Source organism: Haliotis rufescens, unplaced genomic scaffold, assembly GCF_023055435.1.
Source record: "Haliotis rufescens isolate VD_foot unplaced genomic scaffold, xgHalRufe1.0.p SCAF_1, whole genome shotgun sequence".
Classification (NCBI taxonomy): domain Eukaryota; kingdom Metazoa; phylum Mollusca; class Gastropoda; order Lepetellida; family Haliotidae; genus Haliotis; species Haliotis rufescens.
In genome coordinates, this window is record NW_025963779.1 from 22,071,473 (window position 1) to 22,143,561 (window position 72,089).

Consider the following 72,089-nt stretch of genomic DNA (forward strand, 5'->3'; position numbering starts at 1 on the left):
CTGATTGCCACAATACCTAGTATTCCCTTTCCCTGGTTGCCACAATGCCTGATGTTCCGTAACCTGATTGCCACAATACATAGTATTCCCTTTCCCTGGTTGCCACAATGCCTGATGTTCCGTAACCTGATTGCCAGAATACCTAGTATTCCCTTCCCTTGATTACCACAACGAACGGTGTCCATTTTCCAAGTCACAATGCATGTCGGTCTCATGTCCAAATCAGTTAACTTGCGGTTAACTTACTTCGATGCTATAGACTGCGACAATGTACAGGACAGTGCACATCACATACATGTATGTGTCTACAACATGTAACATAGCACAGGTCTCATAGTGATTGCCTCCAACGCACTGAAGACAGTTTATTGAAGAAGCGATGCGGATGACTAAAGTTACAAGAAGCGTCACGGGGGATATCAGAGTGGTCAGTGGTTGACAGACAAAACAGATGGCCGCCTTGACCGCTGTGTGGGAAGGTCATTAGAGGGTCTGAAGAAGGGAGAGGGGGGGGGGGGGAGAGAATTGGGTGGAGATGAGGAAGGGGGTGGCGAGGGATACGTTGAGCGTGAGGGAGTGCATGCATGTTAAGATAAAGGTATCATCAAGGGACATCAAGGGACAGTTTAGAGGAAATTGCGGGAAATTTCAATCATGGTTATTGCATTGAAGTCTGATATACGATACAGCAGCTGCTTCTTACAATTGATTGTTTGTTAATTTGAATTCAATAAAGTCCCAGATTATTTCAAGCCCGTTTTCGAATATCGTTCAGTTTGCTAATGATTCTGGGCTAGTAATATATATAGTTCAGTGAAGACATACGTCGTCACAATATAGAAAGTGCCTCGGTCCCCGTTTCATTTTCGCTTGATAAAACGAGCAGCCACTTAATTCCAACATGTATGCGTGTCCGCCTACAACTCATATACGTAATTGCCGATGCATCCAGTTAAACAAAGACTATATAACGATACCGGTATATGGCCTCTGCGCTAAATAATGATGGTCATCTCTCAGTAGAGAGGCCTACACCTTTTCCCTGTTGCCCTCCATGCAAAACCGCATGACCATTCTTTTGTATATGTAGGACAATAATTGTGTGCACTCAATTAGTCTGTTATCAGCTCGAAGTCCGGATTGTGGAGGGTCCGTTGATTATCCATGTACACCTCCACTCTACAGACTCACATTCGTCACCTGTGGCATCTACAGATAAAATAAAGCCTCTGAAAGATACATGAACATATTGTGGAAACATGTGAACAAAATATTGAATGATACTGGCATTATTGTTGAAACACATGACGGAAAATTATATTGAGCACTATGTTGAGACAATACTTATTATTGCGGAAATGCACGCATAATTTGTGTAAATCTATGATATATTTTTTAACATTAACAAAGTTTATGGAAATAATGTGGAACACATAAAGGTTATTTTAAGAACTTACTTATGAAAAAGGAGAACTCATTACGTAAGTGATGTTTCACAGTTTGGACTTGTGGTAATGAAAGAACTTATATCATGGAACTTTTAATTTTGAACTTATGCATTATGCTGTAGGTAGTAAATTAGAACCATAGCCAGTTTCTCTGTCATTAATTCCCGAGTGCACAGATCTAAACCTCTCGCAAGTACCCGATGTATATTACAGATGAGTTTTGTAAAGTTTAGCAAACTGTGTGCAGGGTTCTCTATGTAAAATCCTTCATCTAAGCAACCGAAAAGGCAAACTTTAACATGTACAGCAATGCTGTTGACGAAGCACCAGCTTCTAATGGCGGCGGTGACCCCCGGGCTGGGAGAGAAGCTACTGTGTACATGTGTTGGCGCGGCACTGGTAGCACCAGCACATGTGGTTCACATCATCGCCGTGACAAGCTCGGTGGCGCCAGTGGGAGAGGGGAGGGGGGCAGAGGGAGGGGGCAGAGAGAGGGGTAGGGTTGTCAGTTACCACAAGAAGCCGTAGTGGTTCCTATAAACAGCTTGTGTTGGGTATATGTGTACAGGAGCTAATGAGCCATGATGTCTTAGTCACACACCGGACCTACCGTGTTATCATGTATCAGTTCAACATTTGAGCTAACGTGTCATGTATGATGTGTTGGTTTAACACAATAGTTTGTAATTAAGATATTTTGAATCGTTTTGGAAAGACTGTTGCAGGAGTTACATTGATGTTACATTTGCCAGGAAGGCCGTTTCCCCATATAAACTGCATTTGAAAGTATTTCCTGATTGTAGGCTCTGTAACAATAACATACTTTGTCGAGCTCAATACGTCACGCATAACCATCTATGATCAAGACACTTTCAGAAACCATACATGGTATAACCAACATCCGAATCAATAATACATGTACATATTGTATGGTATCATCCAATTATTAGTTAATAATTAACAGAAATAAACAGGAAAATGTAATCTGAACAACAACTGCATCACTCAAATCACAATCAAATAAATTAATGAATAATGTGTCTGTCAATTAATCACATAAGAAAACATTTTCAAATAACAAAAACTGTAATGCAACGAATATATTTATGTCAAATTATTATAGAGATGACAGTATTACAATTTGACAAGTTCATATATCATATAGTAATGCATCGTTACTTGTATAAAATGTATGGTCGGTCATTTAAATACATGTACTTATATACTGATGCAGATACGTACTAATTAATGCCACTTTATCACAAGAACCCATTCTATCGGTTGTCAAGATTGTGTTGTTAGTTATGCTTCTCAAAAAGTAGCAAAGACATAAAGAATTTTGTTTAAAGATGACTCTTGCCTCGCCACGGCATCCCCGCTGCTGACAGAACACGACCATGCCCAGATACATTACGGTATATGCAGAGGAGGGGCGGGTCGGCTGAAGATCTTCCCAGCTTTGGTAAGACATTCAACTGGCATTATTCTAGCGGGGCAGGAGCCGAGACGTCCCAACCATTGTTTACCGTCCGCAGTGTATGTAAGTATAGCCTTAATATACAGAGAAGAATATGTTGTAATATAAAGTTTATATATAGTTGTGAGGAAGTTGAACACTTAGCCCCTTGTATCGTATTACCGACATTTCCTTCTGCGATGGTATCTGCTGTGAGCCGGGAACTTGGCGAGGAGTTAGGTATGTAGGTCAGCATCTTGCAGGCTTGTACGGAGCGCGGAGAAAACCGAGGTAAAGTTGCATGTGCATGGGTGAATATAGTAGTAGTGGTGACGACAGGCGGATCTTGAATATAGACTCGGTTTAATTTCTGTGTACATCATGTAGAATTAAACTGTTGAAGCAAGTGTGTGTACATTTGATATGTATGCTGGCAGACTGCAGCTGTTGTTTGCCTGTCTGCAGCAAGTAGCTGGTGCCTCATCCCACTCGGCTGCATCAGCCTGGGCCTAATATGTCTTCAACTCAGGTTTTTCTGTCATGTATATTTTATTGATAAATGGCCCTACATATGTAGTATTGGTACGCTATTCAGGCAGAATCTTTTTACCGATTGTGAACATATATAAGGAAATAGAGAATCGATATTCATTCAACAAACATATTTTCTTACAAAATTACAAAATCTACAACTAAAGTTTCGGGCAAAAGATAGCATTCACCCATGTTTGATGATGGCTAAAACTGAAACAAACAAGAAATAGTTATTCGATAGTGATGTATTTGATACTTGACCTTAAGTTTGCAGTGTCTTGGCGATTGGTTTCAGCTTAACAACGTTTTGATAACGTTTTTTTGTCAAATTCAATTTTCAATTGTATACTTTCTTTTGCCAAACTGTGTATAAGGTTACAGTAGGTCTTACATATAGACTCCAAGAGATGGGGGTAAAAGACGTTTTGTAGCGTGTGTGGCGGGTGAGGGGTGTGCATATGTCCAATTTAACAAGTTTACATCATTGCATGTTGGCACCCAAACCCTTCATATGACATCCATCTATTTGTTATTTATACATAATGCACTTAATGTTATATTGAAAATGCTTGTATGTGTTTATTATTCAGATATTTATTATGCCTGATTGAGATTGACTTCAGCGTTATGATTCAAAGACACCGGAAAATACCATTTGTGTACATATGATTACCAATCACACCTAATGCGTAATCACATCAGTGAAAAGCGCAGTATAATCCTACGTGTTGTACAAATACCGTCCATTTCCGTCTTAAACCAATCCATTTTAAAGGAAATCCTGATCAGGTAACTTAGTCAATAAATAACTCTGTACAAACACCAAATCTAAGTACCCCTATTGGTGACACTCAAGTTAATAGATAATGCTTACACCAATTAGCACGAGAATGCTATTTAACAGCGCACGCGTCCACACCTGGCCGCGTTGTGATGTTCATTAGACTGCGCGGAGTTGAGAGTAAAACAATGGACAATTACGTCACGTGTATGGTCCTCGCCGTCCGTCGCTGTGCCGGGCCCTGGCCCAGCTGGGGGACTTCCGCTCTCCAACACATGGTAAGGAAATGGCTACTTTGTGACGTAACGAGGTCACTAAGCATTTAATGTATTAATTAAAACTCCGCATAAAGCGGGAAGGAATTCATGACAAGGTCATTGTCTGTCGTTCATTCTGACGTGCACGTCTGAAGTTTTTTAGGTGAGCTGTTTTCGTTTTAGCTCCAAGTGATTTGCTATACTTATGTATCTTTTTTTCTCATAAAGTGGCATTTTTAATTTGCGGTGTCAATGACGATATGGTTAACTTGATTTCATTCCTTTTATTCAATAACAAAAGTTGCCATCCATATGTCAATCTTGTCCTCATCTACTGCTCGTTGGTTGTCAGGTATCTGAAGCTGCATCCCATAGTAAAGTGGTATGCCTCGCCTCCAGTGTTTCAAATATAAGCCGACATTGTATTATTCTGTGTGTGAGAACTGATGTACACGATATGAGATGAAGTCTCAATGGAAGGTTGATTTGGGCAGATCCGTGGTCTGCCGTTCATATACTTTAGACCATAGTCTGTCTCTTCATATTATTCCTACCAGGGTCTAGCTGTTCAGATTATTCCTCCAAGGGTCTAGCTGGTCAGAATGTTTAGACCTACCATAGTCTGTCTCTTCGTATTATTCCTACCAGGGTCTAGCTGTTCAGATTATTCCCCCAGGGTCTAGCTGTTCAGATTATTCCCCCAGGGTCTAGCTGGTCAGAATATTTGGACCAACCATAGTCTGACATTTTTTATTCCTACCAGGGTCTAGCTGCTCAGATTATTCCTCCTGGGGTCTAGCTGTTCAGATTATTCCTCCCGGGGTCTAGCTGTTCAGATTATTCCTCCCAGGGTCTAGCTGGTCAGAATATTTGGACCAACTATAGTCTGACATTTTTTATCCCTACCAGGGTCTAGCTGCTCAGATTATTCCTCCCAGGGTCTAGCTGTTCAGATTATTTCTCCCAGGGTCTAGCTGGACAGAATATTTAGACCAACCAGAGTCTGTCTCTTCATGTTATTCCTACCAGGGTCTAGCTGTTCAGATTATTCAAACATTGGTCTGAAATGTTCAGATGATACACAACTTATGAGTCTGACAACTTCTTTGAAAAGATTGTAAAATAATGTAATCACTAACCAGACAGTTACTTTATTATTCTCGTTAAATAGGAAACGATATGGTATGCATCTTATCTGACTTCATGTCTGTAGGTTTAATTACCCTTCCTCCTTGTGAGTTAAATCATCGTGTGCTCGCCCCAACGTGTGTACCGGTTGTGGGACTCCGTCAGCTTAAAGAACGAGCACGCTGTCGCACGGAAAGAAGGAAGCACATTGGAGTGTCTGTAGCATATGATACGTGAAGTACTTGTCTATTGTTAATATGTCAGCAGGAAAATGTCATTGACATTTCGAAGGCAGAACTTCTGCCCAGGGTGTCTCTATATAATATATATACCTAGTCATATAGGTAAGTAACAATTAAACACGTGTACCTCTTGACGACATACTCACTCCATCTTTGTCCTGTGTGTTTATGTTTGGGGCTGGAGGCCCTCATGTCACATCTCCCACAGCAAGAGCGACACTTTCATGCGCTTCTACATCAATGCTGTCATTGGGAATTTATTCATTATGTAATATTTGGTAATGTGTACTTAAAAATGTTAAGTGGGCAGAATTTCTGTGTAGCATGTAAAAAATCCCTACGAGGGAAATATTTGTGTGAGTCTACATCAACAAGTGTCACTGGTTCAGTGGTAGAGGCAAAGACTACATACCGAGGCATTCTCAAGTAGTTTGAATGAATATCGCCGGTGTTAGTATTTCGTGTCTATGTATACCTGTGCTCTATCTTGGTAGTTGCCAAACAGCTGACTATTGGCTGAGAACATGTGTCGTTTCTATGAGAAAAATTGCTTCTAAATAGCGTTTAAAAAAGAAATAACCTTGAAAAATCTGTCGCAGATAAGGTGTTGTGTGGTTTTAGGTTGCATACAATAACTTAAAAATGTATTTCGTTGCGTTGATGTGTGTGTCACGTGTGATATCAAACTATCAAATGCAGATATCACTTTGTGTGTAAAAATCGAATGAAATGGCTTCAGTAATTTGTTTGTATGGTAGACATGAAGAGGACATTGACATATTTGACCTATCAGTGTCGTTTCTATGAGACCTATCAGTGTCCAGAATTAAGGGCAAAGCAATTCCTATTTTGACTCATGCCATATGTTCGCGTCGTTGTTCAGGTGAACAATTGACTTGCCTTTGCATGTATTTTTGACGGGTGACACTTGTAGGGGAGGATATGGTCTCCTTTTCGCGAACACCTGATATCTTCACTATTTGAGAGTGATTCATAAACACACCGATAAATATTTCTTATGATTGCTTTTTCACTGATTTTTACAGATTGGTTCTAAAAATACCCTTTGTTGTATGGAACGGGAGTGCAGGTGTTTGTGCCTCCATCGTGTCGACACACGAAAGGACTACATGATGTTTGCATTGACCTATTTACAGTTGGAAAGGCTGGACTCGTGCTATCGCGTCACTGCTAAGCAACAGTTGTTGTTTATAAGCAGGTTGACTCACGGTCAACTGTCAGTTGTTTTATTTACGACTCGCAGTGGTTGCTAGTTTCACACACCAGAGGCTTAACCTGATCATTATACGTCCTCCTTTTCGTGATTTTACATGCGCTTCCGGTGGGGCTAAGTTTGCACTCAGCACTGTCTGCACACATCCGCATTATGTCGTGCAACCACCCAACCACCACCATCAACCAACAACGAATGTTATAAACGTACATATTTGGTTTGTTCTAACGCATAAATGTGGAATAATTGTGAGATGAGATATTCAGAGGATATTTACACTGTGTATATTTTTGTAGTGTTGAATCAACTCCAAGTGGTAATGGCCTCCAAGGACCCAGAATATAACCCAGAGATGGATGAGGACGTACCCTCTCCTGATCAACAGGTGCGTTGTTTCTAATTTTTGAGTTTGTTTGTCTCTCAATACACAGAGAAGTGTTATCTTGGTAGCGGTAGTTACGACGTTTGTATGAGCTTTTAGTGTTTCACTTATCACCTGGTTTTGTTGTCTTGTCTTGTGTATAGTATGCTAATGCATACTGTGTCCCTAGCTGATCATGCTTGCCGTTAAAGGCGACAATGCTTGTCGTAAGAGGCGACTAATGGGATCGGGTGGTCAGGCTCGCTGACTTGGTTGATGCATGTCATCGATCCCAATTGCGTGGATCGATACTCATGATATTAATCATTGGATTGTCTGGTCCAGACTCGATTATTCACAGACCACCGTCATATAGCTGGAATATTGCGAGTGCGGCGTTAAACAACAAACCAACCAACCAACCTTAGCTGATAATGTAACTGAAAATATTAAAACTACCTGCCATGCTGTCATGATTATTTGAAATTTACTTCAGGCAAAATTTTCAGGAATTTTTCAGTAATGTTCAGCAAATTGTTGTACATTTATCCGTATATCCGAAATACTTCCAGGCACCGAGTAGCAAGACACCAAAGACAAAGAGGAAGAAATCCGAGGACGGCGGCCCAAGGACGCCCTCTGTCCGACAGCCTGGTGAGTTGGGGGGGGCGGCGTGTGTCCTCATTGTGTGTGTGTGTGTGTGTGTGTGTGTGTGTGTGACTACGGTATTGCTTCCTGTGTGTTCACTCTTACCTAGGTACACGCAGCCTTCTATTGTACACCAGTTGCTTGATAATGGTGTCTGTATCTCCATCGAAACGTCACAGTCACTGAAATAAAGAGGGTTTAATCATAGAACTATCTCACTTGTTAGTCATACCAAATTCTGAATGCCTCTTAAGGAAGTTATACATGTAAGTTAAACAGAATATATATTACTTTATAGCCGACCCGTGAGGATTCGGGGGTAGAATAGGTCTTCAGCAACCCATGCGTGCCGTAAAAGGCGACTGTGCTTGCCGCAAGAAGCGACCAACGGGATAGGGCGGTCAGGTTCGCTGACTTGGTTGATGCATGTCATCGTATCCCTACTGCGTGCTCATGATGCCAATCACTGGATTGTCTGAAGCAGACTCGATTCTCTACAGACCGCAGTCATAGAGGTGGAATGTTGCTGGAGTGAGGCGTTAAACAAAAAACAAACAAACAAACAAACTTTATGCCCCTTTCATTATCAAACAACGACACCCTTTCACTAGTTAGACCGTCAGTGATGTACATACTGTCTTATTTTATTAGCCCTCCCCATTGCATCTGATCTCATCTGATCACGTCTGTATTCCAGCCACGTATGCCGCCGTCCACATAGAAAACCTGGTCAAACCGAAGACGGAGTGTCTGATCCGCGCGATCGACCGCGCCCATGTCGAGAACATTAAGCGAGAAATGAGGGAGAAACAGGTGACCAAGTTCACGCTCATCGTGGCTAACGTGGCCACAACTGACATGCCCCCTATCAAGGATCTTCAGAAAGCTAGGTCCTGCCGCCTGGAGGTGCTGGGTGGGAACCACACCCGTCAGGCCGCCATGGAGTTATGGGTGGAGACAGAGGACAAGAGGTACTTCACATCATATACAGCTTAAACGTATCTGTTATGACGCCCTTTTACCATCTCTTTTCATTGAAGTTTGGGTTTGTCATGCATGCAGTTGCAGCAGTTAGTTTTCGAGTCTATATGAGACTATTTATTGTATAGCTTCTATTGTATTAGCAAGGTAGCTGATGCACAGCCAAACAGAAGTCACGGGTTTTCGTCATCTTTCTCAAGGAGCTTCCCGACATGAGTGCTTGAATTATTTTAGCTCTTCAATACAAACCCCTATTTCGACAGTATTTTTAAATATTAAACCTCAACACCAGAAAATAACCAGTTTTTACCATCCACTGAAACTAATTCCATTGGTGACTATGCTTGGCGTAAGAGGCGACCAACGGGATCGGGTGGTCAGGCTCGCTGAATTGGTTGATGCATGTCATCGTATTCCAATTGCGTGGATTGGTGCTCATGATGTCAATCACTGGATTGTCTGGTCCAGACTCGATTATTTACAGACCGCCGTCATGTCGTTGGAATATTGATGAGAGCGGCGTTAAACAATAAATAAATAACCATTGGGAGTAAATGGCAAAAAAAGTGATATGAATGGAACGTTGAAAAACAATACAGGCGCCAGGTGTTCGCGAAAAGGGAAAGAATGTCCTGCCCTACCGGATCACTCACACAATTTGCCTAAAAAGACAATTGTTTGTTTCCTGACGCCACACAGCAGTTCTCCTGCCATGCGAAGGCGGCCAGTAAACAAAGCCTACGATCTGGTGATGGACAAGGCGTGTCGAAGAGGGGCAATTGACAATAAAATGTTGTGTTGGAGAAACCAAACTGAATACAAAAAAAATGAATTCATTGCAGGTATGCCCTATGGCCGTGCCAGCTGTACCACCAGCTGACGGAGGAAGAGTCCAAGGCCCTGGCCTATCTCCACAACAGGAACCACGAGGTGGCCAAACAGATGACCTTCCTGGACTATGTCCGGTTGTTCCGGACAGAGAGGGTGGCCTGTCAGAAGGCTGGGGTAGCTGCAGATACCCTCGAGTATGAGTGGAAGGAGAAACTCTGTCATATGATGTCGCTGACGGTGAGTGTAGTGTAGTGTAGTGTAGCGTAGCGCAGTGCAGTGTGGTGTGGTGTGGTGTGGTGTGGTGTGGTGTGATGTGGTGCAGTGCAGTGCAGTGCAGTGCAGTGCAGTGCAGTGCAGTGCAGGTGCAGTGCAGTGGAGCGGAACGGAGAGTCGTGCAGAGTTGGTCTTGTGTGGTGAAGTGTATGAAAATGTACAGTTGATGTAGTTAAATAGAGCAATGTTTACTGATGTTGTGGAACTACTTAGCATATTATTGCAGAACCATATGATCAGAACGCTGTTGTTTTATGATTAATGAGCCTAGTACACAGCTTCTCAGTGACTATTTCGCTGATGTTACTACCTCCCATTGAATAAGTATTAAGGTTGAAACCGTACCATCCACTGCAAACAAAGATGCTGTTTTCCTTCATGTATAGTAGTATATATGTTTTATGTTTGTAGAAACGCATCCTCTCTGCCAACTACATGGCGGCACTCCGCGTGTCGTCAGTAAACGACACAGTCTGGCCACACTTGGCCTCGTTGTTCACTGCTTGGGACAAAGGTCATGTCAAAGGTCAGAAGAAGGGACCAATGAAGGCTTACTTCCTGGCTAACGCCCACTTCCTGGATGATCGGGAGCTGATCACGTGCATCAAGGATATGTTGAAAGGGGCTCTCTCACCTCGAGTCTTTCAGAAAACATGTGCAGAGGCTGGTGCGAAATTTAGGTGAGTATTGATGCTTAAACGATATCCAATTAATTCCGTTTTAATTCCATGTCAGTGCAACTGGCGTTCCATTACACACTGGAATAACAACATTTAAAAGAAACTGGGTTGTTGTCAAAACATCAACACCTCCACCAAACATCAACAAAATTAAATGTTTGTTTCTTGTTTAACGCCGCACTCAGCAATATTCCAGCTATATGACGACGTTATGTAAAATAATCGAGTCTGGACCAGACAATCCAGTGATTGACACCATGAGCGTCGATCCACGCAGTTGGGATCGATGACATGTATCAACCAAGTCAGCGAGCCTGACCACCCGATCCCGTTAATCGCCTTTTAAGACAAGCATAGTCGCCTTTTACAACAAGTGGGGGTTGCTGAAAACCCATTCTAACCCGGAATCAAAATTAAATGGCCTATGTGAATTCTTCAGGCGACATCTGAAGAGACAGAGATCAAAGGACTACAGTGACGCCGAGAGCGACAACGGCGTGTCCATCCGCTCCAGATCAACGTCAAATGAAGACAGTGAAGAAGATAGCGATACCTTCAATTGTAACAGCCAGGTATACTATTCTAGCAAATATCTGATCGCTGAATTAGTTCATGATAAAGATTACCCAGTCAAACTATCAGTAATTCCTAACACGCTACTTCGCTTCGCCATGTGTCATCAGGTAAGTTGTACGAAGACGTGAGTGTCGGCTTCTTGTCTTCTGGTTCACAGACATGAATTTCCGAATCCATTGACATTACATGTATGCATGCAACTTTAATGATTAACAAATATTTCTGAATCTGGCATTATTTGACAGAGACAAGACAAGTTGAAAATTATGTCCAAGAACGGTCACCACTCAAAGAGACGACGAACAGACAAGAAAGAACCTGATGTACTCTTCGGTCAACAGGTATTGCTTGACGAATCAATCTATACAAATAAGTAGCTTCGAAGTCCGGTTCGGTCCGATTATGTTAATAGGTTTGTCAGCACCATACCCGTGCTCGTGGGTTTCACCAAGGTGGTTAAGCCTGAGATTTACGGTCCAGGTTTTCCTCGCTGTCCTAGGCTGACACGCCGTGATTTAACTGGAATACTGTTCAAACATGCGTTAAACCCAGCTCACTCACTATGCAAGTAAAACATGTTAACATAATCTTTGAATTAAATGTACTGTTTATTGTCCTATGATAAAATAAAGTAACAACGGTAATCACCACACAGTGTATATGCACAGGACATATGTTTCGAGACTTCGGAAACAACACCAAATGCCGTCGTACTTTCCCCGTCACAATATTGTAAAAGTCAATACTATTAATTTAGACAGAAATAAGCATATTATGAAAATCACATATACACTGCACGTATGACGTGTATGAGTGTTCATTTTGAATGAGAATGTTAACATTGACACACCATTGTATATGATTGAATTTTTGTAGACTCAATCTTTGACCAACGAACTCACTCAACAGAAGGACACAAACAAAGAGGTGAGTGTTATACCTGGGGAATCTCCGTGGCGATTCAGGGTAAGAATTGGCATCAGCAACATGTGCTCGTAAGAGACGACTTAATGGAACGGGTCAGGGCTGGTGACTTGGTTCTATGACAGGGTTGGCCGTTGCTCATAAACATCAATCACTGAATTGTCTGGTTCAGACTCGATTATTTACGGACCGCCGTCATATAGCTGGAGTATTGCTGAGTGCGGCGTTACACAACAAACAAAGTAAGAGAAACTGCTTATTCTAACTGCCTGGTGTACCTACAATGTCACGTGCAGCAGCTGATGCGTCAATGTAGTCCTTGCAGTATGGAAGACGTGCGCGTAGTTCTTGTTTCGTTGAATGTACTACATTGTACATATTCCATCACAAGGGCCGGTCGGGAAGCCGATTGGTTAAAGCGTTCGCTCTTCACGCCAAAGACGGTTCGATTTCCGACATGGGTACAATGTGTGAAGCCGATTTCTGGTGTCCCCCGCCGTGATTTTGCTGGAATATTGCTAAAAGCGGCGTAAGACCATACTCACTCACACATGTTAACCACTTGAGGAAGGAATGCCTCAATACAGATTCAAAGACATAGGTTAGCATCTTTAAGAGATAAATTAACTATCTGCACAATATCTATGACAATCGTGTTCAAGACAAGTTCCATATCGTTTCTCAAGTCATCAAGTCAAATTAACGTTGTCGTATCCATCAAAGTAAGGGGCATCTGTAAAAGATATAGTATTCTCAATGATGCTCATTTTAGCTCCAGGCACGACTAACTGAGCAGGAAGACGAAGTTTTGAATCTGAGGGCTGACAATGCTATTGTGAGTACTTGCAAATATTGCATATGTCTCTTGATCTGATACTTATTCATATATCTCCTGAGGTTTGAAACCGAGGGGTGAAAATGCTATTGTGAGTACTTAAATACTTGCGAAATGTAGATACATATTGCATAATATTGCAGTTTTTAAATCCAACCCATCCCTCCTTGGCTCATTTGCTGCATTACGCTGTGCAGAGTTGTGTCCCTTATAATCAGCCAGAATCACCCCTTTCCTTGGCCTCACCACATTCGTGACCAACTCGTGTTATTCCGGGACAAGCCGAATAGCGGGTTACGGAAAGGGGCGAGTGATGACGAATGGGCCTCACCACTCGTGGCTTTTAATTTACTCGTGACGTCAGCGATTTCTGCTTTCATCTCGCGTTAAAATCGATCGCCGTGACATAACTGACCCGCCCCAAACCACTCACTCACTGGTAATCGTTTTGTGTGTGTCATAAGTGAGAATGCTTCTGATTATAACATGTACGTTGTCCAAAATCATTTCAGCTGGAACAAAAAGAAGCGAACCATCAAGAGGAAATAGCGCATCTGAAAACAAAAATAACAAAGGTAATTTTCATAACAGAAAATATGATTTAATGTTTCATCTATATACTCGAAAAGTCGAGTTAAATGTCCTTGATACTTGGGTTGCATACAATCAAATTCTGTCAAACGAAATATGTGTAGATAAACAGCGAGAAAACCTACATTCAGCTGACATGACCATTAACCGTTATCCAGTATTGGTGCTATTGCATAAACATTTGCCGCCACGCGGTAAGAATGACGACAGACCCAAATTGTGATTTTATGTGCTTTTCCTATAATTTTGCTCTCTCAGAAACACAACATATTTTCCTTTTATAATGCAGCTGGAGAAGAAGGAGAGAGATACCAGCGACGAATTACTCAAAGCGAAAGCATGTCTCTCACTGTGTAGAAAGGTAATGAATTATTACTTATATGTACTTGCAGTTAAATGAGTCGTGTACACAATGTTTCATGCTTAATGTGCATCGTAGACATTGACATGCTTATGGTTGCTTCACAATACTATGATTGACAATTGACAACTGTACGTGATTGATCTTTACTGTCCGAAATATATATTAAACGATGGACCTAATGTACAAGTGTATCGTAAATCATTAATTTAACGTGTAACATTTCAATAGATCATTCTAGTTCTCTGAGTAGGTTGAACTGTCATGTCTATTTCATCAAAAATGGTAGTTTGAGAATGAATACGAAAATCTGCCCAGAAGGGGAGATAAGTCTTTTCAGTTTATATGATGGCAGATGAAACCTTGTATTTCTACTTCAACTATATTACTTAATTAACCGAAAATTATTTATCTGTGCATGCGCTTGAGATATAGTCGCTTACAACCGGGCTTTCTTGTGATTATGGAAAGTTCTTTTACACTTTATTTAGAATGGACACCAAATGCAGTAATAACACGTCTGAAACACGCTGACCAGATTATATGATTATACATGATAAATAGCCAAACGGAAGATCTTAAATACAATTATATCCCGAACGGAATGAACATATATAGATAAAACATAGACGCAAACCAAGCTACTTAAGACAATAATAAATCAAAGATTAAAAAATAATAAAGATATCAATGGCATGTGACTGAATAAAAGCCAAATATATCAGTAAATATTCATCCCTATTTAAAAGGTTAAGATATGTGATTAATTATTTATTTAATTTCGATATGTCACAAAACATAGCCAAAGGACCAATCAAGGCTGTGGTATGGACCTGTAGAAAGATTTTGTGATCCTCTGGGACAAATTATTCGATGCATCATCACCAAGTGATCTTGGAATATGCTAAAGTATATTTGGCAAGTACCTGATTATATAGAACTTTGAACTTTGGTTCAAAATCTATTTACTGCCTGTAATTGTGACTGGACTTAATATTGAATTTCATGCAGGAAAATATATGATCTACCATTACTCATTGCCAAATAAAAATATCAAATTATTGTTATTATAAGTTTTCATGTTGATGATCCACAGATCCAGTACCCCAGTTTCTTGAATTAAAGTTAAGGGGAGATAACCTACGTTTGGTATTGTTGAAAGACACTATCTTATTGTAATAATAATATTAATCATCAAGAATAAGGTTAGAATACCATCATCTTGTTCATGTCGTTTATCATATATACTAATCTAAAAGAAAACATTTAGGTGTTTTTTAAGTTTACAAATGTGGATTAAGAAACAACTCTCTATGACAAATAAAGGTTAAATGTTTTGCCATATTTTTCCATATTTCTTATCTCGAGAACATATTAACCAACAAATGTGAGGATAGGAAAATGACTATGCTGTGCGAGTGGGTTCAATTAGAGGACTCAAATAATTAAAATTGGGGTTAGATATTATTTCCTATTTTACCTGAATCCATTTAAAAATAAGGTAAAACAAATTCATGTTATGAAAACAATATATTTTGTCAATTGTCATTATTTTCCCTCAGTTTTCTAAATGTTTCAGTTTTCTTGAAATGTGTTGCATGTAAGATTCCACCCGAAAGTAATGACAAATCAGTGAAATGTAGGAACTAATATTATCTGTATTTCTCACAAAATTCATCACATCATTGTCACACAAACATTCCACACTTTTAGTAAGCAGGTATTGAGGCAATCAATATGGTACATTATACTGTTTAGGTTTCGCAATTAAACACAAATAAAGGAACATATTGCCTTGTATAGTTGTCTCTCGTGGTTGAATTGTTACAATGTTACCACGCCATGTACTATCCAATGGGCACAGGGGCGGTGGGGTAGCCTAGTGGTTAAAGCGTTAGCTCGTCACGCCGAAGACCCGGGTTCGATTCCCGACATGGGTACAATGTGTGAAGCCATTTCTGGTGTCCCCCGCCGTGATATTGCTGGAACATTGCTAAAAGCGGCGTAAAACCATACTCACTCCAATGTTTACCCAAAGCTCTCCATGTCTCGCTTTCAAACCACCGAAGGTGAAAGAGTGTGAAACGTATCAGTACAAGGCGCCTGTCCTGACCCTGACCATGTATGTGTTTTGTAGGCGGAGACTGAGCTACGTGAGAAGGTGAAACAAATGGAAACAACTCTCCCCTCCAGAAGTCATACAAGGCATGTAAGTTACAGACTCCTTCAGTCGTATTGCTTTATACACCGCCAGCCACCCATTTCAACCTTATTCTTATGTGACCTGTGAAGATCCGGGGTAGATTAGGTCTTCAGCAACGCATGCTTGCCGTAAAAGGCGACTATGCTTGTCGTAAGAGGCTACTAACGGGATCAGGTGGTCAGGCTCCCTGACTTGGTTGATGAATGTCATCGTATCCCAATTGCGTGGATCAATGCTCACGGTGTCAATTACTGGATTGTCTGGTCCAGAATCGATTATTTACAGACCGCCGTCATATAGCTGGAATATTGAGTGCGGCGTTAAACAACAAATAAACAAACAAACAAATATTCTTATGTACCCCTTTTTTGCCTTAAGTGATAATCACAGTGCCAGTGGTTTACATGTCTCATGAATCCGAAAATAAACTTACATAATAGATAGTAATGCCTCATAATATCAATATCATTCAAATCACATATATTGTTCATTCAAAGCGAGCTATAAATAACGGACGCGTAGGTTATTGAATTGTTTGATAAAGTGGCAAGTATCTGCACCAATCCGTCGCATCAGTGTATAGGAAGAGGTTGTGATCTGTACCACTGCTGGTTATTACCCAACGTCCACATTGCCATTTAAATCATTGATATATCGGCTGTCTGCAGAGATGAGACTATATAGCACAAGTATAGCATGACATACGGATAAACTCCAAGTGCCCTTTCTGAAAAGGGGGCACGGGTGGCCCAGTCATTTAAGGCGCCGCGATTCGCTGTGCAGATATGCGTCTCTTGGGCACGCCAGAAACCTATGATTGTGGGTTCGAATTCCAGTTCGCCCCGATTATTTTTCTAGGTTTGCCAGCACCATACCCGTGCTCGTGGGTTTCACCGAAGTGGTAAACGTCTGAGACCTGCATCACTTCGGGCTTTCCTCCTACATTAAGCTGACACGCCGTGATATAACTGGACTAATGTTAAAAGCGGCGTTGAACCCAACTCACTTTACTCACTCAACTTTCTGAAAATATGGTGTTATATTCCAAACTCGTCATTCGCATGAACGCATTAATCACAAGGAATCTGGATTAGGTTTGTCACGACGGTTTGTTAAACTGACTTCCTTATATGCCAAGTGCAATCAACATTATTAATTCTATTAATTCTCCCTAGCAGAAGCTCAAGGTGAACGACATAGTGGAAGCCCAATGGGAAGATGGGTTGTGGTATCCGGCTTGTGTGGTGCAAGTTCTCAAGCATGGTCAGTCGCTTTTTCATTGGCTCATTACTACTTCTATTTGTTTATAACGACAGTCACGTGTCCACTATCATGGAAAACATATGTAACTCAATGACAAAATGGGGGCACGGGTGGCCAAGTCGTCTAAGGCACCGCGATTCGCTGTGCAGATATGCGTCTCTTGGGCACGCCAGAAACCTATGATTTTGGGTTCGAATCCCGGTTCGCCCCGATTATGTTTCCAGGATTGTCAGCACCATACCCGTGCTCGTGGGTTTCACCGAAGTGGTAAACGTCTGAGACCTGCATCACTTCAGGCTTTCCTCCCACATAAAGCTGACACGGCGCGATATAACTGTAATACTATTAAAAGCGGCGTTAAAAACCCAACTCACTCACTCAATGACAAAATGGAAGTCACAAACTCAGGTACCTACACTCACGTTCGGAAAATATTTTGTTTTTATTGATGAATATAAATATATGGTGTATGCTATTCATAAATATGTCATGTATGATGTTCACTGTTCTTAGTCAGTGTCATTGCAGTTTAGTAGCCTAGTAGAGTCACTTCGGATCATGAGGTGTCATTTTGCGCATGCAGTAACGTAAAGATATATACAATGTCAACAATGTGTACTATATGTTATGTTACTCCCTGTTTCATAAAGCTTTGTCTCTTTCAGATGCGTACCGTGTGAAGTTCTTGGAGGACAGTATTGTGTGCGATGTACAAACTAAGTCAATAAAACCACTATTGTGATCAAATGTAGCCTCTGTGTGTTACGTCATGTATTACTGGGGCCTGTTGTTCTCAAGGAAGTTTAATCATTCAGGCCACAGGTATGTTAGTCTGTGAAGTGTTAACTAGTGGTTGGTAGCATGAGCAACGAATCACGCCATCGGAGGAAGATAACACACTCTCAGCCACATTGCAGGAATTATCCAGCCAATCCTCATTTGCGACTCTGATGCCACTTGCACGGCGTGCATGGTACGTGGACGTGGATATGATATTGTGTATTATTATAACCATAGTCAATCATACGTTGTTCAAACTGTGAGATTATGTGTTAAAATTATCAGTCAATCATAACAAGTTCAAACTACGAAATTGTGTATTTTTAATTACCACAGTCAATCATAACAGGTTGTTCAAACTGTGAGATCGTGTTATAATTACTAGTCAATCATAACAAGTTCAAACTACGAAATTGTGTATTTTGATTACCACAGTCAATCATAACAGGTTGTTCAAACTGTGAGATCGTGTTATAATTACCAGTTATTCGTAACAGGTTGTTCAAACTGTGAAATTTCGTTTTATAATTACCATTAAATCATAACAAGTTGCTCAAACTTTAAGATGGTATTATAATTACCATTCAATCATAACAAGTTCCTCAAACTGTGAGATTGTGTGTTTTAATTACCCTTCAATCATAGCAAGTTCCTCAAACTGTGAGATTGTGTGTTATAATTATTATTTTATCATAACAAGTCGTTCAAACTATGAATTTATGCATTATAATTACATCAGTGACTTAGAACAAGTTGTTCAAACTGTTTTTACCCTTCAATCATGACAAGTTCCTCAAACCGTGGGATTGTGTGTTACAATTACCAGTCAATCATAACAAGTTCCTCAAATGATTCTCAGTTATCAACGTTTCCTTTACAGGACACATTGTGTTTTCATAAAAAAAAGGAAACCAGTGATCAGTGTAAGCTGTGGAATTGATGATGTAAGCACAATCTAGACTATGAAATGACTTTGATATTGTTTAGTGAGGTAAACAGAACTATGCTAACGTATGGCACGAAACGAAATTATATGATATACTACATTGTAATTCAATACAGTAATCTTCAAGAACGTTCAATGAAATATTACAAGTATCAATAAATAAACGAATAATTTCAAAATACAAAATTATACATACATTCAATTAGTCCGAACTGCTCTTCTTCCTTGTCCACGTGGTTGATGCTGATGTAAATAATTAGTGCCTGTATTAAACTTTAAATATAACCGGAATGTGTGAATAACAAGGATAGCTACTGATGAGCTTTTGATAGTTTGATAACAAATGTTCTCTCATATCACGTACACAAAGTTGAAACCGGCTCCGTAGGCTTGTTAGCGTCTGCCCGGAGAGCGGAAGGTCTGTTGTCTGATCCCCGGCCGTATCATACCAAAAGCCGTTAAAAGATGGTACTTGTTGTCAACCTGCCTGGCGCCCGGCATTTATGGGCTAATACAAGGACCCGTCGGCGGAGTCAGTATACTGTGTCTGAGTGGGGTATTCATACTAAAAAATCGTCAATAGTTCGTACTGGTACAGCGAATAACGTGCCCCCTGACAAATCAGAACAAGAATATGAAGAATATGAATTGTAGCTTGCTTGTATTTTTGTGTCACTAAGATACTGTAGTTTTAAATTATAATGAGAAGTAAAAATGTGATATTTTTCACCCATAAGGACACTTATCTCATGGTGGGTCACATGTATAAAACAAGACATAACAACGAATGCGTTCTCCAATATGTTTCATTCGTATCATTATTTAGAATAATGTTACAATGATGTTGGCCTCTGGGGACGGTTTCATTGATTTTTACGTCATCACATTTTATGTCGCAACAAAACCGCGCTTTTGATGTCTGTTTGTTTGCTGTATAACGCCGCTCTCAGCATTATTCCATCTACATGACGACGGTCTTTAAATAATCGAGTGTGGACCAGACAATCCAGTGATTGCTGTCATGATCATCAATCGACGTAATTGGGATACAATGAGACGGCACATCTCCAGATCCCACACTTCTGAAAGTAGGCTTGCCTCCCTTATGTCTAAGTTATTGTCAATATTCAGTCCCACTCAACAGTCAAATGGCAAACATAACTTCCACGTTTTGAAAAGGTTGGTTGGTTGTTGGTTCTTTAACGCCGCACTTAGCAATATTCCAGCGTGACGGCGGTCTGTAAATCATCGAGTCAGGACCAGAAAATCCAGTGATTGACATCTGAGCATCGATCCACGCAATTGGGATACGATGACATGCATCAACCAAGTCAGCGAGCCTGATCACCCGATCCCGTTAGTCGCCTTTTACGACCAGCATAATCGGTTTTACGGCAAGCATGGGTTGCTGAAGACCTATTCAAACCCATGCTATATTTAATGCTGGATTGAACGTATTGACAAGATATTGTTTTGTACCGTTTGTCCGACGTGAACCTTTATTGTAAACCTATAGAAAGTGTGTTCTGTGTTGTGATTGGCTAATTTGGGTCACATGACCAAATGTCAGAGGGTGAAAATATGATTTGAATTCCCTGAAGCAAGCGACCGAATCACTGTGTAGGAATACATAATTACTCAGCATTTTTTGCATACTTATTAACAATGGACGCAAATTGAAATACAAAATTCATAACAAATATTTTGATTTTCTCTATTCATGGGAATAATTGGGATTTTAAATTTTTAATTAAAAGAAATTACAATGAAATAATTACCAAAATCACAATCACCATAGCGACAAACGCGCTCCTGGCGAATCCTGAGATATCACTGTTCTGTATATCAAACGGCATAAAAAAAATCCAAGACCAAGCCAATTCTTCAAGAAATGTGTGCATTTAATTTAACGAAAAATAATATCGATTTTGGTTAAGTTATATCGTCAGTTTTAGTTATAAAATAAAATGAAACGGCTATTCATGGACACTATTTATATGAACTTATAATATTGACTATTACACTCCCTAGAAATACATACAAGATGAAATGTAAATGTACCTGTCACATGTACACTTGTTCAAATTAAAGAAATATCGTTTACGACACTATATAAACTTATCAACTTCATATGTGAACATTGTTCAAACAAACAGGAGATTATAAAACGTTCATATATGTTGTGGCCTATATCTACGTATGATATCATATTGAACATTGATTAATATCCAAAGTGAAATTAATTGTGTGAAAAAAATGTACAAAAGATATGCAAGATCTACATCATGAACCAGTAAAAAGCAATTAACAATGATCGTGTGTACTTTCATTCAAGGACCTTCACCTCAGAGAAATTACCAAATATGTACAACAAATATGTTGAAGTTTGACATCACTAGCCTACCGGTGACCGAATTTTACAAAATGGCGTGTTGACTGTCAACAGTGCGCGGGATTTTACGAGGGGACTTTCGTTGATTCAGGGTTCGTATATACATAAATGTGACATGTAAGTAATCAGAAACATTCTGACAATCTGTGTACTGTTTTTTGTTGTTGTATTTTTCATTGAAACCAACGAAAATAGTCAGAAATTCTGATAAATACCGTTGTCGTTGTGCGTGATTTTGCGTCAGTCATAGCGTCACATAGGACGGGAACTTCGACAAGTTCTGTTGAAAATATCAAATTATTGCAATGTATATATGTTTAATTCCCTAATTCTTTCTACGGTTCTCTTCCCGTGTATATTCTGAAAATGCAGATCTCGAGCCAATGTACTCAACGAATAGACGAATGGCTTTGTTTACATTTCCAAACAAGTGCAGTTTTTTCAGCGTTCGTTTTCACACCTCATTTATTTTGCTTCATTACATCTAGACAATTTGTATTGGTGACAAAGACCATTTGGCATTTGATTCTAAAATGTATGAGGAATTCAAGGATGTAGGTATCGCAGCTGAAATATACGTGATGGTATTTGCGTCTCATTACCGGTGTACGTTATTACCAAAATCACAATCACCATAGCAGCGACAGAACGTTCGATGTTGACGCCTCACAACCGAGTAAGTACGAGGTGTTAAAGAGTGCGCATGTTTTTTTTCTAAATAAAACAATAGGTTTACAATATCGATAAATACTATCGCTTTCGGGTCTCGAGATGAATTTCCAAGATGCAAATACTCGATAAAATCCCGGAAATAGACACACACATAGTATTTATCTTCTGAATAAAAAGAAAAAATGATTTCCGTTTTCCGCTCATGTGTCGAGATGTGCACGTATAGATATGAAGTGTAGTTCTTGGTGTTCATTTTTATGCGTGTGCATTCGATCCCGGTTGGTCAAACAATATATTGTCCTTTGCACGCCATGCAGGTAATTACCTTTATGACATTTCTGGGAGAAGAACGAAATACTAACGAATGTGTAAAATCACATTGTCTCTAAATGTTACTGAACTATCCACCTTAATATATTGACAGGTCCATCAATTGCCTCTGTTGCACTTTGTAAGTCAAGTCCACTCTTATGAGTACTTCAATCAAAACGTTCCTTGGTTAAGACGATTTCAATTCAAGAGATAAAGTAGCCATTTGTTATGATGAACAATTACACAAAAGAATGGTGCCTGTCTTGTTCATGATATTTTGCTAACATCTGTAAAGGAATTCAATCTGACAGGCCTTTGGTGGCGCTAGTAGTTATGACATGTGTCCTCTTCCAATTATTGTAAGACAAACAAAGAAACAACACGCACTGAAATAAACCTACACCAGAAACTATGTATATAAAGGCATCAGCTCCAGACATATCCATAATCATGCCGCAAATAGTTGGACTGATGAAAAAACCAGCATGGTAGAAAAGCAAAACTGCATTCAAAACTCGGGGTGATCCATCCGAATATTCCTTAAGCCATGCCAGAATCCCAGGATATATCGGCCCTAGTCCGATAGCATACAGGATACAGTTTGTCCACATCATCATGATACTGGTGTCCTTAAATACCAGGAACAGAACAGATGATACGCTGGTGAGTACCACATATACTAACATCAATGCGTCAAGTCTGATCCTAGCTGAGAGAAAGACACTGGCGAATCTGCTGAGGAAGATGCCACACGAAAACGCTGATAACATTCCGGACATGTCCCTGAGACTCAGGTTTAGCGGCGTGCGAATTCCATAGGTCACAAATAGCTCCCAAAAGGATGCAATACAAGTAGAGCTGGTAAAGGCAAAACACACCATTAAAGATGTAAACAGTTTACTCAGGCTTCTATGTTCTGCAGGTTTCCGATTCCTTGATAGGGGTAGTTCCATCACGTCACCGTCCTTAAGGAAAGCGTTGTAGCAACACATCAAGGCTATGGCCACAAGAAGGCCTAACCCGGACATTAGTATGTATAGGTAATTTATGTTGGTATTGAATCCGTTGCACCGCTGCTCTGGGTTAGGATGTGTTCGTGTCGTATTGTGGAACGATTCATCTGTATCAATGCCCTTGTGATTGTTTTGGAAGAGATTAGACACAAGGGGCATAATTATCGCACTTAGGGACGCTCCTGATTTCATGAAGAACACACCAAAAGCGTTGTTTGGCCACATGACATAACACTGTAAAGTTCCCACTGAAAGAAATAATAAAAGTGTATCAATTAATGTGATTCCAGTACATGCAGCATCACGGAAGGGTTAAATGGATTCTGAAATATGGTAAAAGGGAAGATATGGTATGTTGGTCTCTGTTAAATATATAGTAACACGGCTATCCATGGGTGAAAAATACAGGCACATGGATCGACCAATACTGAGTCGGCACTACACTGGTATATGTTATTTATTATGGGATATTATGTTACTGGAAGATCGCATTGGAACGTCTCTGAAAAAGAGTCCCGTTATCTGTGATGTGGAGAAGGAACCTCGATTCGTTAAGTGAACCTGACAATTGATAGCGACCTGAGCAAAACGGCCTGTGTTATTAGAATGGTTGTAGGTGATTGTTCTTGGTTTGGACAATACTTGGTTCAGGCGTCGTTACAGCTAACTCGGAGGACCACGGGTAGCCCAGTTGTCAAAGGTGGCATAATTCGTAGTGCTGAGTTGCGTCCCGAAGGCATGCAAGAGACATATGGTCGTGAGTAACATTCCCCTATTCGCCCTGATTATGTTTGTAGGTTTGTCAGCACCACACCCTACTCTTGTCTCCATACTTGTCTTTCACCTAAGAGGTAAAACGTCTAAGATCTGCATCAATTCACGTTTCTGGGCTGACACGCCGTGATGCAATTGAACACTATTCAAAGCGGCGTTAAACAAATCTCATTCGCTCACTCACCCACTTTGGTATTAAATCGGGAATGTGTGCTGATCATGGAATAGACCTGATCTTGTAGGAAATATCGTGTGTGTCTTGCAATGTTGGGACCGGCGTTATCTCGCGAAAGCTGTATGTTGGTGTCATCAAACATGTTACCACAAAAGGACTTGCTCGATTTGCTCGAGGTATTGACTAGGATGGACGCCAGTACTCTTGATGACAATGGGACAAACTGAAAGGTTCAGATTTCTTATATCCCATATTCAGATTTCAGATAGCCATGTACTAGAGGTTATACCAGTAGAACAATATGTATGCTATAACGCAACAACATCATAAAGGTTTTATCAGTACAACGCCATGCATGCTACAATGCTGCAGTATAATATAGATGTATCAGTAGAACCTTAGGTATTATATAATGTTGCAGTATGATATAGGTTGTATCTCATGTATGCTGTATATCAAAGGCTGGCTGATGTGAGCCTTCGCGATAAACTGGTATCATCAATGATTCTCAGTGATCCATTCATAACATTTTTCATCACTATTTGCTTTTAACGCAAAAATGGAATCGGTTTCAGAAGATAACTGAGACTGATTATTCTCTGGCTTGGATGTTTTGAATTACGTTAATATAATGTCAGTTTATCTCCGCGTGTTGCGTTCTGAAGTGTTCTTCAGGTTTGCTGTATCTGACGGGCGCGTGCGTGCGTGCGTTCTAGCTTTATCCCTAAGAAGGTTGAGGTGATCCTTACGTGCGGTTTGATGCAGCAGTACAGCTAAGGTTGTGTGTGTTTGTTAAAGCAGTATTTTGTCCTAGGTCGTCTCAGAGAAATCTTTAGTATGAAAGTTGAGAAAAGTGAAATTTCACTGCCATAAAACTTTGACGGAACTATTTTCTTACAAGAGTTACCTCCCCACAAATTATCTCCCCTTTATCTCTCCCTGTCCAGCCCTTACACAAAATGTTGACTTCATTTTTACCTTAGTCCCACATTGACATGGCAAAATAATGTTTCGATATCTGTAAATTTCTAATTTAACTCGTCAATCGAGACTGTTTCTTTCGCAAAGCGCCACATTTGTTACTTGACCAGCCTGTATTCTTCCGCTTCCAACAACGGCCTCGTAGATTTCAATATAGATTTCAAATATCCTTGGGTACGTTTGTTTATATTTATCGCTTGACGATTTCAATGAGCGTCATACAACACTTTTTCAAAAGTTTCTTGCTTGATCAGGGTTACATCATTCAAGACATTTTAGAGTAGACATGCAGATGGCATTTCGAAACTTTGACACAGCAGTGACAAAACAGGTGTCCGATCCAATTCCCTATGTTGACTAGTATTCAATTCAGTTTATTCATATGTAACTGTCAGGCCACAGGCCCATAGTACAGAATACATGACTATGTGGAAGCGGTTTAAAATGTTAGAAGGATTCATTTCTTAATAACAAGGCATGATATATAAAATGAGATAGATTTCGTATAGTCGTTTTGCTCACATGTGATAAACTTGTATTTATTTGGATGTACATAATATTTTGGTTCAATATATTTTTCCTTAAATTATCATTTTTACAACATACAAGTAAAAACAACATTTAAGGAACTTTGTCTGTGATATAATTTTCGCAAATATAGCGTACAATTTTCCACGTTTATGTTGAATATACCTATCTATACGAGCCTGGAGGATAAACATATTATCAGTGGTAGAGCATCCTTGATCTTCCTCGATCTTATCAAGTGTAGCCGACCACAACACCAAGCTTTATTAATCATGCTAGTACATATCTTACTGAATATACTGGTAGGTGTAATCCCCCTATTATTTTCAGCATCTGTCACGAAGCCTTTCTTTGAACGATAGTATCAACTGTCCAATCTGTTTGAAAGTAAGAGATACCCATCATTGTATTAAATAACACCTCCAAATACGACAGGATGATAACGAGAGAGTATTTAAAGAATGCCGTTATTAGTCCATCAATTCCAGGGCTTTTTAAGTTTTTCAGATTTTGAATAGCAGATTTAATTTCTTCTTTTGAGAATGGGGAATCTAATTTTTCAGTTGCAAAATTGGTTTCATCATTATCAAAAGAGTTCAATTGCAAGTTATGTGTTGAATCATTGGCGCTAATGAGATTTTTGAAATAATTAAATCATTCATGAATTTCTATTTTACATTAATTTTATTTTCCTAAATGGTAATTTTTTGCCAATGTGTTTCAAGATCCTCCAAAACTGTTTTGATGAACTGATACTTTCTTTTAGTTTTTTTCTGTTTCTATCCATGAAACGTTTTTTTTTTCTGCAAGTAGCTTTATATTTATTTTTCGAATCAGTGTACTGCAGAAATCTTTATCCTTTAATTTCCTAAAATGGTTTAAAAGTGTGCGTCTTTCCTTCTTCAACAACTCACATTCCCAGTCAAACCACTGTTTACTTTCTCTGTTGGGGGTTACTTCCCTTTTCATTACATTCCCTGCGATACACTTTCATCAATATTTGTAAAAACAGAATCAATAGCTTTATTTAAGAGGCATGCGAAAGTGTCTGATAAACGACGTTCTTGGAAAATGTCTGCAATGCTGTTATCCCACTTAAACATTGAATGACTATGGTGGGCGTTATCAAAAGATGGTTTTCCACACGAATGAAGCGCCCGTAAAGACATTGTGACAGGCAGGTGCTTTGATTCGTGGCGTCTATCAATATCAAAATTTTCACACAAGTCAAATATATCTCTAGTGCTAATAATGTAATCGATAACACTTGCCCCATCATTGCCAACAAATGTAAAGTCACCTTTCCCTAGTATAGTATTGACTTGTATCAATGTTCTCATTTTTTTCCTGGTAATCAATTGACACTTGATAATTGGGGGCGGTCGGTTAACCAAGTGGTTAAAGCGTTCGCTCGTCCCGCCGAAGACCCGGGTTCGATTCCCAAAATGGGTACAATGTTTGAAGCCAATTTCTGGGGTCCCCCGCCGTGATATTGATGGAATATTGCTAAAAGCGGCGTAAAACCATACTCACTCACTCGAGTGGTGCAGGATACGCCCACCTTTTCGCGCACAAATGGATGTCCTCACGATTAAATTTTAATGGTGATGCTTATTATGCTAACACATGCTTATTATCTAGTCGGAATCATACAGTGGACCCCGCTTTGAGCAGAGAGCTCTTATGATATCGATTGTGATTTGTCGCTTTTATTTCCAGTAAGGGGCCCATCGGTGTTGGGGATGTTTATGTTCGTCTGGGGGTGTAAAATTTCCCACGTGGTGTGCGATAAGCGTTGTGTTATACCTTCCAGGTGGCATGTATGGAGTGAATTCTATGCTTGAAATGTGATATCTCCCAGGTGATATAAGGTGATCTTTATGTTTGCTATAGTGCTGTAATATCACCAAGGTTGTGTGAGGTGATCATTATGAAAGGCACTTGTGTTGTTAGCGGCTTGAACATTAATTCAGTTCCATAACGCCGCGTCCGAATAATGTTTTGTTTGTTTGTTGTTTAACGCCGCACACAGCAATATTCCAGCTATATGAGGGCGGTCTGTAAAATAATCGAGTCTGGACCAGACGATCCAGTGTTTGACATCATGAGCATCGATCCACGCAATTGAGATCGATGACATGTATCAACCACGTCAGCGAGCCTGACCACCCGATCCCGTTAGTCGCCTTTTACGACAAGCATAGTCGCCTTTTACGGCAAGTATTGGTTGCTGAATACCTAATCTACCCCGGAAGTGAGTGAATGTCGTCCGGATAATGAGGAAGACCCCAAAAAGGATTATGGTGCTGACATAGCAATTATCATCTGGTATTTGGACTCATATGAGGCCAAAGAGAAAGGTGACATATTTAAGATGACTGCTTACCAAATGAACATGTTCCTGTACACCAGCCACTAAGGAGCATCAAGGTTAAGGTCAGCCACAAGAACAGCGACGTGGGTACAGCAGCAATAATCACAGCGTTTGATACCAATACTGCCGCCAAGAACAGAGGGTCGTCTACCTTTCCCTTCAAGAAGTGTCCGGTCAGGCTACTACAACACAGCCCTAAACCATAGGCAAACAGAAGAGAGCTACACGTCTTCAGGTCGACGCCCAGCAAACACATGATGTCAGGTAGGGTAACTCCGATCACGGATGATGTCATCTGTAGGGAGTTTAAATCATTTGACATTCATTATTATATAGCATCACTCACCCGTGAAGAGATCACCCGTTTAATAACAATACACCTCTATAATAACACATTGTGCAATAACAATACATGCGGAAGGGACTATTTTGGGCATCTGCATTCGAATGTGGGGGGGGGGGGGGGGGGGAACATTGTACAGCTGTACTCTGCAACTTTTGGTTGGTTTGTTGTTTAACGCCCCACTCAGCAATATTCCAGCTATATGACGGCGGTCTGTATATAATGGAGTCTGGACCAGACAATCCAGTGATTAGTATCATGAGCATCGATCCACACAATTGGAATCGATAACACGCATCAACCAAGTCAGCGAGCCTGACCACCCAATCCCATAAGTCGCCTCTTACGACAAGCAAAGTCGCCTTTTACGGCAAGCATGGGTTGCTGAAGACCTATTCTCTACCCGGATCTTCACAGGTTACACTCGATAGACACTACTATTTTTCACAAAAGGCCAGTGCTGCATTGACACAGTACGCATGCATTTCAAAACTCTATTATCGAAATGTACGTTTGAAGTAGTAGACTAAAGACCTTGTATAACTGCAAACGTGGCATCGTGGCATCATAAAGGTTCAGATCATCTCTCCTAAACAAGTATTATGTCGAAAGAGCATCATCACATTACCGCAGAGTTTAATTACGACCTAGAACTTCGTGTGGTAAATGAGAGTGGTGACCCTTGGATCAAGTACTCTGTCGTTAGAATTATCGTCTTCATGACATCTGAGGGGGCACGGGTGGCCCAGTCGTCTAAGGCGCCGCGATTCGCTGTGCAGAGTTGCGTCCATTGGGCACGCCAGAAACCTATGATTTTGGGTTCGAATCCCGGTTCGCCCCGATTATGTTTCTAGGTTTGTCAGCAGCATACCCGTGCTCGTGGGTTTCACCGACGTGGTAAACCTCTGAGACCTGCATCACTTCGGGTTTCCTCCCACATTAAGCTGACACGCCATGATATAACTGGAATACTGTTAAAAGCGGCGTTAAACCCAACTCACTCACTCATGACATCCGATGCAATATCGTGTCGTGAAACGTTCCGTGTTCCCAAATTGAACAGATGACAAGGGTTATTATAAACATGGCAGATAGACCACCTGGTGACTCGTATGAACTGACATAGCCAACATGTCATAACTCGATGAGTCGATCGTCTCGCCGTCTCACCGTTCCTAAGTTAACGAGAGTTTAAAGCTAGATTTTCCGTTAAGGCAGGTGTATCCAACTTGGTTATGTTGGTGTATAAAATGAAATTATGAACATGATTTTAGAATGGCCATCTTATCATTTCTTACAATCGATCATGGAGAAACCGGCACACATTATTGCCAGTTTGCGCATTGAGTGAACATTCTGTGGTGGAGTCATTGTATGCGACGAATGTTGTATTCTTACGCCACCCTTACACGAACAACATACGTCTTTTTCAAACGTTGAATATCGAAAATATGCAAAGTTTAAGTAAGTAATACAAAATTTAGTAACTTTTCCCTGTTAGATACGGTTTTTATTACACTGTTTGTATTTTAAAACGTAATTAACTTGCTTTTGCTCGCCAGATACGTTTTGAAATACACTCGTTGCTACACAAATGGCATCTAATGGGATCTCGTTCAGTATTCTACATGTATAATACATACTGGATGTGAGAAGTGTGTCGTTTTAAACAGTTGTTGTGAAAGGGAAAATGCCACTTTACTGTTGGGTCGTTCAGATAGAGTTACACTCTATATAAAGTTTACCCATGAAGATTCGGGTTAGAATTGGTCTCCAGCAACCCATGCTTGTCGTAAGAGGCGACTATGCTTGGCGACTATGCATGTCGTAAGAGGCGACTAACGGGATCGGGTGATCAGGCTCGCTGCCTTGCTTGATGCATCGTATCCCAGTTGCGTCGATCGATGATTATGATCACTCCATTATCTGGTCCAGACTCGATTTTTTTACCTACCGCCATCATATAGCTGGAATATTATTGAGTTTTTATATTTCAATTGAATTACCGTAACATAGGCTGCACCAAACAACACCGACGTGTAGATGATGCGGTTTGCATGTGAGATGTCGTCCCTGAAGGAAATAATGGTTCAATTAAATTTACAATACAGTTCGTACAATCTGAAAAGCACTGGCACTGAATTTTAATATTATTTATTTTGTAAATGTATGCGATATGTTTGGGACAGATAGTGATTTACTTGATGAATGATTTGTAATCAAGCTTCATTATTCATCACATATTAGGTCTTCCCACACAATACCAGAAGGCAAATTAGGGACCTATTTTCTGACAGTTAACAAATCTTCATTCCATATGCATCATATATATTTTGTGATGTGTACGTCTTAGAGAATCGCCCTGATTCGATGGTTTCACGTGGTAAACATTATATCGGCCGACCATTTCATAGTTTTGAATGACTTACGAAATGATCAGATACATATTTAATCATCCGGTTGCAATAGTAATAATACATCTTCTGGCCAAATACCTACTGGTCTCCAAACCAAACACCCGTATGCATGAAATATATATAATGATGTTTACAAGTCATAGAGAATCGCCCTGATTCGAGGGTTTCACGTGGTAAACTTTATATCGGCCGACCATTTCATAATTTTGAAGACTTACGAAATGATCAGATAAGTATTTAATCCTCCGGTTGCAATAGTAATCATACATCGTCTGGCCGAATACCTACTGGTCTCCAAACCAAACACCCAGCCCTGGGAAGTCTACCTTCTGACTCCGAGCATCTTACCTGGTTTTCATTCTTCAAGTACCTCCTGGGAGGTCTGCCATGCATCACTTGGAATTACTGAAATGGAACGACCACAACTTAAACAAAGTGTAGATTAAGCCATCTATTCACCTGCCCGTCAATTGATAAAAATAAGTCTGGCGTGTTTGATATGTTCTGATGGTCAGGATGGAGTATACAGTACTTATCCTAATTTACCCACAATAAATCAACTTGTCTATTGACCAATGCGAAGGCCTGCAGTATGGGAAATGGAGGACAGTAGAGAACAGTGTCATAGTCTTCTGTTACATTGTTTTATTCATCTATCATTTTAGTTTTTTGGTTCACAATTAACTGTCAAATCATATCACAAAATTGCACAACTTGTGAATGGTAATATGAAATATTTAAATTCACAACAGGAATTCAAATCATTGTGTCATAGTCACATTCATAGTCACAGCGCCAGTGTGACTAGTTGTATGTTATGTAATCTCTTGCGGCATTGCTTAGCAGGCTCCTCACAGCGATAGCCCGTTGGCGGAGCTCTCCATACTATCGCTGCCACCAGTCAAAACCCCCACTGTGATAGGTGGTCACAACCATGCTTGGAGTTGAACTCGCAACCGACTGAGCGTTATATTTAGAAACAAGTGATGATCACTACCGTGATGCCGAATACACTGACCCTAAAAAATTCTTTTCTTGGTTTGTCAAATTAATTTAAATTTCTATTTCATTTCATATATCATGTGATTGGTATTGTAAGTATGTAAGGCACAATTTGAGTGATTTTCTGTTCTACTGCAATCTCGAACCAATCTGATCAAACAAACAAAAAGTTAAATTCATCTGTGAAATATAGTCATTCGTTAACCTTTTAAAAAATAACTGTATTAGCATTCCCAAAGACATAAACAAAAGTATAAACGTTACTAAATTTAGGGTTAGAGGGCAAATTTCAAGATTCTTGTAATGGCCGCGCCCACACTGGTGACAGCGATGTTACCGAGAGTGTAACGAAGGAGTCACGCGCTAGGAAGGAGCTTGGTTAATTAGCAATGACATCAGTCTTGTTCTCATCTCTGAGTAGTAAACCTCGTCTGCAACGGACATCGTGTTTATTAGTGTTCCTGGGTGGTAGCGACTATACTGGCTGTAGTGGTTTGTGGCCGCGCCGAACTTCCTCACGCCCACCCGCGCTACATGTCTAATTACCTGTATAGCACGTTTAGCACACCCAAGTGAACAACCAGCCAAACAGCGTCTGGACCCGGACACTCGATTTTGTCTGGACTCGGCCACCGATTTTGTCCTGTTGTTCTTCCCCAATAATTCGTTCGAGAATTGGAAACATACTGTCACTTGACCAAAACCTCGCCCCATTTCTTGTAGACAGCGCCACGAAGAAAACTATGAATGCCCCAATCAGAGAGTATGTTGACGATGGTGAAGCAGTAGCTGAGGCTAGGAGACATACTGCACAACAAAGGGTGAATATGCTCGAACTCATGGTAGGGCAAATCGCAAAATGTTATATCAAGACACACAACTTCTACAGAGCGCATATGGCAAACTATTTGAGTACATTACGGTTTCCAGTCAACTGGTGCCAATTTTCCTGGATTTTAGTGATTTTAAGCTCCATCCAAGTCAGCCAATAAGCAGACCAACCTTTATAGAACGTGAAGTTCCACAACCCCCAAAGTGTGTGCATTATGTCAACAAGCCGGTCGTGCCAACAAAGGTCACTTCCCTCAGACATCCCTACCTTATCACGACAGAAGATATATATAACTAAAGCTCGTACAATTTCAGACACTTTTCAAAATACTGATTGTGACTTCACCCCACCAGATGTTTGTGAAGACATCAATGACCAGTATTTGTGCGCCCAAGAACCCTCCGATCAAGCTAATGTGCTGCGCACACAGTCAGTTGCTCTCTATGGTCATCGAGAAGCTGATATCACCATCGATTGTGGGGCCACAGGGAATATGATTCGCATGTCCACCGACACATTCCTGGGCGTACAGGTGAAAGCCATCTCACAGTCCGCCCGTCATGCAGATGGAATCTCGCCTCTTAAAGTCAAAGGGGAAACTCGATTCACCGTTGTCCTTGATGCTTGGAATGCCTGGTCGTCGAAGACATAGATGTGGATATGTGACAGTCAGTGGCCTGATACGATCAACAGTGTCGCAGGGAAAGTATTCGTAACTAATCTGACTAGAAGTTCTCAAGCGCCATGAGCACTTCTGGCAGGTCTGTGCTGATTTGTATTAAGTACTCACGCAGATCCCCATCACAACAAGGTAGCTATTTCACCTGCATCAGTTTGTGTTCGGGACCACTCCCATAGTGTTCACTCCGATGGTGTTCACTCCGATGGTGTTCACTCCCATAGTGTTCACTCCGATGGTGTTCACTCCGATGCCATACAACTTGATCAAGACAACACATTCCCATCAGATGTCAGAGACAACTTCCGATCACTTCTGTGACAGTAAGATGAAGTGTTCGACCCTAACATATATAAAAGGATACAATGGTGCTTCAGCCCCATTCAAAGCAGTAGTCAATATGGGTCATGTTTAGTCGTAACCACATGGGTGTTTTTGTGAGACAAGAAAATGTTGGCTTTCCTGTCGAATATGTGAACCCATATTTCCTGGTGAAAAAGTCGAGTGGCGGTTTTCGCTTTGTCCAGCGTTTGCCGACATTGGTCGTTACAGCAAAACTCAGCCCCCCTCATGCCGGACGTCGATTCGACATTGCGACTGATTGCCTCAAGGGAGTATATAATAACCACAGACTGTACCCTTGCATTCCACCAAATTCCATTTTCTCGAGAGTCCCTTAAGTACTGTGGAGTGGTTACACCCTTTAAAGGAGTTTATGCCAGGTGCGCCTGGGAATGCCTGGCTCTGAAACTGCACTGTACCATGTACTAGTATGTATTGTGGAGCAAACAACCATGATGATCTTCTTCAGAACTGGCATCGTGTTGTGGATGCACTTCGTCAAAATGACTTGTTTCTGGCTGCACACAAGACTCTCATTGGCCCTAAACCTGTCACAATGCTTGGATGAATATGGCAGGAAGGTACTATCAAGGCCAGTCCACATAAGATAGCCACTCTATCCACATGCGCTCGCCCAAAAAAGGTTGACAGTCCTCGTTACTTTAATGGCGCATATAAAGTCCTCGCCTGTGTAGTTCAGAGTTCAAGACACGCATATTGACAGACAGTAAACCGTGCGTCCAGTCATTCGAAAAACTGTGCCGTGGCGAGTTTTCTGCCAGCCCGAGAGTGTCTACATTTCTCTCCACTACCAAGCACCCGGACGTCACCTCTCGGGTACAGCAAGCATTCCATCATACATCGCAAGTCGTAATGCCTCAGAGTGTACTCGCCCAACTTGCCAAGTTTGCTCTTTTGTACAACTCAGAGAAGACTCGGTTGTCTATCGCCCGTCCGTTGAAGGGATGCGAAACTACCCGTCATGGCTTGCTCTTCAGGCAGAAAGCCCGGATATACGCTGTATCCACGCCCATCTCACACAGGACACACGCCCCTTAAAGAACAGGCCACTGTGAAGGATGTCAATCAGTGTTCCTGGTTGATAACGACTATACTGGTGCAGACCTGAAAGTTACCAGTTAGTTCACAAACAAATATGGAAAGTTGATGTGAACCATCTCTCATGCCGCAGGCGTATCCCAAGCATATTCAAACAGCTCTGTCCGTGTCACAGCAGTCACAAAATTGTCCGAGGCGGGCGTTGGTTTCCTGCGAAATATATATCTCTCAGGACAAAGGGATGGGCAATCCTTGAATAAAATCATAATCACATGTACACCTGTTGCTCAGCGTACGGCATTTAACAATATACAGCAGTCAAACAAACCGACCGCTGTTGCTCTTCCGACGCCATGTCCGTCCCACGTCGACGCTATATCACGCCCCAGGCCGAGGATTCACATCGGTTACGGCGCATGTAGCGCAACCAACTCGATTAGCATACTATTTATGGCTTGCAGTTGCTGCAGTCTGCTAACATTAGTGGCGGAAAGAAAGTTGCAATTTGTACAACAGAAAACACCTCAAGTCACAACAACCAGCGGTTATGTTCACATTAAAAACATTGTATTAAAATCCTTCTTTTTGCTGCATGGGTTTATTGATAACCACAAACTGAACGGATAAGGAAATATGACATATTTAAATGATTAACTACCAAAATTTGTAGTGTTGTATTATGTTTTAAACGTAAATATGTCTCTTAACGCAAGGGTACACGCAACCAAGAGGAAAAAGCCCTTCATTTAACCCTGTTGGAGGATTTTCAATTTACAGCACTTTCAGTACAGATTTTATTTTGAACATATCTCCAATTAACACTTGATTAATTTTTAATTTTGCATAAAACTAATTAAGTTTGCTGTACCCCGAAGTGCAGTGTCACATAATATAATTTGCCCGTAACTGTCAAACCGCCAAAGCACTTTTCTAAGATGCCGGATTTAAAACTGAGCCAGTGCCCTCGTAAATCTAACTATAAAAGTCTTCAACTAAATGTAATTAATTACACTTACAGCTACCAGGCCTGTTGCAATAGTCTAGGAGAGAAGAAAATCATATCTCATTGTGCCTGTACTACCTTTCATTGTTTTCATGAACGTAAAAACGATACACACAAATATCTTCTTTCTTTAGTAGGTATAACAGCAATACATAAGACAATCCATGAACTTGTCATTGTCTGTACAATCATATATAGAGGTCTTATTTCGGAAACGATACTAAATTATGATGATTGCACAACATTGTAGGTCTCCTCTTTGGACACAGGGGAAGGGCACCAAGGGGTTGTGAGGTGTCAAGAAACGGAATGAATTTAAATCCATCACAGGTCATGCTGTCATGTGTAAGTACGTTTAGTGGCGTCAGAGACTGTTGTAAATATATTTGTAGTAATTGCCAGCTGCAGAACATAATGATACTACCAGTAAAACATGTTAAGTGGTGTTGTGGCCAGATTTGAACAGCTGCCAACATTATGGAGTGAAGCTTTCCAGAATGGATGAATGGTCATCGAGAAGCTGATATCACCATTGATTGTAGGGCCACAGGGAATATGACTCGCATGTCCACCGACACATTCCTGGGCGTACAGGTGAAAGCCATCTCACAGTCCGCCCGTCATGCAGATGGAATCTCCCCTCTTAAAGTCAAAGGGGAAACTCGATTCACTGTTGTCCTTGATGCTTGGAATGCCTGGTCGTCGAAGACATAGATGTGGATATGTGACAGTCAGTGGCCTGATACGATCAACAGTGTCGCAGGGAAAGAATTCGTACCTAATCGGACTAGAAGTTCTCAAGCGCCATGAGCACTTCTGGCAGGTCTGTGCTGATTTGTATTAAGTACTCACGCAGATCCCCATCACAACAAGGTAGCTATTTCACCTGCATCAGTTTGTGTTCGGGACCACTCCCATAGTGTTCACTCCGATGGTGTTCACTCCCATAGTGTTCACGCCGATGGTGTTCACTCCGATGCCATACAACTTGATCAAGACAACACATTCCCATCAGATGTCAGAGACAACTTCCGATCACTTCTGTGACAGTAAGATGAAGTGTTCGACCCTAACATATATAAAAGGATACAATGGTGCTTCAGCCCCATTCAAAGCAGTAGTCAATATGGGTCATGTTTAGTCGTCACCACATGGGTGCTTTTGTGAGACAAGAAAATGTTGGCATTCCTGTCGAATATGTGAAACCATATTTCCTGGTGAAAAAGTCGAGGGGCGGTTTTCGCTTTGTCCAGCGTTTGCCGACATTGGTCGTTACAGCAAAACTCAGCCCCCCTCATGCCGGACGTCGATTCGACATTGCGACTGATTGCCTCAAGGGAGTATATAATAACCACAGACTTTACCCTTGCATTCCACCAAATTCCATTTTCTCGAGACTCCCTTAAGTACTGTGGAGTGGTTAAACCCTTTAAAGGAGTTTATGCCAGGTGCGCCTGGGAATGCCTGGCTCTGAAACTGCACTGTACCATGTACTAGTATGTATTGTGGAGCAAACAACCATGATGATCTTCTTCAGAACTGGCATCGTGTTGTGGATGCACTTCGTCAAAATGACTTGTTTCTGGCTGCACACAAGACTCTCATTGGCCCTAAACCTGTCACAATGCTTGGATGAATATGGCAGGAAGGTACTATCAAGGCCAGTCCACATAAGATAGCCACTCTATCCACATGCGCTCGCCCAGAAAAGGTTGACAGTCCTCGTTACTTTAATGGCGCATATTAAGTCCTCGCCTGTGTAGTTCAGAGTTCAAGACACGCATATTGACAGACAGTAAACCGTGCGTCCAGTCATTCGAAAAACTGTGCCGTGGCGAGTTTTCTGCCAGCCCGAGAGTGTCTACATTTCTCTCCACTACCAAGCACCCGGACGTCACCTCTCGGGTACAGCAAGCATTCCATCATACATCGCAAGTCGTAATGCCTCAGAGTGTACTCGCCCAACTTGCCAAGTTTGCTCTTTTGTACAACTCAGAGAAGACTCGGTTGTCTATCGCCCGTCCGTTGAAGGGATGCGAAACTACCCGTCATGGCTTGCTCTTCAGGCAGAAAGCCCGGATATACGCTGTATCCAGGCCCATCTCACACAGGACACACGCCCCTTAAAGAACAGGCCACTGTGAAGGATGTCAATCAGTGTTCCTGGTTGATAACGACTATACTGGTGCAGACCTGAAAGTTACCAGTTAGTTCACAAACAAATATGGAAAGTTGATGTGAACCATCTCTCATGCCGCAGGCGTATCCCAAGCATATTCAAACAGCTCTGTCCGTGTCACAGCAGTCACAAAATTGTCCGAGGCGGGCGTTGGTTTCCTGCGAAATATATATCTCTAAGGACAAAGGGATGAGCAATCCTTGAATAAAATCATAATCACATGTACACCTGTTGCTCAGCGTACGGCATTTAACAATATACAGCAGTCAAACAAACCGACCGCTGTTGCTCTTCCGACGCCATGTCCGTCCCACGTCGACGCTATATCACGCCCCAGGCTGAGGATTCACATCGGTTACGGCGCATGTAGCGCAACCAACTCGATTAGCATACTGTTTATGGCTTGCAGTTGCTGCAGTCTGCTAACATTAGTGGCGGAAAGATAGTTGCAATTTGTACAACAGAAAACACCTCAAGTCACAACAACCAGCGGTTATGTTCACATTAAAAACATTGTATTAAAATCCTTCTTTTAGCTGCATGGGTTTATTGATAACCACAAACTGAACGGATAAGGAAATATGACATATTTAAATGATTAACTACCAAAATTTGTAGTGTTGTGTTATGTTTTAAACGTAAATATGTCTCTTAACGCAAGGGTACACGCAACCAAGAGGAAAAAGCCCTTCATTTAACCCTGTTGGAGGATTTTCAATTTACAGCACTTTCAGTACAGATTTTATTTTGAACATATCTCCAATTAACACTTGATTAATTTTTAATTTTGCATCTTATAAAACTAATAAAGTTTGCTGTACCCCGAAGTGCAGTGTCACATAATATAATTTGCCCGTAACTGTCAAACCGCCAAAGCACTTTTCTAAGATGCCGGATTTAAAACTGAGCCAGTGCCCTCGTAAATCTAACTATAAAAGTCTTCAACTAAATGTAATTAATTACACTTACAGCTACCAGGCCTGTTGCAATATTCTAGGAGAGAAGAAAATCATATCTCATTGTGCCTGTACTACCTTTCATTGTTTTCATGAACGTAAAAACGATACACACAAATATCTTCTTTCTTTAGTAGGTATAACAGCAATACATAAGACAATCCATGAACTTGTCATTGTCTGTACAATCATATATAGAGGTCTTATTTCGGAAACGATACTAAATTATGATGATTGCACAACATTGTAGGTCTCCTCTTTGGACACAGGGGAAGGGCACCAAGGGGTTGTGAGGTGTCAAGAAACGGAATGAATTTAAATCCATCACAGGTCATGCTGTCATGTGTAAGTACGTTTAGTGGCGTCAGAGACTGTTGTAAATATATTTGTAGTAATTGCCAGCTGCAGAACATAATGATACTACCAGTAAAACATGTTAAGTGGTGTTGTGGCCAGATTTGAACAGCTGCCAACATTATGGAGTGAAGCTTTCCAGAATGGATGAATGAGAGTTCAAATGTAACGTCACACTGGCAATATTTCACCCTTATCGTAACGAGAAAAAATTATACATTAACAAATATATTAGACTTATAAAACCTGTCGTCGTGGGACAGTAGAACAACTAGATTATCACAGAATATACTTAAAACTAGTTTCAGAACATTTATAAATATGAATTATTATTCAACAACGGACTATAGATCGCCAGCAACCAAAGTTCTCCACCATACTGGGGACCGTGGGAATTTCTGCAACTAGCAGGTTTTACACAAACCCTTCAGCTTCAGGCAATTTTAGTCGAGTTGTGAAATAACCGAAATTGTATGATTAAAAACGTGGCAGTAATAAAACAACGTCGAATTTCGTGGTCTTACGAGGATTCAGCTACTAATAATCTTTAATCTAAAATAGATCACATAATTTTACTTTTTTTTAAATATACAATTAAATGAGAACTAGTTTGATTAAAAAGAGATCATTTACAGTGGTTGTTTGTTCACCGCTGGTTTCTCTGATTAACTTTCTTATTAGTGGGAAGAACGTGACCTGTAATAGGATGTCCTCAGATTTTTGTATACCGTTAGTTTGCACAAATCCTAGCGAGTACGTCCCACACTGGCAACAACTGTTAGAATAGATCATATGCTAAATCTGTAATGAAGCATATATATTACTGATTTAGCAAATGATCTATTCTAACAGTTGTTGCCCTATATAAAGTTGTGTATATATAATACTGGGAGTAATGATAAGTGTTCTTCTAGTTATATCACGGCGTGTCAGCTTAATGTGGTAGGAAAGCCCGAAGTGATGCAGGTCGCAGACGTTTAGCACTTCGGTGAAACCCACGAGCACGGGTATGGTGCTGACAAACCTAGAAACATAATCGGGGCGAACCGGGATTCGAACCCACAATCATAGGTTTCTGGCGTGCCCAAGGGCCGCAACTCTGCACAGCGAATCACGGCGCCTTAGACAACTGGACCACCCGTGCCTCCTTATGTTCAGAAGCGATATACGAATTAAGAATGTACATTTCTGGCAGGGAACAATGAATTGGGACTGAAGTAGTAACATAACTATCGATCAACTCTAAAACAATGACATGAGTGCACAGACAGGTAATATTCTTGTGATTAATTTGGGTATATAGGAAAGTTTCTCGATAATTCGCAAAGATCAACGAAGAAAAATGCGTTGTTTATTTCATGATAAAACATTGTTCTATCATGACGTCATGTCTGGAGATTCGAACATACGCTCGCAACTTGACGTCGTAAATTTGACGACGTTAGTTTGAGAGGGTAGTGAGTTGTTCCCCTTAGATGTAGCTGGGCAACGCAGAAAAAAGCAATGGCCGAACGATCGCACCCAAGAGTGGACTATGGCAATCGGTTTTTGGAGAAAATGTACAGATAATCGTTGTGACATTTGTGGGAAAACCAAACATAAAACCTCTGTTCATAAAATGGACTTGTCCAACAATGCCTAGATAGTATTTTTTTCAGTGAATCTTCATTATTCAAATACGAGAAATTATGTTTAAATACTGTAAATCTCGTAATTTTAAGGTTGTAAAAAATGTTGATATCGTATGTAAGAATAAGACGACTCGTGGTATATTCTCCCTACAGTCTTTTACTGTGCGTTCTCGACGTTCTTTTCTAACATACACAGCTCCGATGGGCTCCGATTTTCTCGATGAGTCCAGTGGAGTGACAATGGAAGCAAGTCGCCAATAAAAAGTTCAGACAGAAAGTTCGGGATACACCGACAAACAAAAGTATGACTTGAAGCACGGTGGTTTGTGACCGTTTTAGGCCAGTAAACCGACCAGAATAGACAGACTGGTGCTCTCTCACACTCAGCCTTTAATGCCTCTCCTTGTCTCTGAATTTCGAAATCACACTCACCCGCTACCAGCATGTGTTGGACTTTTACGGCCGAAGTTTATCTGAAAGTGAAGACGTACTTATTAGACGTTAATACACGAAGTTAACTTGAAACCTTCGTTTGCGTGTTTCATGAGATTACGGTAAAGATCTAAGGGCCCTTGGATACTCACATTGTACTTCTCTCTCATCCCGACATCAGAATTGAAATAGGAGGGAGTGACGTAGTCTAGGTATTAACAGCCATGGACTAGACCCATCGGGTCAGGAGTCCGAGGAAAACGGAGCTCGAATCACGGCTTTCCTCTGGCCATGCTTGTGTGTCTTATGCTGCCGATGGATACATGCGTCTCTTCAATAGTATAGGGATATTCAGACATACTTACATTTATACATGTACAGCAGCTCAATTGCGCCTAATGAATGATGGAATTACCTTAGCACCAAGTTAAATAATGTATAATTCATGACATTATATCTATTCATTTCTTTGGTTATATTGATTAAATGTAACAGATGGATAAAACGAGCATTGTTACGGACAAATTACATTGTTACAAAACTAATTGACTGAAAGGTCAGATGAGGATTATATGTTGATAGCACAGGGACATGCCTTAACTGGCGAAGCTCGAAAGTCACAGTGAAGTGTTAAAATTTCAGAATCGTTGAACAGTTTCAATTAAATAACACATGTGGTTGTGGAAACAGATCGTTATAGGTTCCCAATTGCCTCTCTGTCTCTGTCTCTCTCGCTAACTCACCTTTTAAATGCGGCAAGCCTCGGACGTTTTCCACTTTTATCAACGAGTGTTGATATATTTGATATCAAAAGACACGAGGGTGAGATTCTCTATTCATCAATCATCCAATCACAGGTCATTAAAGCCACGTGTTCGAGTTCATACTGTGCATCCTCTTAATATTGTTTCGAGGGCGGTCGGGTAGCCTGGTGGTTAAAGCGTTGGCTCGTCACGCCGAAGACCCGGGTTCGATTCCCGACATGGGTACAATGTGTGAAGCCCATTTCTGGTGTCCCCCGCCGTGATATTGCTGGAATATTGCTAAAAGCGGCGTAAAACCATACTCACTCACTCACTCATATTGTTTCGAAATGATCCATTTTACGCTCTCGGATAAAATATGTCAACTGTTCGTGTCTAAAACATAATGACGATTAATTTCCCGAAAGTTTTCTCGATCTACATGATTTATTTTTAATGATCCCTTCAACAAAATGATTCAGTCTTAAATCTGTTGAACATCAGATCTACTGTGCAGTTGTAACTAAACACTATGGGTTACAGCGATGTGTTTGCTCAGTATATAGATCTGTGATTTCTCTAGGCGACATCTGAAGAGTCTTTTTTCATTCACTGGCCCGAGAAAAAGAAGTTGTTAGGTATATGCCCAAGATCATAAAGAAGTAACCCGGTAATTGTACAGCCCGGGCAATTCACAATGACCTGGTCAAGCTATAAGAATCACAACACTGTTAAGGTTTTTGTAGGCATCTGTCCTTATGGATCAATAACTGTTGTGTCACGAGCATTTGGTGGCAGGGTTTCTGACAAGGTGATCACACAGCTATCTTGATATTTGCAACTATTGGAGCATGGGGATTTGGTTTTAGCGGACCGTGGATTTGTAATATCTGAAGATCTGTCTGCACGTGGAGGGCAGCTCGCTATTCCAGCATTTACCAAAGGGAAGGCACAACTTTGCCAAAAAGAGATTGAAACTGGTCAGAGATTATCAAGAGTGAGGATACACGTCAAGAGCGCCAGTGACAGAATTTGAGTCTAGGTACAACAATGAAGATCAACATGGTGCCTCCTACTGATAGCATAATCACGATCTGCAGTGCCATCACCAATCTACTTCCTAAACTTGTGGAATGCGAGAACTCTAACTTGAACTACAGTAAACTACGGTTATAACGAACTCGCTTATAACGAACTGACCGAAATAACGAACTTATTTTTTAGTCCCGGCCATTTGATGTATATATGCTGCATATATGCTTATGACGAACTACGGTTATAACGAACTGAAATTAGTGGTCCCTTTGAGTTCGTTATAACCGTAGTTTACTGTAATGAATAACAATAATCAAACTTCCTAGATGCTGCAACACTGATCAATCAAACAGACTAATGCTAGACTGTGAATTACATGATGGTCATTGTTCATAGTTTAAATGTACCAGACAAACATGTGTTGAAAAAATATTTATCACATTATTACAATCATTGTAATAAATTAATGCAATCACAACGAGTTACTTTGTTTTTTTATTTATTCAGTAAGTAACAGACCACAGGCCCAAAGAACATAACATCATACCAATTCGTTAACACAAGAACAAGATTGATTGAACAAACATTATTGATGAAGTGACATATGTAATTTCATCACATTTAGTATAAACATTAATACAAACGATTCTAATGACAGAAACGAGTAGGAATTAGGATGAATGTTTTTCATTCTTAGGTGAAATCACAAATCAGATGACGAAAAACATGTGTCAGAGTATCCAAGATACAATTTGATACAATGAACCCATCACACAGCTTGAGCAAATCCAAGTTCCTTCAGGTTTTCGGCGAATGCTCACACAAGGACAGTGAAACCAAGTACATGAACAGTTCGCACCCTCACACATCACTCCGTCCTCTTCTTGCCGACACAAACGCCAAACATTGTTCTCTGCTTCCTCGTTCGTGTTCGGTATTTGGCCTTGAATTCTCAATTTTGCGTGAAACGATCTCTGGCAGAACATGCTTCAAATAGAAGTGTTCACAGTTGGTGACCAGCTTGGCACAGAAACTGTAGTCCCGAGGTATCCTCGCAATAACAAAGTCACAATAAGTCACATCGTGAACATACATTTGCAATTGCACTTATGTGTAATATTTATGTCCTGTCTTCAACATTAAGTCACCATCAAAACAGAATCTTTTATCTTTAGCTGCTGTGGTAATAACGGCGTCTCTGTGTTTGTAAGGGCATTTTATTTCAAGGCAGCCTTTCCTACAACAATCACAACCGCCAAAACATGGCTTACTGGCACAGATTAGGACGCCAGCACGCCTACATTTGAAGTCAACATGCTGACTTGACTGATTCTTTAAGTAGCAGCTGCGGGCCTCGTCCTCATTGTCTGTGCCCCATGCTTTTGGTTTGTTGTTTAACGCCGCACTCAGCAATATTCATTCTATATGACGGCGGTCTGTAAATAATCGAGTCTGGACCAGACAATCCAGTGATTGACATCATGCGCATCGATCCACGCAATTTGGATCGATGACATGCATCAACCAAGTCAGCGAGCCTGACCACCCAATCCCGTTAGTCACCTTTTACGACAAGCATAGTCGCCTTTTACGGCAAGTATGGGTTGCTGAAGACCTATTCTACCACGGAATCTTCACGGGTCTGTGCCCCATGCAACCGCCATAATCTTTGTGAGGTCTCGAGTGTTATATCCCATAATCCTTGTGAGGGTGTTTGTAGGGTCAGTGATGTCCTCCATAACAAGGATGTCATGAGCTTTAGTCCCAGTGATCCGGCCTTTCCTGTGTTCATGCCACAAAGGACTTATCGCTTGGTTACCTGTCACCTCTTCCAGATTTGTATACAGGCAGGCTATCGGTGGTATCGATTCCATTTCTTTTCACAAATGGAAACCAAATTGTCGTCAGCAGTCAAATCATGCCATAAACTTGTAAGCGTAGGTGGGAATGACTGTATTATCCTCATCAGCACGGTCAGTTTCCTCTTCACAAAGTTGGGGTATGTTCTTGACATGTCATATACAAATTAAATAGGAAATATATAAAATCAACAAAGCTAATATAATAGTGATCTTAAATAAACAAGAATTTTCAACATATCTGTTAACTTTTTATTGTTTGTTGTTTAACGCCGCAGTCAGCGATATTCAAGCTTTATGACGGCAGTCTGTAAATAATTGAGTCTTGACCAGTCAATCCAGTAATTGACATCATGAGCATCGATTCACGCAATTGGGATACGATACTTTTTATTTAGTTTAATATTTTAATACTGATTCAAAGTTTACACTCCTCTTTTCTGTAAGCAGATTCCACGCGCAGGCATCACTTGTGCATGCGTTTGATGTAAGACCATCTTTCACCCCCTTTTCTACCTTGAACAGCAGTGCTGCTATGTGACTGTAAACTTCCCCTTGTCGGACACATACTTTTCTATCATATTTGCCCAAAAAATCTTATTGTTATACTATAAGAAATAGATACAGTTACAAATTATATAATTATAATCTACAACATAATTTATATAATAGATATAATGACATACTGTTCCATTTGCCTTGTTGATGCAGACCCATGGCTGACGTTGTTTATCTCGCAGGCGCTGAGATGGAATAACCTTTGTTCTCATCAAACACAAAGGTGATTTGTCAACGACGTTATGGTATTGTATGGGAAAAACGTGACCCCTTTCCACAGATTCATATGCTGTCAATGACTTGAAGGGTGTCATAGATTCGTGGGTACGCTGACCTGGAGTGTCTATCAGATGGACATAATTATAAATCAATATCTGTAAAAGTTATCCCTGGCCATGTTGTCGGATCATCAACACAGCCATTTCTCAAACAATACGGGTCAGGTAAAGTACAAGCGCCCTGCCGATACTTCAGCTATGTCTCGTGTCGTTAATGCCAGTCGCTTTTGTTCTAATATAATGTTTAGATAAAGGATTACGGCAAGGAATTAAGGGATTATATGTGCCTGGCATACCAACACTGGGTACCCCCAACACTACTGCAGAATAATGTAGTACTAGAAGTAGTAGTAGTAGTAGTACTGCAGAGTAATGTAGTAGTAGTAGTAGTAGTAGTAGTAGTACTGCAGAATAATGTAGTAGTAGTAGTAGTAGTCGTCGTCGTCGTAAAATGGGTATTAAAGTATCACATGCACAACATGTACCATATAAAATCGATACACATAAGACAAAAGGTGTATGGAGTGCTTTCCAGCCAGACATTGCCTTATGAGACACTATATACAATATAAACAAAATATATTCATAATATATATAATGTGAGAGGTGGGAAATTTAGCTACGAAATCAGAAGACTCACTAAGAGGGTTATACCCCTTCAGACCAGGCATGATGGTACAGGGTCGAATAAGGTGATAAAACAAATCCTGAACATCAGACTGCTGAATGGATCAAAGTGTAAACGTTACATATAAAGAAGTGCTACCAGTGACCAGTGATAATTAAAAATTCCTCTGCAATTCCACTTTACTAAATTGATAGATCTGCTCATGGAGGTTCAAGAGGGAATCGGGGCGGTCGGGTAGCCTTTTGGTTATGGGGCCGTCACACCATGACGTTCTGGTCAGCGTTCTATGACGTTTGAGGAAACGTTGGTAGTCGCCCATGGTCGCTGGGATAGCGCCAGAAGAGCGTTGTGTGAACGCTAGTGAACGTCGGTGATCGCCGGGAATCGGCGGAGAACGCTGGTCCGGAAAAAAAGTTTTGAACATGCACAAAAGTTCTCACTGAGACCAGCGTTCTTCAACGTTTAATTTTAAACGCTGAAGAACGTTTAAGAACGTTCGTGGAACGTTTTACTAACGTTCGCCGAGCGTTACACGCGTTCGGCTATCGTTAGTCAGTCGTTACTCTAGCGTTACTTGATTGTTACTAATCGTTTGCTTTCCATTGAACGACTCACTGGTGACCTGTCAACGACCGCTGAACGGTCCCCTAGCGCACCGTAAAAATAACACGCCAGCAAGACGCTATTCTGTCGTTATTCACACGTTATTCACACGTTATTCACACGCTCAACACGCTCGTCTAACGTTGACAAATCGTTCGTCGCGCGCCAGTGGCACGTTAGCACACGCTAATGGTTTTCAGGGGTATCTAACTTGGTCGCTGTTACACGCTTCTCGTGCGTTAGACACACGCTAGTCATGCGTTAGGCACACGTTAATCACACGCCAGATGTGTCATCCTCATTCTAGAACGCTCAAAAATTGAACGATTGAAATGTTCAGAGAACGTTGACCAGAACGTCATGGTGTGACGGCCCCTTTACAGCGATCGCTCGTCAAACAGAAGACCCTGGTTCGATTCCCGACCAAGGCACAACGTACGAAACCCGTGATATTGCTGGAATATTGCTAAAAGCGGCGTAAATTCAAACTCATCATCATCAACGGGGATCTTTAAAAGCGTGTTGAGGGGCCATTCCCATGCACAGGGATGCAGTGACTTCCATTTCCAGTGGTCCAAATGGATTTTGAACTGTCACAGAGGATGCGGAAGACGAGGGAACTTCTAAATGCCGCAGTGCCTTCGTCATTCGTACTGTTGCTGTTTTTGTAAGATCATATGAACATTAACAAAGTAGATCAAATGCTCAACTTAATCGCCAATCGTGAACAACACCAGCTGTGCTCGACACCAGGGGACGGGGGAAACATAAAGGATAAAGGGTCGAGGTTACTTTACAGTTTGCCATATAAACATGACCATGACCAAAAACTACTTATTGTGTTTTGAGTAATTGTTTGATAAGGGAGACACAATTTTATGTATATCAACAACTTTAATACTGTAAAAAGCGACGTTTCGGCATAGACCCTTATACCGTTGTCAAGCAAGACTGTCTTGCTTGACAACAGTATAAGGATCTATACATTTGGACTGTAAACTCTGAGGGATGTTACTCTATTTCACCAGCTGCCTGGGCCGAGAAAGGAAAAAGACTTGTCACAAAACAAGGAGCTACATATTTTACGGCATCTAATTCTAATGCCGCAATAAGCATCAGAAATAAACTTACTTAAATATCTAGAAAAATAACAACCAAGAAGTCAATATTAGCCAATCAGAAAGCAACTACCTCGTGCGTTACGGTACTAGTTTCAAAATGGCGAACATGCATTCCAAAACTACCCTTTGCAAAACATTTTGACAAAGTTCTCGATTCAAAATTTGACGATTGTCCAACATTGCCGAGATCATATTTTATTCAGGGTGGTATCATCATTTAAATACGGGTAATTATGTTTAAATCTTGTAATTTTGAGGTTGTAAATAATGGTGATATCGCATGTAAGAATTAGACGACTCGTGGTAATTCTTCCTGCAGCCTTTTAGTGTGCAATAAACAACACCTCGTCGTTCTTTTCTAACATACACAGCTCCGATGGGCTCCGATTCTCTCGATGAGTCCAGTGGAGTGACAATGTTAGTAAGTCGCAAATAAAAAGTTTAGACAGAAAGTTCGGGATACCCCGCAGACAAAAGTATGACTTGAAGCACGGTGGATAGTGACCGTTTTAGGCCAGTAAACCGACCAGAATAGACAGACTGGTGCTCTCTCACACTCAGCCTTTAAGGCCTCTCCTTGTCTCTGAATTTCGGAACCACACTCACCCACTACCAGTGCCAGTGTGGACGTTTACGGCCGAAGTCTAAAAGTGAAGGCGTACTTATTAGACGTTAATACACGAAGTTAACTTTAAACCTTCGTATGCGTGTTTTATCTCAGAACGGGAAAGATCCAAGGGCCCTCAGATCATCACAGTGTACTTCACTCACATCCTGACATTAGGATTGAAATACAGGGGAATGGCATGGTCAAGGTAGCAACACGGACCAGACTCATCGAATCACGGCCTTCCCGTCATCACAGTGTACTTCACTCACATCCTGACATTAGGATTGAAATACAGGGGAATGGCATGGTCAAGGTAGAAACGCGGACCAGACTCATCGAATCACGGCCTTCCCGTCATCACAGTGTACTTCACTCACATCCTGACATTAGGATTGAAATACAGGGGAATGGCATGGTCAAGGTAGCAACACGGACCAGACTCATCGAATCACGGCCTTCCCGTGGCCATCCTCTTATCCTGCTTGCGTGTCGTATTCATGTCCCCCTTCAACTGCAAAGGGATATTATGAAACTGAAAACAATTACGTTGATACATGTACAGCAGTTTAATTCACGTAATCAATGATGGGATTATCTCATCATAATTTTACAAAATGTATAATTCATGAAATTATTTCTTCCAGATATATTGATTAAATGTAACAGATGGACAAAATTAACATTGTGTACTCAACGAAACAAAACAAATGGGCTGGAGGCGTATTTTTATGGAGTTCATCCTCAACTTATATATTTCCCCTGCTTATGCTGGTAGTTGGTTTCTAATAGTCGAAGCGGAACAGTTGCCTACGTCAGATCAGGATTATATGTTGATAGCATAGGAACATGCCCTAACTGGTGAAGTCCGAAAGGTACAGTGCAGTATTATGCTTTCAGAATTTCTAGACAGTTTCAATTAAATAACACATTGTGTTGTCGAAACAGATCATTATAGGACCCCAATTGCCTGTCTTGGTGTCACAGGACCATACATGGTCCCTCATGATTCACACTCCCTTATATTAGTGCCACAGGAACATATATGTCATATTCCCTTTTCAACTATGAATTGAGATGTCAAACACTGACTGTGCAAAATCACAATTATAACAGTCATCAGCCTAATCATCTCAGCTGTAACATCGTATACCTCATATTTGATGTAGTGCCGCGGATTGCGAAATATGGTGAGATTAGTAAAGTGGTTACCGCGCTTGTCGACCTTAACCTGCCTTGTTTCAACTTCAAGCGAATGACGGCGAATTTTGATTATGCACCCATGTCACATACACGTGACTATATTAGTATCCGGCAGCCAATTTGAATTAGAAATCTGATCAGACTGGTCAGAAAGATTTACATTTACCCAAGGTACAGTAATTGGCGTGAGACTCTTTGCGATTAGTCCACAACGGATGTTTTTTGTTCAGTCAAGTATATCATTTTTTATCGACTTTGTGTCATGGCGATTAAGCACTGCGCTAGAGACGAAACGACAGTGCAGATTGTTCTGTTTATGATGCTGATTGACAGAAATATTGAAATCTATTTTGTGAAAAGATGTATTAAGATGGTACACGTTATGCTTAGAGGCAGGTAGTCTCTGACCAATACGTAAACATTGAATGGCCAAGCCCGAAGTCATCGAGACAACACGTTCACATCATTGCTGTGCCGCGATTTCTTGTTTACCAGTTGTCGTACATCCTAGTCGTTTCGACAACGAGTGTTGTTGTTTTCATATGAAATTCCTGAAAGGCACATGTGATTGATCAAACTACATGATCATGTGAACGAATTACCCTAACCATTTCAAATTTTGTCTCAAAAGGAGATTTCAAAAGTGTGTCCACGACATCTTAATGTGAGTCGACACCATATTGTAAACAAATGACGATATGCGCGATACAAAATGATACAACTACTGAAAACATCAACTTAACTTCTACAATGATGACAGCAATAGTTAATTGAAATTTTTCATAACGCGATAAGGTTCGTATTTCCAACATTCTGCATTCGTGGCGGTGGTGGTGTTTGTTGTTTAACGCCGCACTCAGCAATATTCCAGCTATATGCCGGCGGTCTGTAAATAATCAAGTCTAGACCAGAAAATCCAGTGATTGACATCATGAGCATTGATCCACGCAATTGGGATACGATTAATGCATCAACCAAGTCAGCGAGCCTGACCACCCGATCCCGTTAGCCGCCTCTTATGACAAGCATAGTCTCCTTTTACGGCAAGCATAGGTTGCTGAAGACCTATTCTACCCTGATCTTCACGGGTCACATTCTGCAATGGATATTAGATTTCATTAATATCAGATTTACAAATTATATATGTAGATTGCATTCTCGATTATCGTCTTTATTTAAATATATATGTACCCTCCATGTTGTAGGTCAAAAGAAAAAAGGAAAGATAAAATTATATATTTCTATTTACGATTTTGCCCGTTTTATTTTCATAGTTCAATTTTTAAACCTATTTTTCTATTCTGCTTTCCTCATATGACAAATAATTCCATTAGTTTCATTAATCAATTTCAAACATTCCTTTTAGAGAATGGGATGAAATGGGAAATTTTACTTGAAATAAACTATCATGTATGACTTTAAAAGTACATGTATATACCAAGGTGTGAATACAATTCTAAAATCGCATTTAGTTTTATTTCATGGACTGGCCACACAAGTATAGTTTGAGCAAAGATTACAGTAAGGCAGCCAAATGCGAAATACAAGATGAGACGAGGATGTGTGTTTTCTGGTGGTCATAGTGTCATACATCTGCACTTATGAAAGAGCACTGACACTGAAACCTACAGTTAGTAACCGATTTTATCAAGATATATAATCCAAACTAGCAGTCGTCTTGTAACATATCTTTGAAACAGCCAGCGTATGAACTAATCACTTTCGCTTCCGTCAATTTTGTTTTGTCGTCCAAAAAACAATTTCATCGGAATTTTTTTACACCATCCTGGATGTTAGGCTAGTTGTTTTATTCCCACTAACAACAGTCGTAGGGATGATTTAACATTCAGATCTAATCAAAATATATGTTAATGTAATAAATAACTGCCTCATGTTCATATAATGTCTGATCAGTGGAACGTAGACATGTATGCTGAATTGTTTTTAAAGAAATGACGTCCATGACAAGAAAAACAAAAATATTTCTGTACAGACCGCTGATGTGGCGATTTTTACGGAAGTAAATTGACGTCAAACCTCTTTCTTTATGATGTCAGAGCACAATTGATTCCTAGCACCCATAAGGTCCTTTTTCTCATGGCGGGTCACACTGTATGAATTCTGTTTTCTGTAACTTGATGCTGAGGTAATTCTGTCATTCACTGCGTGCCACTGAACTGCTGTAGATGTCTACACGTAAGTATATTGTTCTGTTTGAAGATATCCCTTTGAGATTGAGGTGGCACATGTATACCGAGGTATTTAAAGATGACCACAAGCATGATAACAGCATGGCCACAGGAAGGCCGTGATTCGAGCTCTGTTTTCCGCTGGACCTCCTGACCCGATGAGTCTAGTCCATGGGTGTTAATACCTAGACTACGTCACTCCCTCCTATTTCAATTCTGATGTCGGGATGTGGGAGAAGTACAATGTGAGTATCCAAGGGCCCTTAGATCTTTACCGTAATCTCATGAAACACCCAAACGAAGGTTTCAAGTTAACTTCGTTTATTTACTTCCACTCATAAGTACGCCTGTACTTTTAGAAAAGACTTCGGCTAAAAAAGTGAGTAAATATGATTTCTGAGATTGGGAGACAAGGGAGTGTGGGAGAGCGTCAGTCTGCCTATTCTAACGGTCCCCAACGTCACAATCTACCGTGCGTCAAGTTATACTATTGTTTGTCGGTGTATACCTAACTTTCTTTCTGAACTATTTACTGGCTATTAGTGACATTGTCACTCTACCTTGAGGGTTTGTGGTCCGTGTTGATACCTGGACTACGTCACCACCTCGTATTTCAATCCTGCTGTCGGGATGTGAGAGAAGTATAGTGTGAGTATCCGAGGGCCCTTTTCTGTACTAACTCATGAAACACGCATACGAAGGTTTAAAATAGTTTCGTTTATTAACTTCCACTCTTATGATTACGAGTGAAGGTGTGGTGAAAGGGTATACCTCAAATCCAGTCTCTCAATTAACGGGAGTACACAACAATCTGACTACAGTAACGAAACATTTATTAATACTCCCCCCAATAATATTACACACAAGGGGGAACGAGTGGCCCAGTCGTCTAAGGTGCCGCGATTCGCTGTGCAGAGTTGCGTCCCTTGGACATACCTGAATCCTATGATTGTGGGTTCGAATCCCGGTTCGCCCCAGTTATGTATCTAGGTTTGTCAGCACCGTACCCGTGCTCGTGGGTTTCATCAAAGTGGAAAACGTCTGAGACCTGCATCACTTCGGGCTTTCCTCCCACATTTAGCTGACACGCCGTGGTATAACTGGAATACTGTTAAATGCGGCGTTAAACCCAACCCACTCACGCACTCATTACACACAATACTGGTTTACATGATAACTAAGGGTATCCTAGCAATAATGATCATAGACAAAGCAACGCAGCTACCACACCTACATCGGACCAGCATCGACCAATCGTCGGCTACATCATCGACCCAGCGTCGGCAAACATCGTCGGGCCGATGAGGTTTTGCCCATCGGATCGACATCGGCCCGACGTCGGAAATAATTATCGGCCTAACATTGGATTGACAATCCTATCACCACCCAAGTGTTGTTCATTCAGACTTCATGACCTTATTATTCTTACCATTATTTTGAATTTAATAAATGGCATGTTTGTCTTGTAATACATATTTATCATCAATCAGCTCTGGATAAATTTTATTTTATTCAGTATTTCATCACAAATGTACATTTCGTACGTCTCCTCTGGGTTTGGAAAGAGTGTACCGTAGCCCTTCCCGTTACCTTATAAAAAAATATTTTTTTCAACTTTTACTTAAACTATCTCTGATAGTTGATAACTTCTAAACCAATATCAGTAGGAATTAGCTGGAATGTATGGCAAGCACACGCAATGCTGAAAGTTTCCGAAAGCCTCGTTATCAATTTCACATTTACTTCTGACAGCAATCACAAAGTTGACTTGTTAAATCGAGTTTGTCATTTATATTCTATTATTACCCGACCCCATATTTAGCCACATAACCATATAAAGCAATGTTCATTCAAAGATACCAATACTCACCTTTATCTAGAATATATATGTCTTTTAAATATATAAACAGCGAGGATGCTACACATGCGAACTTTCAGTGTTACTACATAATCTACGGATGTAGTCAGGGACGATAGGCGTGATAGCGATAGTGTGTCCACTTAATTCATTTAATTGCCAAGATATATACTCACGTTCACACAGTATTTAAGTTAACACTTACCTCTAAAACCAAATAGACCCGTGAAGATTCCGGGGTAGAAGAGGTCTTCGGCAACCCATGCTTGCCGTAAAAGGTGACTATGCTCGTCGTAAAAGGCGACTAACGGGATCGGTTGGTCAGGCTCGCTGACTTGGTTGATGCATGTCATCGATCCCAAATACCTGGATCGATGCTCATGATATTAATCACTGCATTGTCTGGTCCAGACTCGATTATTTACAGACCGCGTGATATAGCTGGAATATTGCTGAGTGCGGCGTTAAACAACAGACCAACCAACCAACCAACTAAAACCAAATAGGTTATCCCTCGGCCCTTAAAAGTATCACCCTCTTGCGTCGTCTGCTTGAAAGGACGTGCGTGAGTATCGGGGCTCTCTATTACATGAGAAGCGTCCCTTGCAGAGTTGTAGTGTAAACGCTGGACCAACGTGTCATACACCCTCGTTAACGTAGCTCCCCTTTGATAAAGGGCACTTATTCTATTTATGTAGGCCTAATTTGTTGTTTTGCTAATATGTCGTTACGTCACTGTAAAAGAAACATGTTTCAGTTGTAACCATATGTTTGGGATGGTAAATATCTTGTATTAGGACCAACACTATATCATAAATCAGAACACATAGCAATATGAACGCCTATACCTTTAAAACAAGTCCAACACTGGTGCTAGTAGTAGGTGAGTATGATTCCGAGATTATAGGGCCACGGAGAAGCATTACAGGCCGAGTGTGAGAGAGCACCAGTCAGCCTATTCTGGTCGGGTTTTACGAGCCTAAAATGGTCCCCAACGTCACACTCTACCGTACTTCCCACCAACAATTTTACGTTGTGACAACGTTGTGGCAACGTTTCGTTTTCGTTCTCACAACGTAAGACAGTTACGTAGGCAAGACGTAAATTTGTGATCACATGGCTGACATGCCAACCATTTTACGACCACCACACAAGGTTGTTATTACGTAAAAACCATAATGTCGCAACAACGTCAATGACGAAACCACAACCATGCTTCAACGTCAAACCAACATGAGACCAAGGTTCGTATGTAAGTTTGTATATAAGCATCACGGGACCTTCCGAAATATATAAACGCAAGGATTTACGGTATGCTTGTGACCGCAAGATATGAAAATGTGGACATTAACCTCTCATCTCGGCCATGCACGAACATTTCTTGACAGTGCTGTATTGTTAGAACTACATGGTCTACTTAACTGGCTTACTCATCGTATTCTTTACGATAAATTCACAGAGTTCGAATTTAATTCTGGTCAAAATATGATTATCTAATTGAGGGGCATTATGAGAATTTCTTTAGGATAATAATTGACAATCTAAAAGGGACCAAAATGCACTTTGGCCCTTTTTGCATATTATTACATAAATAACATCTATGAGTTCTTGTCTACCTGTAGAAAAAATATTGTATGTTTTCATGGATGCCTTTTTGAAATATAGCTACTTAAAATTCTATAAAAGGGCCAAAGTCAAGTTCCAAAAGGGCCAAAGTCACTTTGCTAGATTTTGGCCGTTTTTGCTCTCATTTCCGTGTGTGGTCGAGACTGGTTGTCTGAGAGAGATTTTGAAAGTTTGGACACCTTATAATTATGTTTCAACTATTTCAACAAAGTTAGAATTAGCTTAATCATTTAAATGTACTTCAATTGTATGGCGTATTGTGTTTATACTTTCAGTAGTAGTTTATCAATCTCACATGTTAAATCCCATGCAAATGCCTGAGGGTCAAAAAGGGCCTGTTACGACGTAAATTGTAATAAAAAGGTAAATTGTAATACTTGCAGCAAATTGTAATAATTTTGACGTAAATTGTAATAACAACGTAAATTGTAATACAATTTGACGTAAATTGTAAAGCGCAAATTGTAATAAAAATTGACGTAAATTGTAATAATCTCAACTTGCGGTAAAATGTAATAACTTTTTACGTAAATTGTAATAACCTTATAAGTTTAGTGTCAAAGGCGTTAAATGACTAGACCCTTTCCTTGTCAGTGTTGGTACAGGGTTTATCGTACAATCGTCATTAAAGTATGGGTGTTGGGGGAGGATTGAGGTCGTTATCGTACATTGTTGTATAATTATATGTACCTATATATATAAACGCATTGGAATTTCATTTCTATGGTTGTCCAGAAGAGGATTAATATTACTAGAATGAACTTAGTTTTCTTATTTATTTGAGAAATACTGTGTGTTTTGTACTTAATTGTAATATATCCTATTGACGATTTTCATCATAATTGTTCATATTTAACCTAATGGAATCACATTTCAACTGGTAAAGTAGGTAGTAATATACACAATGGAATAATTATAACGTAACAAACTTACACAAATATATTGATATGTAAATGCGGAAAGTCTGACTTTTACTGACTGAAGCAAATATATTTATTTTGCAACTGTATATTTGTACATATTTTATGCGGAGAGGGGTTTACTAAGTTGCAAAAATTGTCCCCAATACAATTCTCATTTTGTTCTGTTAATAAAATAGGTTTAAACTAAACTAAACTAGCAAATGGATGACATGTCATTCTGCAGTAGTCTGTGTGCAAGCTGATTTATACATGTTCATATACATAATATCAATTTATTATCATTCAAGTTTCAATTTTTTAACGTTGCTCGGAGGATGTAAAGCAAGTAAAGACAATGTCCTGGGCGATGTACATGTAGGTATGTGAACCCGCAAGAACTACCTTTATCAATTATTTTACGTGCAGCTTGTGTCATGTCTGTATTGTTAGAATGATACTCTAGCAACTGTACACATCGAAATTTATGACTGAAAGATCCATCCTCGGGTTAAAAATAATGGATTACATTAGGTACGTCTATTCGACAAATAGGTTAATTGATTTATCATCCAATAGTAGCTTAGCTAGGAGTCCATTGCAATAACACTGAGTTACTAGTTAACGAAGAGAGCTCTGTGCAACCGGACCCTGAAATTATGTCGATTTGCATTGGAGGTTTACTTAATTTGCACATGACCGTTTCCTTGAAACAAACGAGATAATTCAATCGTATTTATACATTATATTTTGACGAAGAATTCAAATACAACAAATGAGTGACAGATCTCCTGTGCAATGTCAAAGGAAAAAAAACCAGTCGTCAGCAAATATAGCATAGATTTCCCATGCATGGGAAAGGAGAAAACTTAATACATTACATTATATACAATGTTTTTTTTATTAATATCAAAAGAGGGGCGTGGATATTCTTTACCTACATTGCATATACTATTAGATATTGTGTATTCTCGATCTCTGTGAACTTCTCACAGATAAAGAAATACTAATAAATAAATGCAAACCATGTTAACTTATGCAATATTTGTAGCAGTGTATGATTAACATATGGATCATTAATATAACATAAAATATTTCCTTTCATAGGAAGAAGTATATTTAATGAAATAAATGAATAAATGTAACTGTCTGGATTCCTTTCATATATCATAAAGAACTAACAACAACTTACTGACAAGTTTTGCTGGGATAATAACTCCTTTCCCCAACAAAAAAAAACAGAATCCATCATAATAACGGCACGAAATCATAATTCAAAGCTTACACAAATAATATCCGGTATCTTCGGGCATGTCTTGTTGAGTTTCAAAGAGCATCAGAATGTATAATAAATTTGTTGCAATCAATTATTGCTGAAATATATCTGTTTTGACCAAAATTGAAAGGATGAAAACTATAATGAAAAGGGTTTTGTCACTAACGTAAATATTCTCTTTGACCTTATACGAAGAGTATTCTAAGATCATTAAACTCGGCAATCGTTGGTGGACTGCGCCAAGCAATCTTAATACCAAATTAGGTACCTCATGTATAATACGGTACATAATTTTCGAAACAGATAATTACGTTTTTCATAAGTTATCACTAATTTGTGACATATATACGGACAAAAATTAGCTCAGAGGATAATCTTCTCTGAGGGTTTAAGAGGATTAAAGTAATTCCAACAAACAACATGCACTGTAATGAAATTACAACAAACTTTGTTAAAATTCTTATGAAAAGACTAGTAACTATCTAAGAAACCAAATCATATACGTAGATGAAAGTATCTTCTACGTAGATGATAGTATCTTCTACGTAGATGATAGTATTTTCTACGCAGATGGTTGTATCTTCTACGTAGATGATAGCATGCCAAAAACATCACATCACTTCCAATAAATGTCTTTCACTATATACCAGCCAAAACCACTGTACTCATGGTACAACCAGGCATTGATCCACTTCTGATGGCAAATCACTTTCACAGCTCTAATGCAAATCCACTACCTTTTCCATACGTCATTATTAGCCTTCGGACACTGATAACAGGCGGTAAATTTTCTAACGGACAATATATTCGAGGTCTTTTGATTTTTACGGATTTGGTTATGGTTCTAAAGGAACTTGAAACTCTCATAAAGGATATATATATAATTTTTCGGTACGAATATAGCTCGATATATATAATTTGGTATGAATAAAGCTCGATATATATATATATATATATATATATATATATATATATATATATAAAAATATATATATATATATATATGTTTTACTGTACGCCGAACAGTTGAAGTACATATAATATATATCGAACATTGTTGTATATATATATAGAAACTCACTGGAGTGTTATTTTTGTAGGTTTAGTACGTGGTTATCAACACAATGTATTTATATATAAAAATATATGTTTTGGATGCTCTCCTTGCATTTAAAGTGTGTTAGCAGTAGTTGAAAAGAGCGATTCAGCATGAAACCAAATTTGAAATGGGGTAAAACAGTTGTTACATAGTGTATGAAATACCCTCTGAAGACATATATTGCAGTCTCAAATTTAGAAGTTTTAACTCAATTTCAGAAAAAAAGTGATAAGGGTAGGCAATTAGAACTAGGTAAAAAAATATCGGAGCAAAATATAATTTGACCTTTTGGTAAGTCACCAGTCATTTCATTGGAATTTTAAGAGAGTATGTTATTGCAGTGCTTGATGTTAGCCCAAATTACTTTAATCCTCTTAATCTTTCAGAGGGATTATGTTTTCAGGGGATTATTGTACGTATATATTTCGTATCAAGGTTTCTTGGCGCAATCCACCAACGATTGTCGAGTTTAATGATCTTCAAGTACGTTTCAAGGTCAAAGAGAAAATTTACTTAAGTGACAAACATATTTTCATTATAAATTTTCAATTCCTTTCTATTTGGATACAAGCAGATATATTTCAGCAATTGATTGCAAGAAATTTATGATAATTCGTATACTCTTTGAAACTGTACAAGAGTTATACGAAGATACCGGATGTTACTTGTGTATGCACGGATCTGTCAACTCATTTGTTGTATTTGAATTCTTCGTCAAAGTAAAATAAATTGTATAAATATGATTAAATTCCCTCGTTTGTTTCAAGAAAAGGATCATGTACTCCTTATCAACCCGAAAAGCGTTTCCACTGAAAATCGACACACTGGTTGACCAGCCTGTTTTTGTACCCTTCGTCATCACTCGTTCAGTCGTGTCGAACTGGTCGACGTACTGTTGACGCAAGTAATGCAAAAAACATCTTGAATAGCCTTATAAGAGTATTGAACAATATGTCACAATTAAGTTATTTGTCGAATATACGGTTGTGTAACCCATCATTTTGAACCCGAGGATGGATCTTTCAGTCATTTAAATTTATCGATGTTGACACCACCCTTTAATGACGATTGTACGATAAAGCCTATACCAACCATCCCTAACTTAACAGTTTTGTACGTTTGTCATCATACACAGTTTTTCTCGAATTGTACATGTGAAACGCATGCTCAACTGAAAAAGATCATTTCTAGTCAATTGGCGTCTTGGACACTACGGTAGTAAGGTTATTACAATTTACGTAAGAATTTATTACATTTTACCGCAAGTAGAGATTATTACAATTTACGTCAATTTTTATTACAATTTGCGTATTACAATTTACGTCAAATATTATTACAATTTACGTTGTTATTACAATTTACGTCAAAATTATTACAATTTGCTGCAAGTATTACAATTTACCTTTTTATTACAATTTACGTCGTAACAGGCCCTTTTTGACCCTCAGGCATTTGCATGGGATTTAACATGTGAGATTGATAAACTACTACTGAAAGTATAAACACAATACGCCATACAATTGAAGTACATTTAAATGATTAAGCTAATTCTAACTTTGTTGAAATAGTTGAAACATAATTATAAGGTGTCCAAACTTTCAAAATCTCTCTCAGACAACCAGTCTCGACCACAATTTGCTGCAAGTATTACAATTTACCTTTTTATTACAATTTACGTCGTAACAGGGCCAAAATACAGACATTGCCCCTTTCCACCCTTACACAAATTAAAAACGTTTATTTCCTTTTTTGAATGTTTTTTATAACAACATTTATATCTCTGCTGTCAGAATGCGTTAATGTCTAGGAATTTATCGGTAAAAAAATGTTCATTAACATGCATAATATTATGTGTTTTCATCACTTTTCTCAAAACAGACTCCACATGACATTGGCCCTTATGGCTCTAAGCTCTTCAATTATTGTTGATATAAATTGAAACTTTGGTGTAATCATTGGGGTAAAAAATCGTAATTTCATGTGAAATACTAGGCCTAGACGCGACATTCATAAAGTTCATCATGTGAAAACTAATGAACTCCTTCTTAGAAAGACAATGTTGTGTTTCGAGTTTCGAAATATTATTGGCGACATGAAATATGCAATTATTTTCCTGTCTGCGCCTGCACAGATCGATCGACCGATAAAAAGAATGAAGTGTGTTATAACGGAGCACAGCTACCAAACAGAGACATCGTATCACTGAGTAATCAAATGGATATTTTAACACTATGTGAATTGAAAGCATGGCTCTCATGTGGCAGCGTCGTCTCGTAGCAGAATGCTTGATTTTCCCCGGTGCATTAACAATTTGCTCACCGTGATATTTTATGCATGTAAATAATTGTAATGTAAAAATGACGAAAATCGTAATTTAAGTGAGGACAAAAGTTATAGGCTCAAAGTCGTAACTATTACGCCCAAATCGTAATGGGTGGCATCTCTGATATTGGATTCCGGATGCTTCCATTGTTTAGACTGAATTTTGGTTTCTGGTTGAAAGTGATGAATCCAGGTCTCATCCATGGTTACAAATCGGGCCAAAAAATCATCGGGATCTGCTTCAAAACGGCATAAATTGTCACGGGACGTCAGGAATCTCACACGTTTCTGATCCGCTGTCAAGAACTGTTGCACCCATCTTGCAGAAACTTTTGTCATTCCCAACTCGTTGGTGATAGTGTGTTCAACCCTCTCATGAGAGATGCCCACAACATTGGCAATATGTCGAGTGGTCAATCGTCGATCAGCCGTCACCATGTCATGCACCCGGGTATTGTTTTCCGGAATGGTTGCTGTTGAAGGCCTTCCTGGACGCGGGTCACCGTCAAGGCTCTCTCTGCCACGCTTGAATTCCGCAGCCCACTTCTTGACAGTGGAAAAGGAAGGGGCATCATCCCCTTAAGTGGAGACCATGTCAGCATGTATCTGTGTTGGAGTTAGCCCTTTCAGTTGCAGGTACTTGATGACTGCCCTATAGCCAGTTTTGTCCATTTCTGGTGATTTCAATGGGTAGGTTCACAAGATGGTCTGGTACAAAGACAATAATAACACTACAGTTGCAGTTCTTATGTCTATGATTCATTAAATGATTGTACTTGTTGGTGGCAAAAGTTTGTTTCAATCCGATTGAGATATCCCACTTAGGTTTAGAACATTCAGCTAGCCCTCGTATCATTACATCATAAACGACTAAAGTTATTCCTGCATACCTGAATCGACAACACAAGCTCTCCCTCTGCTATGGGTCGTGTTTAGCTGCATTTGCTTGATTTATAAACTCTATGAATATAATAACCTTCTCAAAGTCCATTTCACTCTGTTGTGATGGCGACTGTGTCGGAACTCTTTCGCTTTAGTGCAGTTGGAGCAGACCTCTGAACCACACGCAATGCTAAAAGTTTCAGAAAGCTTCGTTATGAATTTCGTGTTCACTGCTGATAGGTCGTGTTTTCAACACTGAAGAGTCATGTTTCGTTGCTATTCAGATAAGGGAATCTCCTAAACGTCACACGTTAGGTGTTAAGAAAATTCTTAGTCGAAATTGTATATCCCGAGATGTAACGGGTTTGACTAAGAAATATCGTAGATATTATATTAATACTTTGCTAAGAAATTATGCTTCCACTGTTTATGTTTCGATACTAAAAAAATTTTCTTAGCTAAGAATTTTAAAGAAAACAATATCTTAGAAAATTCTGAGAACCATTGTGAATTTCGCCCCTGATATTTGGATATACACAGTTCATAGGAACGGGCTCTGATTCTTAGGAACCATTAAGGAGGAGTCTTAGTGGAGTGACATTTGCTCACAGTGTCAACCAATTATTTGTCTGATCTTTAATCGATTTTTGAACAGGATGCTTTCAAGACAGCATAGATTTCATATCGAACTCATCCAACACCCAAGTCGTAAATCCACCTCGTTCCCGGACAGAGAGACACATCTGAAGGGTACCCACAGCGTCGTGTCGGGGTCCGGGGTATGTCTCGACTTTTCCGCTCAACAACAACACACACGCACGATTATTACAATTGTTATTGTCAATTCAGGAAACATCTACATCCACGTCTTAGGAATCGTTCTAGGTTCCACATTTGTAACGATAAGAATATATATCTGTTATCCTGAATTACAATTTTTCGAGTAATGTCCAGCTGGATTTCCACCGATAATTTCACATACTTTTAGTTGATTCTCTATACCTTCATAGGTTTATTATGGGCGGCCGTGTTCTAAACCCGACATGGGTACAATGTGTGAAGCCCATTTCTGGTGTCCCCCGCCGTGATACTGCTGGAATATTGCTAAAAGCGGCGGAACACCATACTCACTCACTCATAGGCCTGATCCAAGGTTCCCATTGAAAGTATAATACTACACTGTAATTTTCGGTCTTCATCAGTTAAGGCATGATCCTCTGCTATCAACATTTAATCATGATGTGACGCAGGCAATTTTGTTCCGCTTTGGCTATTATTATAGACAAACTTCCAGAATAAGGAGGGAAAATGAATAGATTGTGCATACACTAACTCATGCCCATTAAAAACACACCTTCTGTACATTTGTTTTATTTCGTTAGTTTTGTGTTACTGTTGTCCATCTGTTACATTTAATCAACAAAACTACAGAACTGGATATAAATCATAATATGAATTATGCTGATTGTAACTTGATGCTGAGGTAATTATTTTCTTAATTACGTGCCGCTGAACTGCTGTAGTAATATACACGTAGGTATGGCTGCTGAATTGTTCTTTGCCTTAAGATATCATTTGGGATCGAGATGGCGCATATATCCCACAGTAATAAAAGTCAGTCACAAGCAGGATAAGAGGAAGAAGAAGAAAAAAAATAGTTTAGTAAGATGTCACGTGTCTGTAAATACATGGGAGTAAAAATACAGGCACCCGGCTTATAACCCAAAAATTGAACGTTAAAACCATATTTTGGCACAGATGTTACAGCGTCTAGTTTTTAAAAAAATATGCGTACATGTGTTACAATACATATAAGAGGACGGCCACAGGTAGGCCGTGGTTGGAGCTCCGTTTTCCTCTGACTCCTGACCCGATGAGTCTAGTCCATGGGTGTTAATACCTAGACTACGTCACTCCCTCGTATTTCAACTCTGATGTCGGGATGTGAAAGAAATGCAACGTGAGTACCCAAGGGCCCTTTGATCTTTACCGTAATCTCATGAAATACGCAAACGAAAGTTTCAAGTTAACTTCGTTTATTTACTTCCACTCATAAGCCTGTACTTTCAGAAAAGACTTATGAGTAAATATGAGTAAATATGATTTCTGTGATTAGGAGACAAGGAGAGGCCTTTAAGGCTGAGTGTGGGAGAGCACCAGCCTGTCTATTCTGGTCGGTTGTACGAGCCTAAAACGGTCCCCAACGTCAAAATCTACCGTGCGTCAAGTTATACTACTGTTTGTCGGTGTATACCGTAATCTCATGAAACACCCAAACGAAGGTTTTCTAAAAGTCGGAGCCCCTTCCTATGAACGATGCATATCCAAAAAAAGGCAGAAGAATATACTGTGTTTGTGTACGCCTTTCATTGTTTAGGGTTGTCTGACAGTTATGTTACTATTGTAGTCTCCATTTACCTTTGTCGCCAAGTGCCTCACCCCTTTCTTTTTTAAATACACGGCCTTTATAACTCTTCTTCATGACAAAACTAAGCTTTAGCGAGCTACTAACTGTACAGTCACTAAACCAGAAAATCAGTAAATCAGAAAACATACAACTTTATGGACAACAATTTCCTATTTAGATGTAGATTCTTACATTGTTATCAAGTTGTAGTGACTCAAACAAGTAATGAGAGCTATTATTATTGCTTACATTATTTGCTTAGATGAGAAATTAAAGACGAATGAGGTTACACATCGACAACAGTCTAAAACTATGTCTTTTGAAATTATCATTTGGTATTCTTACTAGAAGATATTCCCTAGCATTTAAAACTTGCACGTATGTACTAATCAAGTGGTTTAATCATACTGGTGTTAACATACACATAAATAGGTGTTTTGATGGTTATTTTTCTTATTATTTTGTACTAAAAATAGTCAGCCATTTGGTAACTTGCGATCTTAATATGCACATATAACGTGAAAATATGGTGTCCAACAAAATTGACTGTTCCTTGGCTGCTGGAATAAGAAAAGATGATGGTACAATGTTTTACTTGGATACATTTATACATGTTTTAATGTACATACGTTGTCTCATAAGCCTGTAAAGGCTGGGTGCAATAACGATGATAATTGTTTATATTGTATATGTTATTTGCACGTGACATCTTAATAAAATATTTTCTCTCTCTCTATATATATACATGGTATGTTATCATAAGCAGCAGATTAACAATAAATACACACAGATATTTGTATGAAGCCAGCTATTCATTCAGAATAACAAAAGGCACACAGGTAACAATACAGGATCAATACTCATTGAATGTTCGAAAAGACAAGCATGAATTCAACAGATGAATTTGACGGAGTCTCTGTAAATGTCTCCTCACAGAATCCGCAACACCAGAAGAAGCAGAACAGCAGAAGCATCATCGGAGACTCTTTGAGGTGAGGTGAAATGGGGTTTAACGTCGCGTCCAAGTTTATTGCACTTAAATGGCGACGTGCATGCACATGTGCGTTTGTGCTTGCTTGTGGCTGCTTGTACTAGTCCGGACTAATGCCGATTTATAGTGCTAGCCCACCGAGATACCATGCCGCAGTTTAACTTGAATACCCCACTCAGACACAGTATACTGACTACGAGCGGACAAGTCCTTGTTTTAGCCGAGCGCCAGACATGGTAACAACAAGTACGATCTTTTAACGTCTTTTGGTATGACGCGGCCGGGGATCGAATCCCGGACCTTCCGCTCTCCGGGCGGACGCTCTACCACTAGACCACGGAGGCGGTCGATCGACTCTTTGAAGTTATGACAGTGCTGGATATAGTTACTGAAATGAAAGAGCAAGGAGTTACTTTTGTTAAAAGATGTACCAGCCGTCAAGGTACCGAAACGATTGTTGTAACCGTGGTTGAAAAAAAATTTTAAAAGGCTGTTCTGGAGCCTTCTCTTCATCCAGTAAAGCTTGTCAACTGTGGAAAAGGTAACTTGAAATCAGCAGAATAATATGTACAAGAAACCTCACTTACACTGAAGCAAAGAAACTTGTGCCATATACTGAACAGACTGCTGAGCCATTTCCAGCTACACAGACTTCATAATCTTTACCTTCTGTGACACAATGTCATTCAACTTCAAAAGCAAATTCACAACATGATACGTCATCACCAGCACAATCTGGAAGCGAAGGAAATGTCATATCAAGATGTAAAACTGACTCTACTTCATGGCGGAAAAAAACATAGTAGACAACCAAAGGGATCAGATGATCCTATCAAACTGTTTAATAAGTTAGGATCTCTTAAGGAAATGGATGTGTCAAAGAACATCCAACAAGTTGTCGCCTAGAAGAAATGGGCGAGGCAGATCCCCAAATCAGCAATCAATTGATCGAGGTACGAGTAAGAATCGAAAAAGTGATAATCCCCGCACAGATTATTCAATTATAACAGTCAATCCATGTAGAAAATATTTGTTAACAGTGTCACTACATCACAAGACATTAGAAATAGTTATCGAAAAGCGATGAAAATTCTAATTAGCATGTGAATAAGAGAAAGTGACTTTATAATCCCTATTAATCAAAGCTGTCAATAAACTCCAAATCATATCTGTCGGAAGAACACCCCAACTTTGAGTTGCTACAATTTAAAATACTTTAGTATTACATTTTACAGAGGAAAGGGCATCCACACAAGAATTATATTGCTTCCGTGTGTGCACGTAATACTTGACATCTCAGTTCTCACAGGTAGTATATCTGAATTTGTAATGTGTTGAAGGAAGCATACTCATACATGTAGCATGAAAAACACTTTCTCGAGTCTACAACAACTCAAAACAGTCAAACGAGATTGTAATGCAATATCCTATCTCTGGGAACAGTGAGTGAGTGAGTTGAGTTTAACGCCGCTTTTAACAGTTTTCCAGTTATATCACGGCGTGTCAGCTTAATGTGGGAGAAAGCCCGAAGTGATGCAGGTCCCAGACGTTTGCCACTTCGGTGAAACCCACGAGCACGGGTATGGTGCTGACAAACCTAGAAACATAATCGGGGCGAACCGGGATTCGAACCCACAATCATAGGTTTCAGGACGCAACTCTGCTGAGCGAATTGCGTCGCCTAAGACGACTGGGCCACCCGTGCTCCCCCCCCCCCCCCCCCCCCCACAACCAACAAGTGTTGTTTAGAACAATATTTCTTTATCAAAATCAGTTCCAATTTTTCTCCTCCATTATCCCTATACTTGTTTATGTATGTTTATGTTGCTCATTTCAACCACATGTTTGGGTGTTCCCAAAGCTCAGGTATGATAAAACACTCCACTGTTTCTCTCTCCTAATCTAACGTTATAACATTTCAGAACATAACCATCATCTAATACACAACCGATGATGCCAAGACATATTTTATTTTGTTTTATTGTCTGTGGCCATTGAACATTTTCAAAACAGGACCGTAGCTGATATAAAGAATGTAACATCAATCTTACTTACTGTTTTTGTCAAATAAGAGAATTGTATACGACATACGTCATTCTGTTAACAAAGGTTTTGCTATAAATGTTTTGAAACATACAGTTCAACGACAGTTGTGACAGGGAGCATTGTAAGGAAGCTGTGACAGAAAGATTGACAGCCGTTGTCGAGTTGTCGAGTTCTGTGCATCCGTAGGTTATTTAAACGGCAGAATGTAGAATGTTACTACAGTTTGAGGATTTCTGTGGCCTATGGCGGACGTAATTCAAACCCCTTCCACACTGACACCGCTTCAAAGTTATTTGTGTACCGATTACTCCTACTGCCAGGGTAGGGTGGTTGTTCATGCGAGTCGTATGACGCTCTTTACAATCTTGGTAGACAGGGCAAGAATAGCAGGAATAGTTTACTGGTGTTTACATGTATTTGTCAAACATAACATGTACCTGCAATCGATTCACAGTGCAGCATCATAGTAGACATCGTACATGTATGGAGACTATTGCCATGGCCCGCCACGCGTTGAAGGCGTGATAGTCCCATAAAACTTCTAGTGCCATAAAACAATAAAATAGAAATCGATATCAAAGTCTATATATTGTGCTCTGGGGAATATGGAATACCCTGGCAACAAGTGATTGGCATTCTCCTACTTCTCATTGTCCCATTCAGGTATTGGAGGCAGGACTGCGCACATGAACAGTACCTGTTGTTAACCCTCTTGGTGCCACGGGACCACATATGGTCCCTCACTTTTCACACCCTCATAGTGACACGGGACCAATTGTCCCTTTTCAACTGTGAATAAAGACGTCAAACACTGAGTGCACAAAATCAAAATTATAACCATCATCATCCTAATCATCTCAGCTTTAACATCGTGTAAGTCATATTTTAGACAGTACTACAGATTGCGAAATATGGTGAGATTAATAAAGTGGTTACCGCACTTCTCGACCTTTTTTCTGCCATGTTGAACTCCATGCGAATGACGGCGATTTTTATAATATGCATCCAAGTCACATACACGTAAATATTATAATATCAGACAGCCAGTTTGAAAAAGAAATCTGATCAGACTGATCAGAAAGATTTACTTTTCCCCACTATACAGTTGTTGTAGTAAGAGTACTAACGTTTAGTCCGCAACGGAAGTTTTTCGACGGTGTGTCATGGCTATTTAGCGCGGCGCTAGAGGCGAAACGACAGTGCAGATTGCCTTTCTGTTTATGATGCTGATTTACAGAAAATATTAAAATCAAAGATATGGAAAGATAGCTATGATCGTTAATATTAAGGTGGTATAGTGCATATTTATGGGCAGGAAGTTCATGATCAAAACCTAAACATTGAATGGTCAAGCCCGAAGTGATCGAAAGGGCACGTTCGCATGTCTGTTCCGCGATTTCTTGTCTACCGGATGCCCTACATACTCGCCCGCTTAGACAAATAACTGCTACTTTGTTCATATGAAATGACTAAAGTCATATGTGATTGCTGAAACTACCTCACCGTGAGAATGACTTGCCCTAACTGCTTCACATTTTGTCGCAAAAGGAGATTTCAAAAGTGTGGCCACGACATCTAAGGTGTGACGACGCCATATTGTAAATAAATTGTGTCAAGGTCGGTTTCACATGTGGTAGATCGGCCCCCGTTTCTGTCGATGATACACGCGATACAAACATAATACAACTACTGAAAACATTAACATAACTTGTACAGTTATGACAGCAATACCCTTTTGCATTTTGGTTCACCGCTTATGGTTACGATGTGCTGTTATGTTCGATTTGGATTTGTTTTTCCTTTCATTGAAACTACGACAATGACGCTATGATTGGTTTGCTGATTTTGCCGTGAGTCTAATGTACATGTTACATGATGTGATTGTACAAGATAATTGAGAACCACTTGTGTATGCATATATATACTCACACGCAAAAGAAACGCAATTCGAGTATGCAGTATACATGTTATTTATTTTCAACAGTAAAGACAAGAAATACTAATAGGGCAAGATTGAAAAGAATTTGACTGAAGACAGTTTAATGGATTAAAAGGCAGATGACATAATTGTTTTTTTTTCATATGTTAAGGGCTTACACAGTTTCGGGTCAATACCCAAAATGTCAGTCAATACCTGGTGTGACCACCATTAGCATTGATCACTGCCACACATCTACTGAACATTGAGTGGATCAGACGATTTGTGAAGGCCCTAGGGATGCTCCTGCACACATCCAGAGCAGCTGTGCGTAGTTCATCGGCAGTTGTAGGGACTGGGCGCACATTGTGCAGACGCCTTTGAACCTCAACCCACAAGTGTTCGATTGGGTTCACATCAGGGCTGAGGGCTGGCCACGGTAGAACACGGATGTTGTGTTGTTGCAGAAAGGCCATTGTAGCTCTGGCAACATGGGGACGAGCGTTGTCCTGCTGGAAAAAGTGTTGTTGATGTTGTGCAAAAAATGGAACAACGTGGGGTCTGATCACTTGGTCGATATACCGCTGAGCAGTGACGCCGAGTCCCCGACCTTGACCAACATTCAGAAAGCACATGGGTCCAAGTCTCGCATTAAGTCCAATCCCTGCCCATATCATGACGCTAGGTCAACCCCATGGATCCCTTTCCACAACGTTTCTGTCAGCGAAACGATCATCTCGACGCCGCCAAATTCTGACTCCGTCTGCATGGGAGACACAAAAGCGACTTTCATCAGAAAAGATGACACACCTCCACTCACGATGACGCCAATTGTGATGACCCTGTGCCAACTGAAGTCGTGCTTGTCAATGCCGTGGTTGGAGAACAGGACGACGTGCTAAAACTTGTATCAATTTATGGTTCCGTGTTTGTTACCTATTTGCTTAAAACCACTTGCGTTTGTTTTGCGTGTGAGTATATCATCAAATACACATTACTAATCTCCTCAGAAAATGGATTCCGAATATATTATCATAACACTACAGCTCGTATTTCCAGCATTCTGCCATGGATATTACATCTAATTAATATTAGATTAAAAAATATATTGATGTGATCTACACTGTACTCTCGATTAACGAATGATAATCTGTTGCAAGTCTTCAGCTCTTATTTGATATGTCATTTGAAATGTCAGCAATTAGTACTAAGCTTTTTTATTCGTTACAATCTGCAATTCTATTCGAATAGGCTAATAGACGGTCGGTGACTTCCCGCCGCTGTGAATTTGTCGTCTGGATAGGTGCGCGTGATTTGACCTCGCGCGCGTGTTGTGACGTGGATGACGTCACAGGAAACAGCTGATCTAATGTTGTGGTAGTATAATGGATACACGTAGTTTCTTTTTCCAAATAACAATATTCTCTTTGACTGAACTAGAAAGTATATCTAGTACATCACGACTGCAAAATTTCCACGTCGACCGACGAGTACCGCTTAAAATTAACACTTGACTAACACTGTTAGAATATTTGGCGCAGTTTAATAATTTTGGTATTTTAACATGTGCTTTTCATATATGTTTGAAGGCTTGATATTCCAAGAAAACAATGTGCATTTAGTTGAGTAAGGGCATTGAATGCTTTACAGTGAGAAAGCTGTTAAAATAGACCCAATTTAAACAACCTAGATTTTTAATATTTTAGCTTCATCTATTAGACTCTCGAATGGTTCAGTTTATAACATCAACAGTAAAAGTAATCAGATATACTCACAATATAAGGATAATCGATTTCTGAAAGACAAAATGTTTTCAGTGTAAATGTGATATCGTTTTGATGTTTTATATAGACTATTTATGTTTTATTCAATCTGCATTATCTAAATTATCAAATACTTCAATCAGTGATACAGTAGTATTACATTATTTCGCATCCTTAGTATGAAATAGATTTTTTTTAAATAAATATTTGTCTAAGGGCAAAATCAAAGCATTCCTGTGGTACCTTTTTCACCATTTTAATTTGTATAACTTTAAGGTGAGGTGAAATGGGGTTGAACGTCGCGTCCAAGATTATTGCACGCTTATAGTGATGGGTGTGTGTGTGCGTGTGTGTTTGTGTGTGTGTGTGTGTGTGTGTGTGTGTGTGTGTGTGTG

General features: G+C 39.9%; 2 protein-coding genes across 2 annotated transcripts; one reads left to right on the plus strand and one right to left on the minus strand.

Moving 5' to 3' along the window:
• The first annotated feature begins 2,874 nt into the window (after positions 1 to 2,874).
• On the plus strand, positions 2,875 to 18,358 carry LOC124114588. Its single transcript, XM_046475228.2, has 15 exons — positions 2,875 to 2,988; positions 7,377 to 7,465; positions 8,014 to 8,095; positions 8,787 to 9,060; positions 9,913 to 10,138; positions 10,586 to 10,854; positions 11,294 to 11,426; positions 11,676 to 11,771; positions 12,307 to 12,357; positions 13,127 to 13,189; positions 13,702 to 13,764; positions 14,070 to 14,141; positions 16,279 to 16,350; positions 17,520 to 17,607; positions 18,273 to 18,358. The coding sequence occupies exons 2-15, from the start codon at positions 7,400 to 7,402 to the stop codon at positions 18,347 to 18,349; spliced, it is 1,632 nt and encodes a 543-aa protein (XP_046331184.2). The 5' UTR covers positions 2,875 to 2,988; positions 7,377 to 7,399; the 3' UTR covers positions 18,350 to 18,358.
• Positions 18,359 to 20,690: 2,332 nt separating this feature from the next.
• Positions 20,691 to 31,709, minus strand: LOC124114606. The gene is made up of 4 exons (XM_046475274.2): positions 31,663 to 31,709; positions 30,904 to 30,970; positions 28,567 to 28,849; positions 20,691 to 23,970 (listed from the first exon to the last, which is right to left on the minus strand). Exons 1-4 carry the CDS (start codon positions 31,671 to 31,673, stop codon positions 23,009 to 23,011), a joined length of 1,323 nt encoding a protein of 440 aa, XP_046331230.2. The 5' UTR covers positions 31,674 to 31,709; the 3' UTR covers positions 20,691 to 23,008.
• Between the last annotated feature and the right edge of the window lie 40,380 nt (positions 31,710 to 72,089).

What these genes read in the sequence shown, in the direction of transcription:
- LOC124114588 (XM_046475228.2), top strand. Translation starts at nt 7,400, where the DNA reads ATGGCCTCCAAGGACCCAGAATATAACCCAGAGATGGATGAGGACGTA. An exon ending in TACCCTCTCCTGATCAACAG is followed by an intron (nt 7,466 to 8,013) that starts GTGCGTTGTTTC and finishes AAATACTTCCAG; the next exon opens with GCACCGAGTAGCAAGACACC. An exon ending in GGTGCAAGTTCTCAAGCATG is followed by an intron (nt 17,608 to 18,272) that starts GTCAGTCGCTTT and finishes TGTCTCTTTCAG; the next exon opens with ATGCGTACCGTGTGAAGTTC.
- LOC124114606 (XM_046475274.2), bottom strand. An exon ending in TTGGTGCAGCCTATGTTACG is followed by an intron (nt 28,850 to 30,903) that starts GTAATTCAATTG and finishes AACTCCCTACAG; the next exon opens with ATGACATCATCCGTGATCGG. An exon ending in TACAGGAACATGTTCATTTG is followed by an intron (nt 23,971 to 28,566) that starts GTAAGCAGTCAT and finishes TATTTCTTTCAG; the next exon opens with TGGGAACTTTACAGTGTTAT.